At 39.8% G+C, this 62,241-nt stretch overlaps 5 protein-coding genes across 5 annotated transcripts in view; 2 read left to right on the forward strand and 3 right to left on the reverse strand.

Moving 5' to 3' along the window:
- Positions 1-4,840, reverse strand: part of LOC103401986 (AP-4 complex subunit mu-like) — a 6,807-nt gene extending 1,967 nt beyond the window's left edge. The window contains exons 1-9 of the mRNA XM_008340719.4: positions 4,662-4,840; positions 4,111-4,205; positions 3,640-3,843; positions 2,528-2,644; positions 2,282-2,410; positions 1,170-1,296; positions 668-771; positions 452-556; positions 126-220 (exon numbers count right to left, since the gene is read on the reverse strand). Coding sequence (XP_008338941.2) covers positions 126-220; positions 452-556; positions 668-771; positions 1,170-1,296; positions 2,282-2,410; positions 2,528-2,644; positions 3,640-3,843; positions 4,111-4,205; positions 4,662-4,719 — 1,034 coding nt within the window. The 5' untranslated portion in view covers positions 4,720-4,840. The remainder of the gene's footprint in view (positions 1-125; positions 221-451; positions 557-667; positions 772-1,169; positions 1,297-2,281; positions 2,411-2,527; positions 2,645-3,639; positions 3,844-4,110; positions 4,206-4,661) is intronic.
- A 22,092-nt stretch (positions 4,841-26,932) lies between these two features.
- LOC103425718 (transcription factor bHLH30-like) lies at positions 26,933-28,235 on the reverse strand. The gene is made up of 2 exons (XM_008363809.4): positions 27,782-28,235; positions 26,933-27,687 (listed from the first exon to the last, which is right to left on the reverse strand). The coding sequence occupies exons 1-2, from the start codon at positions 28,016-28,018 to the stop codon at positions 27,220-27,222; spliced, it is 705 nt and encodes a 234-aa protein (XP_008362031.2). The 5' UTR covers positions 28,019-28,235; the 3' UTR covers positions 26,933-27,219.
- A 7,568-nt stretch (positions 28,236-35,803) lies between these two features.
- LOC139191974 (uncharacterized) lies at positions 35,804-36,316 on the forward strand. Its single transcript, XM_070813015.1, has one exon. The coding sequence runs from the start codon at positions 35,804-35,806 to the stop codon at positions 36,314-36,316; it is 513 nt and encodes a 170-aa protein (XP_070669116.1).
- Positions 36,317-43,947: 7,631 nt separating this feature from the next.
- Positions 43,948-44,751, forward strand: LOC139191975 (uncharacterized). Its single transcript, XM_070813016.1, has 2 exons — positions 43,948-44,190; positions 44,386-44,751. Exons 1-2 carry the CDS (start codon positions 43,948-43,950, stop codon positions 44,749-44,751), a joined length of 609 nt encoding a protein of 202 aa, XP_070669117.1.
- A 6,899-nt stretch (positions 44,752-51,650) lies between these two features.
- On the reverse strand, positions 51,651-53,194 carry LOC103431996 (uncharacterized). Its single transcript, XM_008370167.4, has one exon. It carries the CDS (start codon positions 52,979-52,981, stop codon positions 51,905-51,907), a length of 1,077 nt encoding a protein of 358 aa, XP_008368389.2. The 5' UTR covers positions 52,982-53,194; the 3' UTR covers positions 51,651-51,904.
- Between the last annotated feature and the right edge of the window lie 9,047 nt (positions 53,195-62,241).

Consider the following 62,241-nt stretch of genomic DNA (forward strand, 5'->3'; position numbering starts at 1 on the left):
TTTTATATGGACATTGGTTATGTAATAAATAGACATGCAAAAACGTTGCCCTTTCACCATATCAAATTGTATAGGGATGGAATAATAACTAATATTCTTAGAAATAAAAAATAAGCGAAGAGTACCTGATAGTATATTTAGGTAGCGGCATTTGTATAGCAATTGTGTTGGAAGTAATGTTCGAGGGGAACTCGGCATATATTTTCAGAATCACTTCAGCCTACAATGGCAATTCCAAACTGTAATTTCCTACCATAACCACATGATCTTTAAATGCAGGAATTGTACAAAGTTAACAGGAATACGTATTCCACAATGCTCATCATCATAGTGTAAGCCAAATGCCTCAATCTCTTGTTCAAAATCTGATTCTTTATCTTTCTAAATAAGTTTTCTTCCATTCATTTCACAATCTTAAACCATTAGATAAAATTTATGAAACAGTATTCACCTTATGAGCTCCTTTTTCTTCAATCAACGCATTAATACGAAAAGGGGGCTTGAACTCTTGAGTCATACGGTAGTTCATGACAGGAAATTCACCGTCAGGGGGCACCTAAAATTAGTACCACAGAGCAACCGTTTAATCATTTCAACACACAATATCAAATTACTTTTGTATCATTTATTGAAAAAAAAAAGAATAATCTGACTCATTTTTACTTACCAGGGTCAGAGTTTTGTCTACTTCAAAATTATCAAGACGTACAGATTCATGAAAATTGCAATCATCAAGTACCACCGCTCCTGATCCAAATGAACTCCTATGGTCTGCAAGAGAAAACAGCATTTGAGATTGTGAAAGGACAACATACGAGCTTGACAAAATAAGTTGGCATTTATTGAGCAATTTAAAGCTACATCGAGGCATTTTAGTTGATGATTCTATGCACTAATATCATATAGTGGAAAAAATGAAAATGAAACAGGGACTTTTCTTTAGAAGAGAGGACATACCACATGCATCTGACCTCAAAATTTTAGTTTATTAATCTAAAAACTAGATATTTTTCTAGGTACCATAAAACTCAAAATCTTAAAATTAGATCATCTACTTGACCATGGTGCCACAAACAACTCCATGACACCATAATATGAAAAGATTTATGTTCAAAGGATAGTTGTGAACTTGTAAAACATAACAATCTGGTGGCATGTCAGGTAAGTACCATAGCCTGACCCTCCACCTCTTCCTATGCCCAGATCCTCATTGAGAGCTAATCGGATTTCTGGATTTCCTGAGAGATAGCTCTTCATTTGAATGGTTCCATCAATTTCAGAAGTCAATATGTACCCCTGTATAGCAACATAAATATAGGTAATTGACTATAGTACTGTTTCCACATATAATGAATAAATATAGGCGAGTTTGGGAGATGTCAGGAATTAAGTCAAAAGAATGTGCATTGCAGTAAAGTTTATGTACCACATGCATAATTATCCAATCTAAAATTTTAAGGCTAAATGAGCGCTAGAACCTCAAAAGAGTTTTTGGGTCTAGACGCAAGTGACCAAGATGACTTACAAGGCATTTAGGCCTCATTTGGTATGAAGGACTGGATTGGAATGGACAAGCAACTATTTTCAAGGTATGTTGAAAGAAGAAACGAAAATTTTTTGACCAACTTGTAGGTAGGAGATGGAATACTCAAGAAGAAAAGTTCTCCATTCCAATCCTCCCCAAAATGGTAGGATTTTGAAGTCTCCTTCACGCCTAATCCTCTTTTAATCCTCTCAAAATGAAGAATCATTCTCCTTTGCCTTCAAAATACCTTAAATTAGAGTGTTATCCATTCCAATCCAATCCTTTATACCAAAAGAGACCTTAGTATTTATTTGAAACCCTCTAAGTTCATCCACAATTTTAATCCTTCAAACAACCCTTTAGAAAGGTCGAAAAATCCTAAAATTAGCTACTGATGGACAACCTAATCTCTTCACAATCAACCCCCTATTGTGCATTGATTGATATGAAAAATATTTATAAATAACCGCACAAGCTGAATATCAGATCACACACAAGAGAGTAATGTCAACACCTCATTCATAAGAACCAGTGAACATACCTATATGATATTAAAAGAGTAAGGAGTGCAGGATTTCCATATCAAACCAAGAAGTTCATGATAACACTTGGTAAGATTGGCATCAAATTTTGCTTGTTAGAAATTATAAGAACTTATTATTGTGTTTGTACTACTGTTGTTATATTTTAATGCCGATATAACAGTGAGGAAAGAGTGGTTAAATCTAACAGTCAATTAAAGACACATATACTCACACTAGAGCTGAAAGTAACACTGATCTTCTCGATTATATCCACAAAAATTTCCTCCCTCTTCCTGCCACCAGGCTCATTTGCAACAACTGATTTTGTGACAGCTGTTCCAGGCATTCTCTTCGTCCCTTGCTGCATGCATCAGTTTTGGGAGCCAATCACTAAAATGCTACTAAGACAAAAATAGAAATGGTATTCCACCTTAAGCATAATTTATCTTCTGAAAATCTTGGATAGATGACTCCTTACCATAAAAAGGCCAGTAGGGCCAATAGATGATAAACGCGCAGATTCGAGAACAATTGGCTCATTAAATATATAAGACTTCAACAATTCAGTTGATGTTGTTTGCACAAAGCCAAAATCCTGAATTGTATAAACAAAATCAAGTCACAAGCAAGTTAATAATTTCCATGGATCAAATATGTCAGTGTATTTTTCACATAAATGCATATATCAATTTTATCAACATATATTCTCTGCTTTTTAAATATCAAATACAAACTTTCATTGGATAGAAAAACATATTTGCAACACGGGACAAGGTGCTGGCTGAATTATGTCACCCATCAATTGTACATCGAAAAGGAAAAACCAATTGCAAACAAATAACAAACTAATTTACAACAGCACAGTCAAAATAAATAGCATTTAAAGACCACTCCCTAGATTTTAAAGAAACCGAAGCCCACAAGGATGTCCAGACTTGAACTTTGTCTCGCAAATGTACCATATGGTTTCCCAGCACCCTTAAAAATATCTTGTTCATCTCCATCCAAACAACCCAAGTTATTGTCAATACAACATAACTTCCTAGCATCAAACCCATTTTCCTCCCTCCAGAAAACTTTAACTTTGATACGGTAAAGCATCATAAGAAGCTGGGATTGCCCAACTCTAGCTGGCCTTATATATCCTTAGCCTTATCCACGAAGAATACACAACCAGGCAGTAGAGTGGTCAGTGGTCCACACATTCAAAATTACTTTTTCTGTACACACCATTGAGGAGAAACATACATTCAGCACTACTTTTTCCGATCCAAAATAATCCAGTTGATAGATATCAACTAAACTTTGGATTGAAAATTACCACTTTAAGTTGTCCCTTAAAAGCACTAGCCTTTTAAAAAACTGAGAATAAAACAGAGGTGGAGGGCAATGATCAAGGACATTTAAAAAAATTATCAAAAGGAGGACATCAATTCTAGATTCACTAAAGAGGGTAACTAACAAATCACATTTTAATTTTTCAATCTAATAGAGAAACTCTGTTAGCACATTATGACGATAAGAAGTATGAATTCATATACATAAAGAAAAATACAACCATAGAAGTAAAGAAACATAAAAGGAGCTTACTATGACTTCATCAAGCAACTCATACACAAGCACAAAATTCTTCCTTATAGAATCTTCATTGAGAACCCCAACATAATCTTTGATGACACGGGCAATTCTTTGTAGAAGTTCCAAGACAAGAGATGGTGATACATTAGCTCTTGTGGTTGCGACAAACAATAGTCCAACAACCTTCACATGAAAGTAGTTGACACCATCCACGTTCTACCGATTAAGTAAAGAAAAAGTCAGCAAAAGGTACCAGATCAAATACGCATGCTTTATGGATTTGTTCACAACCAAGACAAGAAACAATGTAACAATTAACAAAACAATAAAAAGAAAAAATGGGACAAGAAATAATGTAACTATTAAGCAACTTGGACGCCATTCTGTAGGTCGAAATATTCAAAGAAAATTAATGGATCAAAGTTTTCAAGTTGAGAAAATACGAAGACAGTGTCATTCATTCCTCAGTAAGATAATACCTACAAAGACAGGGGGTGCTTCCTCTTGCCCATCTTCTTTCCAAAACTTCACTTTCCTGAAAAATATCTCCGCGCTTCCTTTAGGAACTTCTCCGCGATCTGCGTTAACAAAATACGCTTCAAGAAACATCTTTCAGCACTAAACCCAATAAGAACAGATCTACCAAATGTTTATTCAGCCTTTCTTATAGAAAGAAAAAAAATAAAAAAAAAGTGTTCAGTTACACTTGTTTCTCTATTTCACACCATACCCATTTCCGAAAAGGTCAACAAAGTACTAAATTCTTCAAAAAAAAAGGGAGCTCAAATTGCCCTTCTATGAATGAAAAATAACGCGAAGAATTACGGTATGCACGTACGATCTAGGGAATACCCACCAGAGATTAGAGCTGGATTAAATACTAATCTGGAGCTAATTTGAAATAGTATAAGCAACAATTTGATCTACACAAGAACTGAGTTGCTGAAGAATTTAGATCGGAAGTTAAAATCTGGTGAATGAAATTAACAAGGGATTAGAGATTGGATAAGGGGGAGAGAGAGAGAGAGACTGACAGTCGCGGAAGACGATATTGTCGCCACGCTGCGAGAGCAGGAAGAACTGCGAGATCATGGCTTTGCTTTCCGTCTTCGCTGTATCCGAAATGCGGGAGTTCCTCAAAGCTCAGCTGTTGAGGCCCCCGATTGCATATTTAGACCCGCCTTTGCTCGAGTTAAATCAAGTTTCACAGTTTCACTCTCTTAATTTTGTGGAGGCCTAATTTAATACCTCGTTTCAACATCTACCTGAGTCAAATCCGACACCTCTCATATACAAGTGCAAGACTATCACTAAACCATAATAATAATTTGGTGCACAAAGTGATTATGAATAATTGTTTTTCAAAAGAAATAAGTTAAAAGCACTATATACTTCATTCCTATCGTGAAAGAATTGTGTTAGTGATAAGGTGTATATCTATAACAAAAGAAATAAAACACACTATTCTTAATTAGTGGTCACCTATGTGAGAGTAAAAGTGAGGTCGCTTTTATGAGAATGAGAAGGCTAAATCATCTAAGCCTTTGTTCGGATGAGAGAAATAAAGTTTGGATGTAGAGAAAAATCAAAATTTATAAACTAACATGTAATCTTCCTTTGTTTGGCTTTATAAACATAAAATTAGCATTTCCGCCAATGAAAAAAAACTTGGAATTTGGGACCTCTGATTTCCCAGTTAAATTTCATGTAGATAGTTATCATTTCAGAATTTAGAGTTTAAAAATAATAAAATTAAAAAAAAAATCAACCACTAGTGGTCATCATTGTCACCCCCACCACCGTTGTCATCACGACCACCTACCTCAACCACTGCTGCCACCACCACCAATACCCACCATTAGCATCATTGTTTTAAAGATTCCTGTTAGTGCCGCCTATGCATTAGGCAGCTAGCCATCATCCCGATTTAATCCTTGGGTGTTTGAAAATTAAGAAATGGTGCCCAAACCTGCTTAGGCGCCCGCCCGCCCAGACACCAGCCTATGTCACAACTCTCACTTTAACAAAAAATATATATTTTTCGTTTTGCATTTTTTTCAATAAATTGTAAGAAACTTGTTGAATGCTTAGATGAACACACATGATATGATTTTTCCCCATGTTTCATTATGTTCTAATATTTAATAATCTCTATGTCATGCTTTTTACAATTTATCTCAATGAAATTATATATTTTTTAAGTATAATCAAATACTTATTTATATGATATGTAATATATTTATTTTAAATCCGTCTAGTCTTCCTAGGCACCGACTCAGGCCTTGCCTAACCATCTAGGCGCTAGGCTTAAGCCGCCACTTGGCTAGCGCCTATTGTCTTTTAGAACCTTAATTATCATTGATGCCGCCATCACCCCTACCACCAACCATCATCATCATTGTTGCCGCCATCACCTATTATCGCCATCACCACTATCGCCCCGCCACCTCCAACCACCATCATCACCGTCGTTGTCGCCTTTACCATCATCACTACCTACCATCATCATTGTTGCTGCCACTTCCAACCGCCATCAACACGGTTTCCTGCTGCCACCACTCACCATCATCTCGTTGCCGCTAACACAACTCACCATTAGTATCATCACTGCTACCACCACCCACCATCCACTACTACCTTTACTAGTACATTTCCTAACTATTCATATCACATATATATTAATAACTCTAGATACACTTTAATTTTTTTTTTTTTAATTTTCTCATTCTTTTGGGTTAGTCAGACAAGAGAATCCACAAATTCTAGAAAATTAATTTTCATCATTTAGAATTCAATCAATTTGGAATTCCTTAGAAATTTTGTATTTCCTCATCCAAACATAGTGATCTCTCATAAATCCGGGATTTGTTTAGGACCAAAATGAACATAATCGTATAACTCATAATATATTACAATATGACATGTGTGTGCTTATTCTCTTGTGTTCAATACATGGTGAACCGTTCAATGTCTCTTATACACCCTGTGTCACCAGTAAATTCGATCAATAGTCACTAGGGAAGGTTCAAGTTCTAAAGACACCTCTTCCTATACATATCTTGTCCACTCGCACTGTCAAATTCTTCCTTATTTTTCATTCATATGCACGTGAATAATTTAACCAGAAGTGAATAGGCCCCACATTACAATCTTTATAAAAGGACAAAAATGAAATAAGATAACGTCAACGCCTAAGTGCTTCATCATTGATCAAATATCTACTTCCTACAAAGCTACTTGTTCGAGCAGGAAATCTGGCTGAACAAGGTCCCCGGCTCGAGCACACAGTTCCTCGAGGAGTTGGCATTTTGGTTGATTGTTGGGCTCCAGTTGGCCGAGATGCTGCAAGAAGAGGACAAAGTTATTTCTGAAATGCGCCTTGGTGGGGCATTAGTTGTAGGCCTTGAGGCTCGCAATCAAAACTAAGTGTTAAGGCGTGCCACTGCCATCTCTGTATGGCAAATGTAGAACAAGTGTATTTAAATTGATTACTTGTACCCCAAGTTATTTTGACTTCTTGTTATCAAATGATTGTCGTAGATGGGTCAGTCTACATTAAGTTCTTTTCTATGCCTTGAGATCAATGACTTTTAGTTCTTTATCTTGTCTGTTTAAAGGGTGGAGATCCATATCTAATCAAGTCATCCGTTTTAATTCACTTTTAATCTTCTTATGACAATAAAACTACTAAGTGAACCAGATCTAAGAACCGATGGAACTTTGGATCATCAAAAGACTGGAAATGACTTGAATATATACTAGGGAATACATTATACACCAGATCTATTAATTGAAAGGCAAAACAAAGAGAGGTGGGCAAGATTTCACCTTGCGAACAAGGTTAAATGTCTTGCAATCTCTTCTTTGTTATAGTTCTAAAGGGTTAGGTACTGAAAGAGGGATAAGTGGTAAATGAATTTACACAAGAGAATCGATACTACAACATTTGGAGAAGGTATTGGAGTTTTTACATAGACAAAAGATGTCTTTCTAAAGGAAGTCTAAGGCTAAAAAGGTACAAAATCTGGACAAAGCACAATTTTCTGGATATTTGCTTGACTGAAAGGCAAGTTGTATGTTTGTTTGTTTGATTGGTTAAGTGTCATTGTCTCTAGGACCTCTTCTCCTATTTATAGGCGAATTAGCCCGATTACACCAAAAGATGTCTTTCTAAAGGAAGTCTAAGGCTAGAAGGGTGCAGAATCTAGACAAAGCACAGCTTTCTGGATATTTGCTTAACTGATAGGCAAGTTGTATGTTTGTTTGTTTGATTGGTTGAGTGTCCTTGTCTCTGGGCCCTCTTCCTCTATTTATAGGCGAATTAGCTCGACTACACCATTTATGCTCTTGTTCAAAAGCAACTGAAGGGTAGTGAGTCATCAGCATTTTTACATATTCTGCCATTTGCAAAAGTGCTTTTGGGCCGAGAGTTGGTTGATTTCTATCGGTTGTCACTTCCCTTGTAAGCACCTAACATTTGCATTTAATGGAGAGCCATCATATTGTCTAGAGATGAGTATCTGGGCTTGGTGTTGGGCTTCTAGCAAAATCTCCTTTATTGAGCTCTTTTGGGCTTTTCTTCACTCAAAGTCTTACGTTAAATATTAACCCAAACACTACTGCTACCATTTAGATCAACGGTTCATTTCTCTGTTATCCTTTGGACCATTTGGTCAGTGCGGAATCGAGACTCAGATTACAACCTCACCAAAATACAAATCCATAGTTGGACATAATAAAACACTAGAAATAAAGACACTAAGAATTTTACGAGATTTGACAAAAATTGCCTACATCCCCGGAGAGATATTGCTTTTCACTATGAAAATAATAGTACAAGTTACACATGAGTTAAATGGACATAACCCAATCCCAAATTCCTTGTACACCCACTTATAGAATTTTCCCAAAAGCCTCACTATATCCTATGAGTTCTTTTATCATAGACTTTTCACTCTAACTCTCTTGATTTTCTCTTAACCCATGTTCAACATTTCCCATGGAGAGTTGAATGTTTTCCCCCTTGGATATGTCTTTGATGCTTACCCTCCCACTTTCCAAGCATAATAAATACACAAATATTGCATCTAGGTATAGGCATACACTAGCAACTATGCCAACAACCAAGACCAAACTTAAGTTCACATGACATAATCAACACCTAGCCTACCTAGTAGACCTGACAATTTCTGACACGACACGAAAACGATGCGAAAATAACAGGTTTTGGGTCAACATGATAACTAATCGGGTCATTATTAGGTGACCCTTTAAGAACTCATTAATAACGGGTATACACGCGGGTAACACATGGGTAACCCGTTTCGACCCGTTAAGAAAAAAATTATTTTGATAGTTTTAAAGTTTAATTACTAAAAGATTTATTATAAAATACAATAGCCATATTAATATATACAATATATTCTATATTAAATATATAGTTTTGTATTATTATTCTATAAGTTTTAAAAAAAATGTTTTAGTCATTATTTATTATTTAACATGTTGTCCAAAATTAAAATAAACTAGTATAGTATTTGTATAGGCAAGAACTAAGAAGACATACATACAAGTATGAAAAATGTGAAAGAATGTATAAACAATCGTGATTGATCATTATTTCTCCACGAGTAGATAATGGTTACACTTACATTATCGTTTAGATTTTTAAAATCCTCCAAAGCCTCATGAATAATGTTTTTTTTTATTTGAGGGCAAAATTAATAAAATTAATAATAATTATTGTAGAAGTGTAAAAAATGTAAAAAAAATATACAATCACTCATAGTGGCAAATTTTACAACTTTCATGAAGGGGTTAGCTTTAAAATCCAACACTATAATCCATAAACCTTAAATTTATATTTAACCATCAATTTGTCATTTATGCTTTATTCTTCTTACTAAATTTCATTTTTAAAATTTTCTTTTTTGAAAACATGATCATCTGGCGGATGTAAGAAGATGAACGGTTCAGATCTTTGTTATCCCGTTTCGATATTTACGGTTAACTGAAATATGAGTTGATGTCATATAGTTTGTAGAAACTTTATAAACATCAAACAATATTTTCACTAACCCTAAAACTCTAAATATAATATCAACGATCCAAACCATTCATCTTCCTACATCCTTTAATAGATCATGTTTTGAAAAAACAAAATCTGAAAAAACAAAATTTGACGAGAACAATGAAGCATAAATGTAAACAACAATCAACAGTTAAATTTTGATCTATGATTTATATGATTATAGTGGCAAATTTTGAAGTTAAGCTCTTCATGAAAGTTGTAAAATTTGTCATTACGAGCGTTTATATATTTTCTATATTTTTTTACACTTCTACATTAATTAAAAAACTATTAAAGACTTTACTTAAATAATAGTCGTAAGATAATGAGAGTAAATTTGTACTGTTGGATTTTATTTCACTTATATTATTAGAACTTTTTTGGACAAAAAAACCCCTTCTCTATTCCAATATTTTCCAATTTTACCATTTGATCAATTTAGGTAAGCGAAAATATACTTAAAAAAAAAATGCGTTTTTATGTTTTGGATGTGACAATATGGTATGTATATACTTATTTAGTATTATGCTTTTCATTTGATTATTTATTGGTTTCAAATATAGTTTCCTTAACGGGTAACGGGTCGGGTCAAATTACCTGTTAATATTATCGGGTTGATTTTGGGTTAGGTTATTTTATCCGTTTATTTTAACGGGTGTTATACTACACGACCCATTAAAATATCAGGTATGACATGAAAACGATACGAACAAGGAAAACACGACACGAATGCCAGGTCTACTACCTAGCATGTAACCTTTTTTTTTTTTCATTTGCCATTTAATGCATAGAAGAGAAAGCATGCACAATTGCATGCAAGCAAATGCATAGTCACAAATGGTTGCTACCATTTCCTTGTAGCGTTACATAAATGCCACGCTTTATCCACCACCGAAAGCACACGGGTCACTACATTATTGCCAACTCAAAATATGAGCCAGTCATAACAATCTCCACCTTGGCGAATATACGGTGCAAAAATCCTTGCACCCATCACCAAAGTCTATTGGCTTTACCTGCCAGCATGCATACCCTGAATCAACCTCGTTGGTCCTGTTCCGATTCAGTCACTGCCAATGCATGTGCAGCTGCTGCAAGCTAAAAATTGCCATTTAGCTTCAGACAAGATCTCGACACATCCTCATCTCCTCTTATGGGTTTTCCTCCTCTTCATTGTCTGCAACCTGGAAACTTATCAGCATGCCTATTTCCAGCAACAACTTATCGAGCAGACACAAAATTCCCCACACTTCCTCATTCCTTAGTATCATCTGATCACCTGTGAATCCCAAAGCTCTACCTGCTGCAAAACCCCTGCAACACTTGAGACTATACATCACCAGGAGAAGTGTTGCTTTGAGTACCTAGAGGGCATACTCGAAGTCTTCCACATCAAACTTGCTACAATTCAGCCTAGCATCTGTAGTATTGTGGACCCTTGCCTTCGGAACCGGATTTGAACCTGTTATCTCTCTTAGATCATCTTTCTAATTTTCTTCCACGATTCCAACCTTGAACAACTAAAACAGTCTCGTGCCCACCATCGTCCATGGTCTCTTTATTTTGTGTATCATACAACACCAAAGAAGTTTGCACCTACTCCAAACTTATTGTATCTTTCCATGCATTAAAGTTCCACATGGTTCTTGCACGAATCTGGAAGTGATGTAAGAAGAATGAGGCCTTTATCTTCTTCCTCAACATCAACTTTCGCAGTTGATCTAAGCATCCTTGAACACATCATCCATTTCTTCAGGCCTTCATTACTCTTTTCTGCTAAGAGTAAAACCGCCACTCCCATTAAACTGCTCAACTGAAAATTTCATGGTGCACAAATCTGGACCTCCAACGAACCAAAGCCTTTAACAATGCTCTAATACCAATTGTTGTGCTTTGGACCATTCAGTCAATGCGGAATTGAGACTCAGATTACAATCTCACCAAAATACAAATCCAGAGTTGGACAAAATAAAATAGTAGAAATAAAGACACCAAGAAATTTCGAGGTTCGGCAAAAACTTGCCTGCATCCCTACAGAGATATTTCTCTTCACTATGAGAATAACAGTACAAGTTACACATAAGTTAAATTGAGATAACCCAATTCCGAAATCCTTGTATACCTACTCGCAGAATTTTCCCAAGAGCTTCACTTTACCCCAATAGTTCTTTCACCATAGACTTTTCACCCTAGCTCTCTTGATTTTCTCTCAACCTATGTTCACCCTTTCCCATGGGAGAACCAAATGCTCTCCCCCTTGGATGCTTCTCTGATGCTTACCCTCCCAGTTTCCAAGCATACTAATTGCACAAATGTTCCATCTAGTTATAGGCATACATTAGCAACTATGCCAACAACCAAGACAAAAAATTCTTAAGTTCACATGACCTAATCAACACCTAGCCTACCTAGCATGCAACCCTTTTTTCCATTTTTCATTTAATGCTTAGAAGAGAAAGCATGCACAATTGCATGCAAGCAAACACATAGCCACAAATGGTTGTTGCCATTTCCTTGTAACATTAAATAAATTCCACACTTCATCCACCACCGAAAGTGTCTATGCAAATTTCCGCCTTCTTCAGTCTTGATGAAAATGCACCTGCTAAACAATCAACACCTTTGATCAAAGACCTAAGCCTCATGCGCCAACGAAGTAGGGGGTTAGGCAAATGGATCTCCAATGCCTAAGTTAGTTTCTCTGAGAAGAGTAATGTGTTTAGGGCTTTTTTAGGGTAGCAAAGGCTTTTGAAATTTGGTAGAATATGGGGTATATATAAGGGAGAGGGTCGGCCATAGTGTTAGGGTTTTACCCTACACATGGCGGCATCCTATTGGCCAATGTTTATGGAGAAATATTATCTCAAGAGATTAAATAGGAAATAATATCTTGAGATAATGGAGTAATTATCCCTAATTGATTTAAATTGGGATTACTTACTTGATTGGAGTCAATCTTCAATTGGGAATGTATTAAGATAGGATTTGGGTAATTAATCATTATCTCTAATGCTTTGACTTTTCCTTACTAAGGGCAAGTGAGCTATGGGCAGTTGCATTCAGCTGCTGAAACCTTCAAGGGTGTGAGCTGCACATGGGAGTATCTGAGGAGCTTGCCCATTTATTGAGGGCAATCTTGTCTTTCGTGAACGAAAGTCCACGTGTCGCCTCTAGAATTTTTGGGATTATTTTAGGCTCCACAAATGCCCCCACACCTATTGGGCTGCATGTAGGAAAAGGGCAGTAGGTGTAAAAATCCCATGCTGCATGGGTTTGTAGAATTGTTTCCCAATTTCAACTTGATCTCATTTCTTGATTTGGAGATAGACTACTTCTAGCAAAAGGAAACCAATTGCCCCCAATACCTATTTAATTCTACTTTAAGCAGGGGATTAAATAAATTTGGAGAACAATCATTATTCCAACAAGGAAGAGAGAAGCCAGAGGAATTTTTTCCCCTTCCCTAGCTTTCTTCTTCTCTTGCCCTTGCAAAGAGTTGTCTCTTGTTGTTATTCTTCTCCTCTGTGCCGCACCAAGGTAAGAAAAATTTGAATTCTTTTCTTCTTGATTTTTTTTTCAGTCTTGGGACTTGAAAAATTAGCTCGGCGAGGGCCGAGGAAGTGTGAAATGTGTGGCAAGGGTGCCACAGGGTTGCTGATGGTGCAACACAGGATCGGTTGGCGTGGGCTAGGTGCTCGGCTCGACTCGGGTCGAGGGGACAGGTGCTCTGGGGTGCAGAGAGGCTGGCTTGGGCTAGGCCTTCAAGGTTGTTGGGCACAGGCCTAAGCAGGCGAGAGGTTAGAAAGTGGGAAAGACTGGTGTGGGCCAGCTGGAAAGTCCTGGTAGCCTGGCTTGTGCGTGAGAGAGAAAATGAGGAATGAGGAACAAGCATCATTCCGTGTTGGGTTGAAGCGGCATGGGCCACATGCATAAGGGATCAGGGGCCATTTGGGCCTTGTTGCACAAGAAAGAGCGTTGGGTCGTGGGGCTTGGCGCTAGGCTTTGCAGTCATTTTCCTTTCTTCTTTTTTTGTCTTCTCGAGAACTGCCTTCTAAATATTTTTTCTTCGCACTTTTTGTAGGGACTTTGAGATGTCTTTCTCCGATCGCAAAAGTGACGAATATCCTCTACCTTTGTACCATTAAGGTGGTTCCTCCGGCAAGATGGGTTACTTTAAGGATGCACATGTCAAGATCAATTTTGACGAGCTGTTTCGGGATTTTTTTTAAGACGTACAAGCATGCGATTCCTTTAGGGGTTCCGTCAAGCAGGTGAAAGATGATAGTAGGCATGAACTGTGCGGAAAGGGTACCACTGCTAGGAAAAGAGCAATCAAATTTCATAAGTACTGCTTCGTGTTGGGATTTAATTTTCCCATGCCGCATCTTTTCTAGGAGGTGATTTGCTCCATGAAATGTGCACCTGCTCAGTGCTCCCAGAATGCAGTTCGTTCGATAATGGGGTTCTCAAACTTAAGCAGGTTCTTTGATCTTGGCTTGACCATAAATGAGTTATGGTACTTTTGTGAAATCAGCCACAAGGAAGGTGTAAGGCAGCTGAGATCTTGCCATAGGCTACTTGATGCTCCCTGCAAAGGTGATCATGAATGGGCGAGAGATACCTTGGAGGTAAGTAGAGAGTGAAAGTCTGACTCATCTCCTGAGCTGCGTGTTCCCACTGTCTTTATCAATGGTAAGTGAACTGCTTCAATTTTTGTTCAGTTGCTTCATGACTTTAGTTTATTGATCTTTTTTCTTACTTTGTGTAGATTCAGAATTTGGCTCAACTTCTAAAACTTCGGCGGATATGAAGAAAGTGCACATCTAATTTGTCGAGAGAAAGGCAGGCTGCCTTTGAAAAAAAAAAAAACGGATAAAGGATAAGGCGCTTGCTCATCCGATCACTACTGTAGAGCCTGCTGCCAATGAGGGTGGAAAGAAAAGAACTTCATCACCTGCTCGTGAGCTTTCGGTCGAGAAGAAACCAATGACTTCTTCTGCCGCTAGCGGGGACTCGTCTACTATTGAGAAACTTATCATCAATCTAGGCTTTTGAAACCAGCTAGTCCGAAGGTAGCCACGACCATTGCTGAGAGGATTGCCCAGCGAAAAGGTTCAGTAGTGCCCCTAGTGTCTGGGTTTGTGTCAAAGCGGGCGTTGAGAGCTAAGTCTGATTTGACTTCTGAGAGGCTCATCGCTATAAAAAATGGGAAGATGGATTCTGCTGCTAAGGTGGCACTTGGGCTTGTTCCTTCATCTGTTGCGACTAATTCGTCTGTTGAGAAAATGGAAATCTACTCGCACAGGCAATTATGAAAGATCCACCGAGTCTAAGGCTAGGGAGTTTCCCGAAGTTTATGCACTACTGAAAGCTAACCTGCTTGAAGATGTTGATGCATGCGCCAAGTTCGTTGATATCGTTGGGAAAGTTTTCGTCCACTCAGACACTTTTGTGAATCGTCTTGCCTACTCGAGAAGGTCATCCCTGTTTGCTACAATGCATAAGACTTTGATCCTGGTAGTTGAGTCTATGTGTGTTGATCAAGATGCTGCCAAGTATATTAAAGAGGTTGAAGTGGCATTGACGGCTCAGCTTTGCTTGGCTGCCGAAAAGATCGAGAAGCTCAAATTTGAACTCGCCGTTTTGAAGGGGTCTAATGTCTCTACCCTCACTTTTGTGCAACTAAAGACCACTCATCAGGAAGTCATCCACTTGAAGGCTAAGTTTAGTGCGACTCATGCGATGTTGGAAGCTGTAGATAATAAAGTCAGTCGTGTTTCTCCGATAGTTAATGACTTTAAGCGTGTCAATTCGGAGCTATGATCTACTTATTTTGCCAAGGATGATTGTCTTTATGCATGTTGAAATGTCTTGTCTCAAAGATGTTGCCAGTAAGCTTTAGTCCAAAGAAGTGGATCTGTAAAGTACGCTATCTGTTAGCGAAAACCTGAAAAAAAAAAATGGATAAGCTGCAGGGTGCTCACACTAGGCTTGTAGAGGAAAACGTGCAGCTGAAGAATGAAAAAGTCGGTCACAAAGTGGTGCTTGCTTTTTGTCAGGCCGATTTCTACAAGCTTGACTATGTAGACCATCTTCAGGGTAAACCATTGGATTATGAGTTTCTGAGAAGGACTTCGAGACTTTCTCTATTTCTCTAGTTGATCTGCTTGATTTCTCGTTCGAGGCTGCCTTTAGTGGAGCTGCTAAGGGTCAAGCAGTCCAGGCAAGGGCGGCTGAGGATAAGCTAATGAAAGTTTTGGCTGCTGAGAGCAGTGTTGCTGCTGAATGCGTGGTAGTAGAATGATCATTAGTTGCGTAGGCTACCAATGAGTAGTTTTTTTGCTTAGACTTAGGAATTTTCTTCTTTTCCTTTTCGTTCAGCTTTATTTGGTCTTTGTTAGCCTTTGAGCCGGTTTATCAATTTGCTAGAAATTTAATAAACAACTTTCCTTGCTTTTCTTCATCTTTCTATTTCGCCATGTCTTTTGGGAAACTTTAATGTAGGACGGACGGCTGGGCAAGCTGCTTCAGTGAAGCAGTCGATCCCACGTCGTCACTTAGGTTTTAGTTTCGACTTCGGAAGACATTTCGGCTTTAGCGACTGCACGAGCTTTGGCCATCCCGAGGCATGTTGTGAAATTTTTAATGTATAGAGCCAACGGCTGGACACATGCTTCTCGTAAAAAGCAGAGGAAACCCGAGTAGCTGTTATAGTTGTATATTTTAGCTTTAGCGGTTGCACGAGCCTTGGCTCTCTCAGGGCATGTTGCTAAATTTTTAACTTATAGAGTTGGCGGCTGGACACATGCTTCTCGTAGAAAGCAAAGGAAATCTGCGTAGCTGCTATAGTTGTACATTTCAGTTTTAGCTCTTGCAAAACTTAAACCGTAGACCGTTGACCAGAAGCACTGCATTTAAATAAGCAGACGAGTCTGCGTACTCATAACAGGTGTAAGTCTCAACTTACAGATTGCCTTGGGTTGCCAATCGTTGGGTCATCGTTTGGGCGTCTTACTTACAGAAGCAGACGACCCTCATGACCACTTTAGGTGTCGTCCCTAGCTCTCGAAGGCATTTTAGGCTTAAGGTGTAGGCATAATTGCACCTCATAAGCCATTTCCTTTCAAGTTAGAACTTGACTCTGCAGGTTGCTTAACTATTATTGCAACACTTTAAGGCCAAGATACGTTTAGGAAGATTTGCATGTCAAGGACGAACCATCTAGTCATGCAAATTCTTTCATGGGCAAGAATCTCGCACTTAGCGTCTTTTCCGGTTAGAGACCCGGGCTCCTGCGAAATTGAATATTTCAGTCGGTGTCTTTCTAGGAGAAAAACTATTGTGGCCAATTTTGGGAGTCGTCCGAAGCAGGTAGTCGATGCATTCAAGGGGAACTGAGCAGTCATAAAACCCATCTATGTCTGGATATCTCGAATCAGTTTACCCTCTCTTGATGAGAAAGCACAAGCCATGTCTGCAAGGGCAGGGGCGTCTTCTACTGTCACAAGGGTGGTCAGTTCGTTTATGCACTTGGCCTAGGCTTGTGAATAATTCCTTCAATTTTCATTGAAAATAGAGAAATGTATTAACTTTGCTTGTAGGTAGTAATAGCATAACAACTGATAATCCTCGGCATGTAAGGTCTTGTTCGTCGAGCTGCTTGAGTCTTCGAACTTTATTTGTCTTGAACAGGGTCTAAGGAATGATAGGAGGTCACATGTAATACTTTCTCAGGTTTTAGGCATTCCATTGTTTTTCGATCTCTTTGTCGCTCATAGTGGTGAGGGTGTAGTTGCACTTTCCGCCTACTTGGCTGATTTTGTATAAACCTTTCCAGATGGGAGCCATCTTTTTAGAGTCTTCTCGGTGTGCGGTTATGAAGGTTTTTTCTAAGGACTAAGTCTTTTATCTAAAACCATCGGATCTTCGTCCCCTTGTTATAATTGGAGAGAATCTACACCTGATAAGCCGTAATGCGGGTGATAACCTTCTAGTGCTCTTCCTCTGCCAAGTCTAGATTTGTAGCCATCTCATTCTTGTTCTGCTCAAAATTCGACAGTACAGTGCTGATGCTTGGAACCATGACGTTGGCAGGGATGATTGCCATATAGCCATATACCAAAGAGAATGGAGTTTCGCCAGTTGCTCATCTCTTGGTGGTGCGGCATGCCCCAAGAACACCAAGGAGCTTGTCTGGCCACTTGCCTTTCTTGTCTGAGAGGCACTTCTTGAGGCAGTCGAGGATGGTCTTGTTGGACGCATCGACCTGCCCATTGCCCTGCGGATACAAGAGTGTGGACATATGCTACTTGATGCTATATTTTTTTAAGAACCTCGCCAACTCTTTGCCCATGAATTGCGGACCATTTTCTGTGACAATAGAGTGAGGGATGCCAAAGTGGCAGTTGATGTTCTTCCATATGAAGTGCTCTATATTCGTCTGGGTAGTTGTAGCTATGGATTCGGCTTCAACCGATTTTGTTAAGTAGTCAGTCGCTACGATCATCATGCCTTTGCCTCTAGTGGCAAGTGGTATTGGTCTTACCAAGTCAATCGCCCACTACATGAATGGCCAAGGGCTAGACCGCGGGAGAAGTTTGCTGGCAGGTAGTGTAGGCACGAGCTTGAAGCGCTGGCAGCTATCCCACCTTTGTACATACTTCTTAGCATCTTGATGCATGGTTGGCCAGTAGTAGTTAACGTTAATAACTTTTTTGCACCAGGGAGCGGCCGCTAAAGTGGTTTCCACATGTGCCTTCATGGATTGAGCTAAGAACCTTCAGGTTATCGAGAGGCGATAAACTGCTGAGATGCGGTCTTGAGAAGGATCTACGAATGAGCATGTTGTTCCATATGTTTATGTTGTCTTCATCTTGAGCTTCCTGGACTCTAGTCTGTTTGGGAGGAGCATTCCGTTGATTATATAGTCGATGATAGAATCTTGCCAACTCGGAGTTATGTTGATCTGCGCCACCTCAATTGCTGGTTCCTCATCTATGCTCGGTTTCTCCAAGTACTATATTAGGATGAAGCGTTTGAGCTAATGGTTTAAGCCAGAGTGTAGGCCTACTAGCGCGTCTGCGTGGGCATTTTCTACTCGTTGAACCTGAGTGAGTGTGTATGCCTAGATCGTAGCTAGCTGCTCTCGTACCATCTCGAGGTATCGGGTGATCCTTAGATGTTTTGCAGCTTACTCCCCTAAGGTTTAGTTGGTGATCAGCTGGGAATTAGGATAGATCGCGAGCTTCTTCACTGCTAGGTCTTTTGCCAGTTGGAGACTGCCAGTAGGCTTCATACTCTACTTCGTTGTTTGACATCTTAAAGCTTAGAGTGATTGCCTGCTCAAGCATCGAACCGTCCAAGGTAGTAAAAATTAGGAATGCTCTTGATCCCTGGTAGTTGGATGATCCGTTGACGTACAAACGCCAGAAATCTCTTGCAAGTGGGGCTGGTGCGATTATGGCATGCTCGACTGCCTCTGCGGTGTTTTCAGGCTAAAATCTTACGTCGTTTAGGCTTCGGGTGAATTCTAATACGAAGTCTACCAATGCTTGGGCCTTTATTATTGTGCGGGATTGGTATGCTAAGCCGTATTAGCCAAGTTCCAATACCCACTTCATCACTCGTTGAGAAGCGTCAAGGCTATGCAAAACTGATTGCAGTGGGTACTAGGTCATGACAATTACCGGATGCCCTTGAAAGTAAGGTATGAGCTTCTAAGCTGCAACAACTAGCGCTAAAATTAGCTTTTCAATCTTCGGGTATCTAGTTTCCGCATTGAGGAGAGCTTTGGACATATAGAATACAGGCAGTTAGACTCTTAACTCTTCTCATATGAGGGCATAACTCACTGCTACTTCTGATACTGCCAGATAGATGTACAGGTTTTCTGCTGCTTCCGACTTGGATAGTAGTGAAGGTGATGTCAGGTACTGCTTCAGGTCTTGATTGACTTGAAAAAGGGCTTGCATTGGTCAGTGGATCACTAGAGGAAACGATTGATTGCAGTTGCTCGTTCGGTCAGACTTTGAATCTCCTTCAGAGTTATGAGAGACTTCATGTCCATAATCATTTTGATCTGCCTTGGATGAGCCTCGATTCCTCACTGGGTCACAAGGTACCCTAAGAATCGACCTGAGGAGACACCAAAAGTGCACTTGGCTAGGTTGAGCTTCATTTTGTACTCTCGGAAGATGTCAAAAATCTTCGCCAAGTTATCGATGTGGTTTAACAGCTACTTGCCTTTGACCATGATGTCGTTGATGTAGACTTCCATGGTTACTCTGATCTGTTTCTTAAACATCACATTTACGAGCCATTGGTATGTTGCTTCTGCATTATTGAGGCTAAAATGCATAACCTTGTAGCAATTGTGCCTCGCAATCTGATTGTAGCCTAAGTATACGTCCAAAAAGTTGAGTAGCTGGTTCCAAGATGTTGAGTCAACGAGCAAGTCGATTTGGGAAACCGGGTAATTGTCTTTAGGGCACTCCTTGTTGAGGTCAGTGTAATCCACGTATACTCTCCATTTGCCCTTGTCTTTTTTCATCAACAACACGATGTTGACTAGCCATGCTGAGTGTGCCACTTTCTCAACGAATCTGGCCTCTAATAACTTGTCGATCTCCACCTCAATAATCATCACTCGCTCAGGTACGAAATGTCGCATTTTCTAGATCACAGGTTTAGTGGTAGAATCGACGTGCAGTTTGTGGCAAGCTATCCCTGGATTAATACTGGGCATGTCAAATGTTAACCATGCGAAAATGTCATGATTTTCCTTTAGGAAAATCGTGAGTTCTTCTTTCTCCATCGGGCTCAGATGTGAACCGATCCTAGCCGTACTCTCCGGCCAATGGGGGTTAAGAATAATACTTTAGGCATCTTCTTCAGGTTTCTGTCCTGATTCATCTGCCAGGGCATTGTCAACCTTGATGCCATTTTCTTGATCTGCCTGTTGTAATTGCTATCTGGCGAAGGTAAAATTGTCTTCTTGCACTTCAGCCGTTACTTTTGGGGGTGAAAGACTTCTTTTTTGACTCATTGATAACATGTACAGTGTATCGCCGAGATATGGCCTGGTCGCCTTTGATCTCTCCAACTACTCCTCCTGGGATGTGAAATCGGATCTTCTAATACTCAATCGAGGTCACATCTCCAATCTTCACTAGCTAAGGTCGGCCCAATATCCCATTATGGGGAGATGGGTTGCTGACGATCATGAATGTGTTTGATGAGACAATTGAAGGGCTGGTTATGTTGAGCTTGATTGTGCCGATGGAAGTTGAGGTAAGTTAGTTGAATCTGGTCAAAACCTTTTACTTTGTGTTTGATCGTGCTTTCCAGGCCCATCTTTTAGATGACTAATAGTTGTAGGATGTTGACCAAGTTGCCGTTGTCCACCATCATTTTGTCAACGATGGCATGGGCCAGTTGAGCAGAAATCACCAAGGCGTCATCATGGGGAAAGTGTACTCTTTCAGCGTCCTGCTCGGTAAAGCCAACGATTGGTCCATGTATAGCATCTACGGCTTGAACCTGAAAAGACGATCTCGCATGCTGGATCTTCTTCTTCTTGGAACTGTTGGTGGCCCCCAGATGCTCGAATTTGGCAAAAATGTCATTGATTCGGATCGTCTTGGCTGATGGTTTGACATTGACGTCTGCTTCTCGCCTTGGTCGGGCAGCTGGCCTATTGACATATTGGTCGCACTTGCCTTCATTCATAAGCTTCTCAAGGTACCCCCTCATGCTCAGTACTTTATCTAGTCCATCTTGAAGGTGCCCCCTCATGGGTGACGGCGCTTTAAACCACTGCTTATTTCTGAGGTCACGAAAGATCTGGTTGATCGGGATCAAGAACTTGGTATACGTCTTGGGCGCTTAGCCTCTATTTGTCGGGGACCAGTCCCTGTATCTAAGAATCTACTAGGGTCAAGTTTTGTCCCATGATCAGCTCTTCGAAATGTAGGTGATTAGCTGGGAGCCCCTTTCAGAAGGCTGAGCATGCAATGCAGTTATCGCATCCAATGATTTTCACCTTCTCCTCCTTAAACCTCTTGACGTATATGCGAAGTGACTTATTCGGGTCATTCTTCATGTTGAAGAGGTTGTCAAACTTCTTTTTGATTGAGCGGTAGGACAAATATTCCTGAGTGAAAACCAAGGAAAGTTCGCTGAAGTTCCGGATTGAATGTGACGGCAGGATGTGGAACCAGTCTTACGCCTCGCCTTAGAGTGTCATGGCAAAGATCTTGCATATAAAAGCGTCATAGCTAAAGTAGAAGTTTATGGCGCTTCGGTAATGCATCATGTATCTGTCCAAATCTTCATCTCCTTTAAACAAGGTGAAATGTGGCGGGCTGAACTTTCATTGTGGCTTTGTCTGCTCAATCTCATTTGTAAATGGTGGCCTGCTTATGTTGGCCACGTCTCCACGAAGGGTATCATTGGTAGTATCAATGTGTTGGAATCCGTGTTGCTACTCTGCTATGAGCCTTTGTACTTCATCCTGGATTTGCTCTTGGTGGGGGCAGCAAAGCCTCCAGCGGCCCCCGGTGTTGACCTACTGGTCCATGTTGCTCTTTAGTATGTCTTCCTCATTTGTGCCACGGTTGTAGTGCATATGGTTCATCCTGTGCCGCTCGTCGTCACACTTGGCTAGGGTTACCAATGGAACTTGAGCTGGATTGCTCTCGTGCTCTCCTCGGTTCGCCATATGGCTGCCTACTCTGGTGCCTCGCAGGAGGATCTCCTTGTGGGCCTAGCCTCGTGTGTACGCTTCGCTTAGAATTTCCTGAGTGCTCATCGAAGTGTGGACCCAACCTCGAATGCACACTGATTCGTGAATCAAGTCAGGAATGAATGCTTCCCTACTTATCTAGGCGGGAGAAGACATTTTCACAGGAATGAACACACTATAATAAGTCATGATCTTTGCCAAGACGTCGCTAGAATAAGTCATGATCTTCCGCCCTTGTCTTGCTTTGAGACACCTCATCGGGTGCATCTCGATGCGCTCAAAGAGCTGGTTCCCCAAGGTGGTGGTCTGCTACACGAGGGCGCTCATCAAATTGGCGACCTACTAGGGCAAGTGGTGCTTACCATTTGGATTGGAAAAGTTTGGATAATGGGCGTCTCCATGGATGGTGGAAATGTAGTGGACCGCAGGTACAAAACTTGAGCTAGAGTGGGCATTTCTGCAGAAAAGTGGGGTAAAAATAACCTTAAGTCAATCGCAGGACTGGTGGTTAGAATCCGGATTGCCTGAAGTGGCCTCATATTGGATTGGGCCTCGGGCTAGGTCGCCGGAGCGGGTCGCAGGGCGGGTTAACCCAGCTAGGTGGTCGGAGCGTGCACATGGGTGTGCTAGGGCGTGTGTAGGCTAATTGACGTTGGGCTTGCGCTGTACGCTGGGCCATAGCTTGCTTCTTGTTAGCTTGGGCTCAGCTGGCAGCGAGTTGGGCCTATACTGCCTGCCTGTGGACTACTTCTGCTAAGGATGGGCAAAATACCTGCAGATATGGGTAACCACGGTTACTCGCCCATTTAAATTTCATAGTTATGGTTATGGGTAACCGTTTAGATAAATAAACAGTTATGGGTATAGTCGTTTACCTGTGAAATTTAAATGGGTGGTTATGGGTATTAATCGCGGTTATAAACGGGTAACCGTTTACCCATTTATTTTATATATGTAAAATTAACACAAACCATGCTCTCTATCGAACAAAACTTAGATCAATGCTATTGACTATAGTGCATGGTTTATATAGCTAATTATATATATTATGTTAATACTTTACATTATAGGTTAAATAACTCAAGAATATTGTCTTCTAAGTTTTTGTAACAAAAATACTTAACAAATATTATATTACCTTCATTGGTAACATGGATTAGTAGTAAAAGTTTTCCCAAAAGATTAGGAAAATAAATAACAATTCCCCTCAGCCCCACTCACTTAATTCAACCCAAGACATGTTCCTCAAACATGTTGCGACTTGCCATTTCAGCTAATCCCTCACTTTTGTTAGCATTGTTACTGTAATTTATATTTCTTATATTCCAATTTTGTTCTTTAAAACTAATTTTCTTGCTTTTTCATTCTATATCAATTAAAAATATCGTTCATAAATTATTATTTCAATTATTAGAATGGTATAAGGACTTAAAAAATTAACATACAGAAATGTATGATGAATGTACCTACCTATAACGGTGTTTAATTGTTAAAAAAAAGTATGACAATTATTTTTTTTAATTTTCAAGTTGTTAAAAAACATGTAGATAAGTGAAAAAGGGGTAATGGTATAAAAAAAAAGAAAAAAAAAAGAAGATAAACGTGTTAAAAAGGGTAAATGGGTATTAAACGGTTACGGTTAAATAGGTATGCGGTTATGGGTATGGTTAACCGTTTAGGCAATTACCTAATGGGTAAACAGTTATGCGGGTATAAGCATAAACGGTTATGGATAAATAACCGCAGTTACCCGCCCGCCATAACCGTTGCCCATCCCTAGCTCCTATTGGCTAGGCCAGCTTTAGTGGGCTTGCTGCTGCAGTGGGATGGGCCTCCTGCCCTGGGCCTGTTGTGGTAGCTACCAAGCTCAGGCCGCCTACCCGTGGGCCAAAAAGTAGACATGGGCCTCCTGCCTAAGGTTTTGAGGGCTAGAGCGCTACAAGGGCAGCGATGCCGATATTTAGGTGGTGGCTTGGTGGCCTTGCCGTGGCTGCTTGGTCACGGCAACAGTGGTGGTTCAGCTCTGCGGTGGTGGGGCTTCTCCTATCGTCGTGTTGAGCCTTAAGGATCGCCATCATGGGGCTATGTCCTCATCTCCGCTCTCCGGTCCAAATCCTTGTACGTATGGTGTTTCGTTTCATCGTGGTTTCTGAATTTCCTACCATTGTATCCTTTCTCTAGGGATTGACAAAGAAACTTTTCTAGGAAAAATTAATTGATACGACGTGTGAGAAATTCAACGTAACAGAAATTTCAAGAAACCAAAAGCAAAATGCTTCTTCGAGTATTTGAATTAGCTCTTAATGAAAGCATTAATTTGTCGATGCAAATTTCCGCCGTCTTCAATCTTGACGAAAATGCACCTACAAAACAATCAACACCTTTGATCAGAGACCTAAGCCTCACATGCTCACGAGGGGGGTTAGGCCAATGGATCTCAGATGCCTAAGTTAGTTTCTTTGAGGAGAGTAAAGTGTTTAGGGCTTTTTTAGGGTAGCAAAAGCTTCTGAAATATGGTAAAATATGGGGCATATATAGGGGAGAGGGTCGGCCATAGTGTTAGGGCTTTACCCTACACATGGCGGCATCCTATTGGTCAATGTTTGTGGAGAAATATTTTCAAGATATTAAATAGGAAATAATATTTTGAGATAATAGAGCAATTATCCCTAATTGATTTAAATTTAGATTACTTACTTGATTGAAGTCAATCTTCAACTAGGAATGTATTAAAGATAGGATTTGGGTAATTAATCCTTATCTATAATGATTTGACTTTTCCTTGCCAAGGGCATGTGAGCTGTGGGTAGTCACATTCAGCTACTAAGACCTTTAGGGGTGTGAAATGGCCGACGAATTTGTTCATCGGGAAAGACTCTTTGCCGACAAACTAATGTTGTCGGTAAAGTCAAAATTTCTAGTAGTGTCCACACAAGCAATCACCATGAACTGTTTTCGAACAATTGTAAGTTTATATATGTAAATATCCCCATTCATTTATAAATAATCAAACAAAAGCAGAATGTATTTAGTTAAACAAGTTTAAGAGAATTTTAGATTAGATGTTAGATTAGCCACCGACGGAGTTTGAACCCACACCGTCATGCAAAGGCTCAACTCCTTTCTATCACTGTGGTAAAAACCCACTTGCAAGAGAAAATATAATTGCCTCGGATAATTGTACTTGAGCCGGAGTTTGGAAATGCTATGACTCTTTCCTGTTGAATAATATAATTACCTTACAGTTATAGACTAACACCAATATGTATATGCAAGTAACTTCTGTAAATACTTTCAATAGCCACGTACTTACAAAACTGTATGCTTTTTAAAACTTTGAAACGCTCTTTCATTGCTACAAATGAATTGATCCCGTCCTTAGCTTTCGATACATTTTCTACTTTAACTTTTGTACATTCACGAGCAAGATCCGCGGAATCATTTGATGCCTGGGGCCTTAGAACTGTGTTGCTTTTTCAAATGGAAGGGGCTAGGAGATCATATATATAGCAGTTACAGTGGGAAGCTCTTAGTGGCACAATTTTAGGTCTAAATACAAGGTTTGGACTGCAAGTCTAGGGGATCGTGCGCCACCTATTAGCATTCAGTAGTACTCATCAAGACTTGGAATGATGGCGCCTGCTTGGACGTGAAACAGAACATGAAAATTACAGACGATTTTTTCTTGACATGTACATGTACTCCCTCTTCCTCTCTCATTTCCTCTTTCTTTTTTACTCCGGTGAACGGAAGAAGAGTCAAGCATAGAATTTCAGGTGGAATAGACTCTTAGACCATCTCCAGCCAAGTACTATAGGGATTTGAGCCAAAAAGGGTCTCAGGCTGGCCACATTTAGCAAGCCCGAAAGCTCGGTCTATAAAATTGGCCGGTGTTGATGTGCGATGCGGAGCATCAAGTGCAACGCACCCGCCCCGCGCATGACAAACAAGCAGCTCAAATGCAATGTCCATTGGCATCCATCGCGGCTCGTCAGCCAAAAATAATTAAGGAAATCAATTGCTCTTTTCTCACATGGACATAATTTTTCACATTTCTACTTATTCACATACTTTCCACGCTGATTTCATTTAAACATTGCTAGTTATATTTTTCTTTGATATTGTAGATGCTACAACATTAAGTTTTATACAAGAATGCATACGAATATTAGATATGAAGCATGAGGACACCTGAAAAATTAGTAATATGAGTTTAAGGGTGGGCTTAGTCTCATAATGGGTTAGCAATAATGTGGTTCAAATTCACCGTCCGCAATAATCAAACCTAAGACCTCTCACTTACAAGTGAAGAAGAATATCATTAGACCGTAGTACTAAGTAAGGTTTTGGTTATTGAACGTAATGTTTTGAACATTGACACTCGTTTTCCTTGGCTTGGCCAAGATTTTGCATTTCTGTTTTTAAGGAAAATGCATGGAAAATGATTTTTCATGAATTCTTTTTCGCGTCCGTACCAAACACAACCTCAATACTTACAAGCTTGGAAATGAGTATGAAATTGTATTCCCTTGTTTAATAGTCTCATTCTTATTGAATGAGTACAAACTTTCCATAGAAACAAGATTTCATAGTTTTGATTTATCTTACAAACAAAAACAACTTACATGGACCGAATTCACTATCTCGTAGCGTTCCGACTTGTAAAGGTTACTATAGAAACCCACAAACCATTTCATTCTTTACCACAAGAAAATCCAACTTTTTTTTTATTCCATGTAATCTAGGTTTCTATACAACCACCTCACGCCATGATTATTTGTCAATAAAAACTCATATCCTCGTCAGCATCCTCAAAAACCCGACCCCGGTTATTACTCGAAACCAACTTACCCAGCCTAGAACCGGAGGTCCGATTCTCCACCACAGCCTTCAATGCCCGCTTCAAAGCCCTAAACCCCTCCTCCCCGCCACCGCCAGCCCACTGCATCACCACCACATTCTTGGTCCGACTGCCGACCGTCATCATCTCAGCCCGCACAGCCCTTGCCCGAACAGACCTTATTGCCTGTACCAAGTCCCGGTTTAGACCCGGTCTGTCTTCGCAGCTCAGTGTCGCCTTCAACAGCTTGGTCCCGCCGTTGCAGTAGTTCAGCGTCACCTCGTCCGACTCGGCCGGAAACGGCCAGGCCTCCGACCCGGCCCGGCCTTGTCGCGCCAGGTCATCAGCTTGCCTCCTCAGCTCCCTCACGTGCTGCACCACCTCCGCCAGCAACGACGCCTTGTCCGTCTGCATACATTCAAAACACCGCGTGCAATTACTGTAATGTCCTTGCGTTGAGTCGAAATAACGAGAAAAAGAACGCGGTTACAGATATATATACCCGGGTGGTGTTGGGGAGGAGAGTACGGAGGGTGGAGAGGTGGGCGTTGATACGCTGCCTGCGCCGCCTCTCGGCTTCCTTGTGGCTGGTGGATGCTTCTGCTGACTTGGCGGTCTCCGTCGCCGATGCCGCCGAGCTCAGGATGGAATCTGCGCCGTCCCTTAGGTTGTTGTTGTTGCGGTTTTGACTGGACCAGCTCTGTCGCTCCGACTCAGAGTAGTTCTGGAAAGGAAGCATTCTTTCTCTTACGAATCAAAAAAATGATAAAATGTAACATAAAATGAATGAGAACAAATTAAGTGGAAGGGAGAGTGGGAGATGAATTGAAGAGGTTAAAACACTAAAACTTTGAACTCAGAAGAAGCGTAAGGGGTCTGTATATGTGTTTGTATATACACCCACACCCACACCCACACCCACACCCACAAGGAAAAGGGTGTAATTCTATAAAAGAGAGGAGAGAGGGGGACAGTGAGTTATTTTGTACTTGGTTTTTACTTTTGATTTACCGTTTTTGGTTTCTTTTTTTAACAGATATTAAACTAATCCATGAATCAGTTTTAATAAATTAGTATGGATTTATTATTTATTTACTAGAGTTAAATTTAAACTTTTAACTCCTAAACAAAAATAAAAACTATTTATTAAACTAATTCATTAATCAGTTTTACATTAAACTATTCATTTTCACTTGTGAATGAGAATTCTTAAGTTCGATTATGACCAATGATGAATTTGAACTACCTTATTACTAATTCATTATGAGACTAAATCATCCATTTAGTAATAAATAATATTGTTTGTTAATAAAAAAAAGATAAATAGTTTTAGATAATATTAAATAACATTTAGTTTGTTGGGCAGCTCCACTAGGATTAGATAAAAATTTACCACAAAAAAAGATAAAAATGAGAAAGCGTGGGATTGGATGATGGATTAATTTTGAAGGAAAAAGAAGACAAAATGGACGAGTATCGAGGGAGGACTAGAAACTTGAAAGGGGAAAGACTGAAAGAGGGACAGCGTTCGGAAGGGGACCAAGGGAATATTGTTAAACAATTCATGGGTCATGTCCATATGTGTGAAGAAGTGGTAAAATGTCATTGAAATAATTTTGATTTTTTCACATTTTCTTTATATTTACTTATTTGTATATATTTTTTCAATTATTTAAACTTGAATTTTTGTTGTTGGAACGTTTAGTTTAAAAGTTAGGAACTTGTTCATTAAAAAAAGTTAGATAGTAACACGATGAGAATCTACTTACACGTCGAACAAAAATGAACTTAAATATTTAAATATACAGACCTTTTGTATTTTGTTTGACTAAAAAATCATGATTTAAATTATGAACAATTTTTTATTATAAAAATAAATTCTAGACATGCCATGCTGTGATTTGACCAAGGAAGATGATCTTTTTTGGATTTCCTTTGTAAGGATCCTAGAGATCCTCACATTCTAACTGTTCATTGTATATTACTTGGTCAGTTTTCGTCAGATATTATTTATGTTTAATTTTAAATAAAAAAAATCAAATGATTTCTAACCGAACGATGCACAATGAATGATTAAGATGTGAAGATTCCTAAAATCCCTACAATTTAGATCCGGATGGGATCCAAATCCTTTAACCAAAACTTAAAACAAAGAACTTATTATAAAACTTAGTTCAATTTATTGTAAAAATAATTGAACAATTAATTGAATATATTTTTTGTAAGTGGTAAATTATTATGGTGAATAGATTTTTTCTCTTCAACTTAATATTTTTTTTATTTTAAAAAGTCATAATTTCATCATAGTAGTTCAAAGTAATAATATTGCATGACGGTGTGAGTTCAAACCTTACTGGTGGCTAATCTAACATCTAATCTAACAACATATATCGCTTGACAATAATAATAAAAATAACAATATTGCTTGTAATTGAAAAATGAATCACTTTTTTTAATCCAAATAAAACTACTTAAGCCACTTAATAGTTTAGTGATATTGATATTCATCTTCAATCGTAAGTAAAACGTCTTTAGATTTAAATTTGTAAACGGCTAGTTCTGTACCAGTTATCGTTGTATAAAAATAGGGTAATTTCTCCTAAAGAGATGAGTTCATTCTTCTACTTGTTAATAACATATCTTCAGAGTTTTTACAATCAAAATGGTTCAATCTCTTAGTATTCATTTTACGAGTACGATGCTTCAAGCTGATGAGTCGGCTTGAGCCACGGGTAGGGTGAAATTCCCCACAGCCTCTTCGGTCCGGAAGAGGTGGATAACCGTGATTTATCACCAGTTATCCCTCTTTTTGAAAAAAAAAAAAAAGAATAGAAAGTAAATTGGTAATGATATTGTACCATACTAATTCAATTTAAGTATTCACTACGGCGGCGGCAACAGCAAAAGCAGCAGCAACAGCCACAGCTTTTGAGGAGGAGGAGGAGGAGGAAAGAGGGGAATCAAAGGTGGTGACAGCAGCGATCATTAGCCGACAACCTCTTTTACCTTTGCCTTCTTCTCTCAACTTTACCCAGTTGCCCATGTTTCACTTTCACCCTTCCTTCTTCTGCTCTCTTTATGCTTTGTTACCAACTTTGTTCCCGTAGTTGAAAATATTTCTCATCCTGTGGGGTAGTTTCTATAAGTTAAAAGATGGATTTCATTTAACAACAATCGAGAAAACGTCACATAAAGCGGGTCAAAAAAACTAGTCGGGTAAAATTGAGTGGAAAAAAGTTTGGATAAAGAAAAAGAGGTCCCATGTATTATAGTCATCATTAATACGTTAGCGTATTGAGGTGCAACTCGAACGGGGTAGATGGTCGATCCAACTCTAACTCAACATTTACAACTCATGCTTGGGTTGAGGTCATGGTCATGCGGGTTTAGTCGGATTCAAGTTTATTTGGAGTGTGTTCAGGTTTGTACAACGTTATTGAGTTCAATTTTATAACACATTGGAGACTATTTCTAATGTTTCAATCATAAAGTTGAATGTTTTTTTTTTGAACAACCATAAAGTTGAAATTAAATTACAAGACCAAAGCTTCAACCAAAAGAAATGTAAAAGTAACACTATCATTCATTATCCAAATAAAAACTGACAATAAACTTTAAATATAGTCACTCCAAAATTTATACATAACTTATAGATATGAAATGGAAGGGTAATATATGCATAAGCGAATTCGGACTCCAAATCGGATTGGGTTTAGGTTGACATGGGCAAGCAAGACACCAACACAATCCAATCCAATAAATGATCGGAATAAGCTCGTGTTGGGTTTGGGCTAGTATTTTTTTGTTTTATTTGCTAACCCACCTGATTGGATTTGAAATCGGGTTGGACATGAATAAAAGTGGGTTGACCTAATCCAAATTGCAGTCCTATTAGTTCATAAGCCACGAAGGTCCAAAATCTACCCAACCCCGCCTCCGCGGCACAAGCGACCCTTTTTCATTTTTGAATGGAAAACACAGGCGTGGAGCGACAAAAATAGGAAAACATGGGGATGAAACTAGTAAATGAACATAAAGGCTAAAGCCTTATATTATTCTTACTAAAAAATTTCGAATTTCTGATTAGTTTTTAGGATAATTATCTATCTATGTTCATAAATGAAGCATCTCGAAATAGTGAAGCACTCAAATAGCATAAGGGAAATTTTATTGGAACTCATTCAACCTTTTTCCACACCCAATACAAAAAATATTTTCCTAAAATTCCTAATTCACCCTTTAATTAAAACTGAAAAAACAAATAAACAAAATTAAAACCTCTTTCCACACCTAGTGGTTCTTTTCCACCTCAAACCCCACGAAAGATTCACCGGCAATTCTCCATGGCAACTTCAATTCAAATTCTTTTAGCATCACAATCGCCTTATATGGCACACCATTCAGTTTCCACAAGTTTTGACTTCGAACTGTCCATATAAGATAAATGATCCCTCTTCGGCTCAACGCCTTCCTCGTCAACAACTCTGCTATCCTTTCTCGACCATAGACATTTGTGCTTCTCTGAATTGCCGGCTCTGTACCACTCGGCATGTTTTCCAGTTAAGAGAAGGGCAGCCACCACTCCTCGCCCTCACGTAGCATTGACTATGTTTGTAGGCCTCCGATGCCGGTGTTATGGTTGAACAATGTGAGAAATAGAGGAAGGAGAAGGACAAATGAGGAGGGAGATAATACGAAAGAGGAGGTGGTTAAGAGATGTTGGCGTCAGTGAAGAAGACACCGAAAAGTGGTGGGCAGATATGTGGGTTCATGTTCTTTTAATTTATTTTTACTTTCTAAATAACACCAGGGCAAAATGGAGAATTTAATGGCAAAAATATTTAAGTTGGGTTTGAAGATAAGATAGTTGGGTTTAAATAAAATTTCCCATAGCATCAATTGTGCCTTAAAATTTTTCAAAATTACAATTGAATCAAAAGGAGTTAAGGTAATCCACAACATTTTAATTTTTCCTATATAAAATTTAAAACTTAAAAAAATAACAAAAACAAAGAACTCCCACGTTAGATCATCTTCAACTCTTGGTTAAAACCTAACATTTTTAACCCAAAAAAGTTAGGCTTTAATCCAAAACAATTGTTATACTCCAATAGTTCTCGGTTATAAGTTTAACCTGAGATTATTAAAGAATAAATTTAGGCTAATTTTTTTCTATAACTTTTTTTTTAAATAAATTTTATGTAGATTATCATAATTTATTTTTATGAACGTTTTATCATAAAAATATTTAGATTCTGACAAAATTTGAAAAATTCACTAAATTGACCCCATGAAACATGTGTTTATAGAGTTTTTTTTGGTGAATTTTGATTCAAATAATTTTTTTAATTGTTTTAGGCATTGGATTTAGTTTTGGGTCATTTGACATTTTTTCTACTATTGGAATGAAATGAATCAAAATTTTTCTGCTATGATCGATCAATACAATCATCAACAACTTCGAATTGAATTAGTTTATCCTCACCAAATAAGTCCTTGGACCAAAAAAAAAACCCTACCTAATGGAGAGATAGTTGAAAAGGTGACAAAACCGTACTTTTCATTTCAAAACCAATAAATTCGAAGAAGATGGATTATTTTGTGAAATAATTTTTGGAACTATAAAAAGTGGGATTTGTGCTTGTGAAAATTATCAAGTAATTGGAGATGGAAAAAAAGACCCAAGATATTGTGAACAATGTAGAGTCAAATTTTTTGATTCTCGGATCGAAGATATCAAAATGGGCTACATCAAACTGGCATGCCCAGTAACCCATATGTGGTATTTTAAACGTCTTCTAGTTATATCGCAAATCTTTTTAGACAAATCTCTTAAATTATTAGAAGGCCTAGCATTTTGCAATGTGTTATTTGATCAAAATTTTGTTTTTGCAAATTCCGAATGAGAAAATCATCCCATTCAATTGAATTAGGATGCCCTAGATCTTAGATTTCATCATATTCGATTGCATCCGTTGGATTTAATGCATTTAAAAATTAAAAATTAAATAAGTTGAATCTAGACATTGGATTAACCAAGGTCCAATTATTAAAACCGTCGGATCGAAAAAGAGTCGCTGGGCTAGTTTTGGGTGGCCGACATTCTCGGTAGGGGCGGGCCCCACTTCCTGTTAGCACTCGCATGTTGGGCGTGTCGCCTTGTTATGGCCTCCACTTTTCTAGGCGCGTCCACGTGCATGTGGTAGGCTAGCCTTTTAACCTAGTTGAAAGGGGTGTGCTATCTACACACCCCTTTTTTACTTCTCACACACCCTTTGTTAGATTCTGTCATTCGATCTTCTTTAATTCATTCGATTCGACAGCTGAAAATTAAAAAGGTGTGTGAGATGTAAAAAGGGTGTGTGGATATCACACCCCTGACCGAAACTCTAAGTTAAATTTGTCCAAATTTTAAGTTTTAACCCAAAACTTATTTTAGGCTCAACTATTGGAGATGGATTGCGTTAGTTTAAAATCTAAATTTGGGTTGTAACCCAAGTGTTGAAGCTGGACTTAGTGGGTGGTTTCATAATTTTGCTTCATTTCTTTCCTTTTTTTTTTTTTTGTTTTTTTGAATAATTTTTAATAAAAATTTAAATTTTTTATTTAAATAAAAAATTTAAAAGACACAGTCTAGTATAAAAAGGCTAATTGCCACACGCGTATACAGCAAGAGGCTAGTATACTTTAATCGTCTTTATCATTAGTCCTGTTTATAATTTAATTCTTACTTTCATAATTTATATGTTAAAATTAAGGATAGTTTTGAACTCTCCCTCCCCCTCCTAATAATAGTAAATTTTTTTTTTTAAATATTATGTGTTAAAATTGAGGATAGTGTTGCAGTCATATTTAGAATAGGAATGTGATTGTGTAAATTCTAGTGTATCTAGGGATATCTTTGAATATTCCCTTTAGTAGTTATTATCCTATTAGAGTTGTAATCCTATAAGGGTAAGGATTTAACCTATCCTATTACTATAAATAAAGGCACAATAAGGTGGTCGTCGACCCTTTCCCTCTCTAGTTCTAAATACAGTTCAGTTAAATAAGCCTACAACATGTTATCAGCACACTCTTGCCAGAAGCTAAGGAACTGAAGGATCGTATGAGGAGGTTTTCTTCTACAAAATTCAAAGACTTTTATTTGTTTTCGATTAATCAGGTACGCTTAAAATAAAGTAAGATATTTGAAACATCCACGAAGCATGAAAACATTCCCCATGATGCATGAACCCCCTATATTTATATTTTCCTTCCAATATATATATATTTATATATGCTTTGACTCACAAATTCCACAAAGCAAAATAATAATTGTGTAATGCATGAAACGTATATAAATAAATTTGAAACAATTTAGGTTCTCAAAACCCTAGAAAAGTTGGAAAAAATAAGAAGAAATACTTGGGAAATAGGCATGGCTACGGCTCGCCACCGTGCCGCCGTTAGGCACCATCGCCGACCACCGTAACTGGCCTACAACCCATCCGCGTATAGCAAACATGGGAATGGTGTTGTTTGACACCTTGGACCACACAGTAGCAGCCTTTTGGACTTTGTTGCTCACGCCAGACAACCCAGGCCCTAGGCCTGATAGGGTAATCACGGGCCTGAAGCCCCCAACCCAAACCTAGAAGGCCTGAAGCTTTCTTAGCTTTGTCCCGCCCGTTCCTGGCCCAACTCTAGTAGCCCAGAGCTGCTAGGCCTTTCATGTCTCATGCCCAGGCCTGCCCGCATCAGCATGTTGCTTGTTGGGCTTCACCGCAGCTTCGACCCAACTCGCCAACAGCTTATGCTGCTAGGCTTGACTTGCCCCGACCCAAAAACCTGGACCCCATCTTTGGCTGGGCTTCCTTGCACCATCCAGCATGCCAGCACACGATGGTCCTGCATCTGTGCCCTATTTTTTACCCAGACCACATGGCCCAGATACCTGTAGCCCTCCCCAATGCCCACTGGCCTGTAGCCGTGCTGCATAGCCTATCTCCACGCCGCCTCCAACCTTTTTTTTTGGCTAGGCCGCGTTCTCTTTTTCAACCCAACGCTAATTTTTGGCAATCCCACGTTATAACTCATACCTAAATATTTTTTGGGGTACTTTGGGTTACGCCAATTAATTCTAATTTAATTATCACTTGGCCTATCGCCAACCAAAGCTAATATGACTTATCTGTCATTATTTTGCTTCCACAATCAACCTCATTTGGTCCCGAAGCTCTCACACTTGAGTTCCCAAAGCAACTCAAATCCATTACACTTCAATCAACATATTGCATTTTGTGTTCTTACAAGAACCTCTCCTTTATGAACTAATAGTTTATAAAACTAAATTGAACCTGTAGTTTCATATTTAGTGCCTTTGAAACCTAAAGTTTTCATTCAAAACTTACCACATGAAACATGTAACTTTCATGTTTAAATTAAACCAATACATGTCCATAGAATCCAAATGTTCTACGATGTATGTCTATGGATTACCATATGACTAACAACATTTTGTTGTACCCTCCGTTTTAAAGACATGTCAAACTTGAACAAGCTCGATTTCACCGCTTTGGAAGTATCTGGAAGAAACTACCTGAAGTGGGTTCAAGACATGAAGCTCCACCTTACTACAAAGGGTATTAGAGCCACCGTCGAGGAATCTATTGACGACAACCCCATCGACGAAGTTGAGAAAGCTACTGCAATGATCTTCATTCGAAGACACGTCCATGATGTACTACAGACCGAATACCTCGCTGAGGAGGACCCACATACCCTCTGGCTTGCTCTGACTGATCGTTTTAATCATCAGAAAGACATTTACTTACATGAGACAAGACACGACTGGCAGCATTTCCGTTTCCAAGACTTTAAGTCCGTGAATGAATACAACTATGAAGTTTGTAGAATCCAATCACTGCTTAAGTTCTATAAAGTGGACTTAACATATGCAGATCTCCTGGAGAATACCTATTCGACCTTCCATGCCACCAATATTGTCCTACATCAACAATATAGGGATATAAGTTCACCAAATTTTCAGATTTGATCTTTGTTTTACTTCTCGATGAAAAGCAGAACCAGCTTTTGATAAGAAATCATCAAGCTTGACCCACTAGCTCGAACACTTTGCCTAAAGTGTATGGGACCAATTCTAGCAACCAAAAATGATGAAAAAGCCATCGTGGCCGTGGTAATGGGTGGCAAGCCCACCCATGGGCCCAAGGTCAACAGAGCCAAGGGCCACCCAATGGAGGAAATTTGACCCAGAAACGCCAACCCCTTGCACCTAAGGCCTTAAACTTCAAGAACAAGGAAAAAGCTACCGTTCCATCGGCTTCCACTGAAATAGGCATGTGCTACCGCTATGGATCAAAGGATCATTGGTCACGTGTATGCATAGCTACCCCCAAGGCTATTGCCAAGTATCATTCATGTCGTGAGTCTAACTTTGCCAATGTGGAACATCCTGAAGATGCTACTACATCCATAGAGATATCAAATTTTCAAGAGGCATCTGCCCCTATAGACGAATAAGTTTTATTCTTCTAGACATGTTTTTAAGGTGTTTTTACCCCTAGTGGCCGAACCCCCCTAATTTTTAGGTTTATGGTTTAATTTTTGGACAATTTTTCTAAGTATTTGGAATAATTTGTTTGGTTTTGGTTTGTTTTGAATTATGGATAATTATTTTATGGATATTATTTCTCGATTGATTAATTGAATGAATGGAATTATACTTATGCATGTGACTGATTCAATTAATTTAGTTCTAGTATGACTAGTGGGGAAGTTAGTTGTCTAGCTGATAGTGCTACCATGCACACCATCTTGTGTGAGGGATACTATTTTACTAACTTCGTACCTAAGAATGCACCTCTAACAACCCTTTTAGGATCATCTAACCTGATTGAAGGATACGGAAATGCCCGTAAAATGTTGTCTAAGGGTACTGTCTTAACCATTAAAGAAGCCTTTTATTCTCCTGACAAAAGCTTTCATAAAGCGCATTCAATTGATAACTCAGTCTTTGGTTATGTGAACCAAGCTGCCGATATCTGTATGGGGCTATGAAATATTGCACGTAGCTATGTTGGTCCGCTTAAGGCCCATCGCTACCCAACCTCATTCACTGTTATAGTTGATTATTGGATACGAACCTGACGTCTCACATTTATGTGTGTTTGGGTATGTAGTCTATGTGCCAATAACGCTACCACTACATACCAAAATGGGTCATCAGAGAAAAATGGGAATCTATATCGGTTATCATTCACCTTCAATTATTTGCTACTTAGAGCCATTGACAGGAGATCTCTTTACCGCATGTTTTACAGATTGTCACTTCAATGAGACAATCTTGTCGTCATTAAGGGGAGATAAGAACGCTAATGTTCTTGTAGAACACTGCGAATTATCGTGGTATGCTCCCACTATGTCTCATTTAGATCTTCAGAGCATTGCTCAAAGTATATTGGATGTTTTTACCTCTAGCGAAGGTGACGAGATCATATATACCCATTGCAAACGCACCTGCAAGGATGAATGTACCTCGAGTATGCCATATTACCGCCTAGGAAGGCCGAACTGTCCCTGAAGGTGGGGTGGCCGCACCTTCCACGCGGCCAAGTACTTTGGTGGCTAGCCAATCATCTGCTCCTACCCTGAAGCGTGGCAGACCCCCTGGTTCAAAGGATTCATAACCCCAGAATAGGAAAATGGCATAAACTAGTGATCCTAGTCTGAATCAGACCATCACTTACTCATTTGTTCCAACACATAAGGTTATTCTAGATTACAGTGATGTCTTAGATAAGACAACCTGGCCTCTCGAGAATCGAGAGATTTTGGTCTACTACGTAGTAGCTACTAACATCATGCTTAACAATGACATTGAACCACATTTCGTTGATGAATGTTAACGTAGAACATATTGGTCAAACTAGAAACAAGCAATCCTGGTCAAACTCGATTCGCTTGTGAAACGTAAGGTGTTTGGGTCTGTAGCTCATACTCCACCACATATGAAGCTTGTGGGCTACAAGACTTATCTCAACACCCTAGGATTAATTATGAGAAAACGTTTTCCCGCGTAATGGACGTCAGTTTGGTAGTTTTCAAAAAAATGAATAACATGGTAACCGCGTATCTCTATGGGGATCTAGATACGGAAATCTACATGAAAGTTCCAGAAGGATTTTCATTGACTGGTTCAAAGTGTTCTAGACCATGGAACACTCTCTCGATTAGATTGAAGAGATCACTCTACGGATTGAAACAATTCGGGTGGATGTGGTATAACCATCTGAGTGAATATTTGACAAGTCAGGGTTATGTGAACAACAAACTATGCCCATACATGTTCATTAAGAAGTCACATTCCTAATTTGCAATCGTTGCAGTTTAAGTCAATGACATGAACCTCATCAGAACTCCCGCAAAGCTTGAGGAAATTGTTGTTCCCTTGAAATAGAAATTTTAGATGAAAGATCATAGAAAAACTCGATATTGTCTCAGCCTGGAGATCGAGCATTGTTCGGATGGAATCTTAGTACATCAATCGAACTACACCCAAAAGGTGTTGCGACACTTTAATGAGGATAAAGCGAAGTCTTCAAGTACTCATATGGTCGTTTGGACTCTAGATGCTAAACGAGATCCCTTCCTTCCCAAGGAAGACGAGAAAGAGATTTTGGAGCCTGAAGTTCCATACCTAAGTGTAATTGGTTCTTTATTGTACTTGGCTTAATGTACTAAACCCGACATCTCTTTCGCTGTTAATCTTTTGGCTAGATACAGTAATGTGCCTACACGCAAACACTAGAATGGTGTTAAAGACATTTTTTTGCTACCTCAAAGGTACGACGGATTTGGGCTTGTTCTACACCCATGAATCCTAGAAAAGAGTCGTCGCCCCCTCAGTCCTTGGGTTGATTCTCGCCTCGTTAGTTACGCAGATGATGGATATCTATCGAACCCACATATGGCACATTCTTAAATGGGCTATGTCTTTACCGTTGGAAACACCGCTATATCTTGGAAGTTTACTAAGCAAACGCTAGTTGCGACTTCTTAGAACCATGCTGAGATTCTTTCCTTGCATGAAGTATCGCATGACTGCTTTTGGTTGAGAGCAGTCATGGAACATATTCGAAGTACTAGTGGTCTTACTACTATCATTGACCTTCCTACGACGATCTTTGAAGACAATGCAGCATGTATCGAATAGTTATAGAAGGGATACATCAAGGGAGACAACACCAAGCACATAACACCGAAATTCTTTTATTCTCACCAGCAACAACATCATTAGAACATTAAAGTCAAGCAAATATGTTCCCAAGACAACCTAGCCGATCTCTTTACTAAGTCATTGCCCAAGTCTACTTTTTAGAAGCTCGTCTAAGGAATTTGTATGCGTAAATTATCTGAGTTGAATTGCTTGAAGTTCTTTTATTTGGAAGTTATGTCTAACTTAGGGGGAGTATCCTGAACTATACTAACTTGATCTTTATGTACTATTTTTCCTACGATTAGGAGCATTTTTCCCACTGTGTTTTTGCTATGTAACGAGGTTTTGATGAGGCACCCATCACTGGGATAATCATACTCCATTGAGTTCACTACTTTCATCATGTATGACATTTGTTTTAGATATTATGCATACTTCTCATTTTTTTCCTTAGTCTATGAGTTTTTTTACATACCTTAGGTTTTACCATAGCAAGGTTTTGTGAGTTTTACTACCAATGCATACTTTCTTTAAATTTGAGACTCTCATTCGCCCATTGTGCCAACGACTTCATCAACTATTCTACCCTGCTGAAGATCTGATGCAATGTTTTGTTTGAGTATTTCCACACTCAAGGGGGAGTGTTGCAGTCATATTTAGAATAGGAATGTGATCGTGTAAATCCTAGTGTATCTAGGGATATCTTTGAATATTGCTTTTTGTAGCGATTATCCTATTAGAGTTGTAATCCTATAAGGGTAAAGATTTAACATATCCTATTACTATAAATAAAGGCACAATAGGGTAATACAACACACACCTCACAATTAAATCTCTCTCTTCTCTCTCTTGCCGCCGGCCCTCTTCCTCTCTAGTCCTAAATATAGTTAAGTCAAATAGGCCTACAACAGATAGTATAATATTTTTTTATTAGTAAAAAAATGTGAGTTTTCTATTCTATGGGTAGGTATATTATGAACATACATAATTACATACAATTTAATTATGTCTCATATGTATCTGCAAAAAAAATTAAAATTAAAATTAAAAAAAAATACACACAACTACATTTACAAATTTATGTTTCGAAAATTCTGAAATAACACTGATATTCCAAATGTTTCAAAATTAAAATGAAAGTTTCATTATGAAGAAGGAATAACTCAAGGGTAAAAAATCTCTCTCATCTTCTGTTGTCTCCTTCTTTGTGTTGTCCCAACTTGCCCTATCACTGGAAAAGCCTTGTCCCTTGGCCTTAGTCTTTAGTTTTCTCAATGCATCCAGAAATACCATCCATTTTTTGGTTTTTGTTTTCAAATTAGGAGAATAGCATTCAAAAATGTTATTCATCATGTGAGGGTGTTAGATGGACCCATAGAGGCATGAAAATGTTGTGCAATTTTTCGATGCACCTGAAATATGCTCATGGTGTTCCAATTTCACTTAATGGTATCCTAAAACTAACATGTGAAATAATACATTACGTGACTAGGTACTCATAAAACTTTATCGAAAAGGCCCTGGAGAGAGAGAGTAGAGAGAGAGAAGTAAGATCAACATCTCCATCTGAGTAGAGCAGCCGAACAACAAGAGCTGAGTGTTGAGAAGTCAAAATGATACGCAGAGTTTGCAGTTAATGTTTCTTATTGGCTACATACAAATTTCAACAGTTGCATGAAGGATGACTTCTCCATGCTGCAATTGGCATGTTTCTACATTATTATTTCTGATGATGCCTCATGCCTAGCTAGCATGGATGGTCGGTTCATATTTCAATTAAATTAGCTACTCATCATATAAATATTTGTTTAATGTCTACCCCTATTCCATGTTTTTGCATTGGTCTGGTTCTTTCCAGCATTTTCAGAGCATGCCATGCTGCTGCTTCTGCTTCTGGCTTCTGCTTCTGGACCACACTTATTGTATTTGTATAGGCACTAGTGACAAAAGCCAGAACCTAGCCACAAGCCCTGCAACTGCTTTTGGTGATGGCCGCTTCTAGTCAGCTGGGTAGAATGGTTTGATTAACATAAACATGATGCATGTGGAGCCTAAAATAATTCCAAAAATTTTAGAGGCGACACGTGAACTTTTGCTCAAGAGAGACAAGATTGCCCTCAATAAATGAGCAGGCTTCTCAGATACTCCCACACGCAGCTCACACCCTTGAAGGTCCCTGTAGCTGAATTCGACCGCCCACAGCTCACCTGCCCTTGGCAAGGAAAGGTCAAAGCATTAAAGATAGGGATTAATTACCCAAATCCTATCCTTAATGCATTCCTAATTGAAGATTGACTCCAATCAAGTAAGTAATCTCAATTTAAATAAATGAGGGATAATTACTCCATTATCTCAAAATATTATTTCCTATTTAATATCTTGAGAATATTTAGAGAATATTTCTCCATAAAACACTTGGCCAATGGGATGCCGCCACGTGTAGGGTAAAACCTAACACTATGGTCAGCCCTATCTTTATAAATACCCCATATTCTGCCAAATTTTAGAAGCTTTTGCTACCCTTAAAAAGCCCTAAACACTTTATTCCCCTTAGAGAAACTGACTTAAGCATCGGAGATCCATTGGCCTAATATCCCCCCCCCCCACCTCGTGGGCACATGAGGCTTAGATCATTGATCAAATGTGTTAATTATTTTGCAGATGCATTTTCGTCAAGACTGAAGACGACAAAAATTTGCATTAACAAATTGGTGCTTCCATTAAGAGCTGATTCAAATACTCGAATAAGCCTTTTGCATTGATTTCTTGAATTTTCTGTTACGTTGAATTTTCCACACGTTGTATCAATTAATTTTTCTTAGAAAAATTTATTGATCAATCCCTGGGGAAAGGATACAATGGTAGGAAATTAGGAAACCACGACAAACGAAACCCCATACGTGCAAGGATTTGGACCGAAGAGTGGAGACAAGGACATAGCCCCACGACGGAGATCATCGAGGCTCATCACTACGGCAGGAGGAGCCACGCCACCACCACGGCCATCACCTTACAGCCCATAGCAAGGATCACCGTAGTAGCAGCCCAACCCGAGGCCCAGACGCTTGCTGCAGCGGCCCACAACACTGCTAGGGCATAAGCAGGCTACGGGTAGGAGGCCCAACCCACGCCAATTGCCATGACAAGCCCATGAGGCCCATCCCACCGCAGCAATAGGCCTTGTTGCACAACAAGCCTAGACCTGAGCCCAAACCTCAGCAGTTGCTGCCAGCTAGGCAGCCCAAAGGGCCTAAGCCTAAGCCACCCAGTCGGTAGGCCATGACTTAGCAGCCCAATGGCCAAGAGAGCCTAATCCCGTGTAGGCCCAAGACAAGCAAACGTTGGCCTAACGCGTAGCGCAAGGCCTGACTACCCAGCCTAGTTGGCACGCCCATCAACCCGTTCCGATGTCCCAGCCCACGGCCCAATCTAATCCAAGGCCACCTCTAGCGATCCAGATTTCTGCCACAGGTCCTGCGATCGATTCAAGGTTATTTTCACCCTACTTTTCAGCAGGAATGCCCACTTTGAGCTTAAGTTTTGTACCTGCAGTCCACTATACTTCCACCACACATAGAGATGTCTATTATCCAAACTCTTCCAATTCAAATTGCGAGCGCCACCTGCCCTTGCAGGTCACCAATTTAACAAGCGCCCTCACGCAGTAGACCACCTTGGTGAACCAGCACATCGAGATGCAGCGCGCCCCAGATGAAGTGTCCCAAAGCAAGATAAGGGTAGAAGAACGTGACAAATTCTAGTGACGTCCCGGCAAAGAAATGCTCAGCTCACCATGAACCGTGCGTTCGGGTAGTCTGCACCTTCGTTTGGGCATTCGGGAAAACGTCTTCTCCCTCTTAGATGTGCAGAGAATCGTTCATTCCTGACTGGACTCAGGAGTTAATGTGCATTCAAGGTTGGGTTCACACTCCGACGAGCACTCAGGACATTCTAGGAGAAGCGTCCACACGAAGCTAAGCCTACAATGAGATCTTCCTACGAGGCACTAGAGTAAGCAGCCGCATGACGGGTAGAATAGAGTACGAAAGTAATCCAGCTCAAGTTCAACTGGCAGCCCCCGCTAAACATGACGGTGAGCAGCACAAGACGAACCATGTGCATCGCGACCACAACACAGACGAGCTGGACATGTTGAATAGCAACATAGAGTAGCAGTTCAACACTGGGGGCAGCTCGAGCTTCTGCTGCTCCACCAAGCGCAAGTCCAGGAAGAACTACAAAGGCTTGTAGTGAAGTAGTTGCATGAATTCTAACGCATTGACACTACCAACGATGCCCTTTGTAGAGACGTGGCCAACCTAAGCAGGTCACCTTTTACAGACGAGATCGAGCAAACGGAGCCACTGTGGAAGTTCAGCCGGCCATATTTCACCTTGTTCAAATGAGATGAAGATCCGAACATGCACTTGATGCACTACTAAGGCGCCATGACCCTTTACGCCAACAACAACGCTCTTATGTCCAAATTCTTTGCCACGACGGTCCAAGACGAGGCACAAAACTGGTTCCACACCCTGTCGCCACGCTCAATTCGAAACTTCAGTGAATTTTCCTTGGTTTTCACAAAGGAATATTCATCCCATTGCTCGATCAAGAAGAAGTTTAACCACTTCTTCAACATGAAGAATGACCCGAATGAGTCACTCCGCACATACGTCAAGAGGTTCAAGGTGAAAAAGGCAAAGATCGTCAGATATGATGATAACATCGCATGCTTAGCTTTCTGAAATGGGCTCCTAGCAGATCACCTATTTTTTGAAGAATTGATCATGGGCGAGAACTTGACCCTGGAAAACTCTTATGCTTTGGCAGAAAAGCACTCCCTCTGGGATAAGGAAAAGCACTCTCAGAAGGCGCTTGAGTAGCTGTGCAAAGACGTAGAGCCGACTCAGAAGAAGGTGAGCGATAAACTGCTCAACGATAAAAACAAGCCAGAGAGCAAATGTAGGGACCGATCCCCAATGAAGGGAAGCACGGCGCCCAAGACGTACACCAAGTTCTCGATCTCGATCAACCAGATCTTTCACGACCTCAAGGACAAGCTGTGGTTCAAGCTGCCGCCACCAATAAGGAGGGAGCCTTCCAAGATGGACCAAGCCAAGTACTGTGCATTCCACAGAGACCTCGAACACATAGTTAATTATTGCACAACGTGGATGTTGTACCAATCGCCGGCTTCATCGAGCAAGATGCTGAGGGAGTTGACTTTCCCCACAACGACACCTTGTTGATTTATGTTTGACTATCCCACGCCATCGTTGATAGAATTATGGTCAACAATCGTAACTCAATCACCATCCTACAACTGTCAGTCATCCAGAAGATGGGCTTGGAATGCACGGGCAAATCAAAGGTTTTGACTGGATTCAACGGGGTCACCTCAACTGTCATTGGCACTATCACACTTGACGTAACCTACCTACTGATTGTCTTATCGCAGACCTTCATGATTGTCAACAATCCATCTCCCCATAATGAGATATTGGGCCGACCCTGGCTAGTGAAGATTGGAGTTGTGACCTTGATCGAGTACCAGAAGATTTGATTTCGCATCCCAGGATGAGCAGTTAGAGAGATAAAAGCGACCAGGCCAAAGTCTTGGTTATGCACTGTACAAGTTCTTAAGGAGACGAAGAAGAAGTCTTTCGCCCTAGCAGTAGTAGCTGAAGTGCAAAAAGACGATTCTACCTCCATCAAATAGCAATTACAGCAGGCTAGTCGGGAAGATGGTGCCAAGGTTGATAATGCCCTGGCAGATGAATTAGGATGGAAACCCGAAGAAAATACCGAGCACATCTCCCTTAACCCTAAACAGCAATCAGACTACGCAGAATGTGCATCCAAAGATGATCTGAGTGATCCTGGATATGAAGTCCCTCACCACTCTGAAGGAGATCCAAGGTTTGACCTGACAAGCAGCTGCACTCAACCGATTCCTTTCGTGACCTACTGACCGATGCAAGCTTTTTTCAAGGCAATCAGGGTGCATAGAGAGACAAATTGAACAACGAAGTGCGAGAAAGCATTACAGGACTTGAAAAAGTATTTGACATCACCTCCTTTATTATCCAAGCTAGAAGCAGCGGAGGACCTGTGCATTTATATGGCGGTATCTGAAGCAGCAATGAGTTCTACCCTCATACGATAAGAGTTGGGTGCCTGACTACTTGTATTCAACAGTTCAAAATCTTTTCTCGATGTGGAAACCAAAGCTCTCCTCGATGCGGAAACCGGATACTTGAAAATCAAAACTTTGATTTTGGTGCTAGTTGTTACAATCCTTAAACTCAAGTTGTACCTTTAAACATACGTAGTTATCATCATGATGTGATATTCCGCACAACCTAGACGCACAATGTTAAAGGCGCGAAAACTGGCAGACATTCTCACGAGCATAACAACTCATCCCAGAAATGCCTCATAGGCAACCGAGCACACCATAGCTGCACCAGCCCTACCTGCAGAAGATTTCCGACTACCAGGGATTGGTAGTAGGCCTAATTCTCACTACTCTTGATGGTTCGATGCTCGAGCAAGGGATCACTCTAAGCTTCAAGGTGTCAAACAATGAAGCAGAGTATGAAGCCCTACTAACATGTCTTCGATTGGCGAAAGACCTAGTGATGAAGAAGCTCGCGATCTATTCTGATTCCCAGCTAATCACTAACCAAAGCTTAAGGGAGTAGCAACAAAGCAACCAAACCTCGAGAAGGTACAAGAGTAGTTAGCAATGTTTCAGGCGTACACACTCACTTAGGTTCCACGAGCAGAAAATGCCCACGTAGACGCACTAGTAGGCCTATTTTATGATGGGTGATTCCTTTTACATCTAATTTTTGTCTCTAAACACTTTTTAATTATTAAAAATTAAAATGACCCTTACCCAAATATAAAAGGGAAAGGGGTGTGATATCCACAAACCCCTTTTTACTTTTCCCAAACTTTTTTGGTTTTCGGCTATCGGATCGGATAAATTGAAGAAGATCAACAAACATAAATTAACAAGGGGTGTGTAAAAAGTAAAAAGGGGTGTGTGGATAACACATCCCAAAGGGAAATACCACAAAATGATCAATTTAACAATTAGTGTTCTATAAACCTATCTAACTAGTTCATCACTAATTTCCTCCCCCAACCACTCAGGAGAAGAAAAATGTTTGATTTGTTGCGTATTTGCTTAAAGGAATTATTATTGACACTTTAAAAATACATGTGATACTCACTTGCAAATTTTTTTCTATGTTTTTATGGTAAAAAAATTCATGATAACTTGGATTGTCATAACAACTCCTTTTGGTTAATTATTTATTAACGTTACGCATGTGAGAAAGTATAATGTTTTTCGGTCTAACTACATTATATGGTCTCCAATGTTTGGGGTGATTTTCAAAAGGGTAATGCTAGGAGATCAAATATCTAAACCAATTGATGTAGATGTAAATGATTAGATTATTACATAAGTCTTGATTAACATGCTTATTACCTATTGATGACACATCTTTTGGTTTGTAAATTTGGTCTCCCTAACATTATTCTTTTCAAAATGGACCACAAGGTTTCAATTTTTTTACATTACTAAGGTTTTGAAATTGTATCAATTTGCACCTTTTGTCTAAGAATTATTTGAATTTTTATTAATATGATAATTTGGTGCGCTTGAAACCCGCTATTGTGATGATATATAAGCCATACTTGCACTACATTGACTAAAAAAAACTCATCAAGTTAATTGATATTTTGACATTCAAATATCCAAAAGATAAATTGATACAATTTCAAAACCTTAGGAGATAATGTAAGAAAATTGAAACCTCGTGGTCTATTTTAAAAATAATCTCAAACCTTGAAGGTCTAAAATGTAGTTAACCTTTTTTCCTTTGTATTTTAAAAATCATCTCAAACCTTGAGGGTCTGAAATGTAGTTAACCCTTTTTCTTTTGAACATAAAACTCCTTCAAGAGAGAAAAGTAACTCTTTTATGGCAGATCGACTCTACTTACATAAAAAGAAGCGAAATTGATTGCTACAATTTTAGTTTCGTTTGATACAAACTTCGATGTCAACACGCTCTTATTAGCAGACATGCGGGAGTGGCAAGGTCTTTTTTAGCATTGGGTTTGTTATCAAGGCAAGCGCAATGTGCTTTTGCAAGTGTCATAACACAAGTGGTTGAAATTTTTTATATTAACAACGAGGCAATCACACTTGGGACTCGATGCAAAGGATGAAATAAATTCTTAGCGCTTCAATTTCACTAACTGGTTTCAAACTTGGTATGTACAAAAAAGAAACTTCAGCACAATCCACTAGATTTTTGCAACCACCCCACAAAAGCCCCCAAAAACAAAAAGAGATCAAAAAACCAATTAGCCAAGAGCAATTAGGCTTACTTTGTCAGGCGGCGTTACAGCAGAAGCCGATGCATCAACAATGCAATTCTTACATCAAAAGCTAGCAGCTAGCATCCATCTGCCCCCAACGAAAAACAGGATGAGTCCGAATGGTTCATGTTCCGAATTTGAAGTCTAGCATTACCTCCTCAAGCAACAGACTCAAATTAGTCCATTTTTTGTGGAATGAAGATCCCAAAGGAGCAATCAGTCCAAGCTGTTGCATCACTCTCAATCTCCGAGCACTCACTTCTCTGGACATTGATAACACGTCTGCCCCACCTCGCTTGGAAGCTTTCCCATTTGCATTTTCAACCCTTCGTGCAACTAGATTCTTCTGCTCCACCATACTTTTGTAGTATCATGACATTTCGCTTTCTTGGAGAAACCCTTACCTAACAGCAGATTTATATGGATAATGCCAAGAATTATGACAATGCAGTATTTGAAGATAAATATGTAACCATAGACCAGCTAAAGAAACTCACAGAAATTTCCGTTCTTTGAGCTTCGGCATTCTGCAACCAACGAGGTTTGAACTCACGTTGTCTTGCAAAGGCTCAACACCTTCTCACCATTGTGGTAAAGGGCCACTTCCAGAACCTACCAAGTCTGAAGAATCTGTTTGCTGATTTTTCATCGAGTGATTACGAATGGAGTCACGCCTAGAAGGATCAACTGCTACATTTTCTGCCGGACACCATAAACATTTTGACCAGTATAAGAGTCTCAATTTGTAATAAACAATAGAGAGCTTTCCATTCAAAGGCATTTAGAGCATCTTCAATCACGCTCTCTGCTATATAGCAAAATTTTAGTTAAAATAATTCTCTAAAAGAGTTGTACTTCAACCATACTCTCTATTTTAGAGAGTTATAATAACTATGAGTCAATAATTAGTCAATAAGAATTAATTAGTTATTTAAAACAATATTTAAACGGTTTGCATTAATTATAGAGAGCCGCCAGGGCTCCTTTCTCCCTCCCTATGTTAGGATTTAGGGGTTCCTTGATGGATCCCTATCTTAGGATGTGGATACGGAGCATAATTGAAGTCGAATATTTTAAATCCTCCATCAATTGTAATTAGGAACTCCTTTTGAGATACTCTTAAGCCTTTTAAACCTCTAGTTTGGTTCAATTTGTAAGATTCTAAAAATGGGGCAAAAATTCAATAAGGGGAGTTGAATACGGCTAATTTTCAGGAGTTTATTTTTACACATCATTTTTTATTTCTCACACCCTTCTTTATTTCTGGCCATTGAAATTAAACGTTAAAAAAAAAAAGATGTGTAGGAGAAAAAGAAAAGTGCACGTTTATCATTTCTTATATTCTAAATCAGAGACGAGAAAGCAATTTACATTAAACGGATTCACTACCATGTGCCATCTCAGATCTATAAAATAAAAACAATTTTATTAGAACGAGACGTCACGATAACGGTGAATTCATTCCATTTACATCTTTCTCTAAAGGCATTTAAGATTTTTAACCTATAGTTTGGTTAAAATTGTAAAATTCTTAAAACGGGGCTAAAATTCATTATGGAGACTTGGATATATGGCTAATTTTATAGGAAGTTTGATATATCATTTCTCTCTACCAAATATTCCCATATGTGTACATGATTCATCATTAAGATCACATACGAAATGAGATGAAAGACCCAGGTCTCTGCAGAATCCGGTTAAAATTGGAAACCTGGATTTTTATTTGGAATTGGATATGGGTAACTAAATTCAAATTCTTGAGCTTGACTAGCCAGTGGCCACGATTTTACTATGCATATTTCTTTTACCTTACAAAGGCTCAAGGCTGGAACGAGTCGTGATGGAAGAACCGAGTTCGAGGAGTGTACGTATGTACTTAGTAATAACTATTACATGAAACTGCGATGCTGAGGTGACAGTATTCTCAACCAATCACGCAATGTCATGCAAGCAAGTTAAAGCATATGGGCGGTGGTGCCTGATAGGTTTGAGATATAGCCACCTTGGCTTAGAGGTGTCTCAATTAGCAGTTGCTGGAACTTCACACCTTCCTGCTTACCCAGTAACATTACAAAAGGGCCAACAAATCCAGACCCAAAAAAAAGAAGAAACCGAAAAGAAGAAGACAAGTCACACACTAATTCTAGCGAAACGTTCGATGTTTTCCGTACTATGCAAATAGAAATCTTATCAAACCATATGTGCATACTTTTGGCAATGTTCTACTTTATAAAATCGAAGGAATTGATCTGATAAGAAGAGAATTAATACGGATATGCACGACGCTCAGAATGGCAAAGAAATAACGACAATGATGTTACTATCAAAATGCTGTCTCAATCTAGGAAAGGTGAAACCAGTAAAGTTTATGCAACTGTATGAGTTACGAATCACCGCAATGGCTTGTAGTCTTACATGTACCAAGTAGATATTATTGCTTTAACCTTACACCTCCCTCTAGAGTCTGTAAACAACTAATATGTCTTCCACATTCAGTAGGATGTCTAGCGGTCAACCCTTTATAGCCTACGGGTTTCTGGTTTAGCCTATTAGATGTTCAAAATCAAACTGAACTTACAAAATCACTTTACACTATTACCACATAACAGTATGAAGCATAGCTAACTAGCATACTTCAGCAGCTGCAGCAAAATCAGTCACTCAATTCATTCATAACAGAGGATGCAGTAGCTGCTATCACGCAGCCGCTGCAACTATAGAAGTAATTATACAATGTATGGAGTGAAGATTATTCCTAGAAGTACATCGAGACGGAAGATGTGGAAATGGAAATGAATAAATAATCACTCGGTTATTGACTGGTTGGACTGGTTAGAATTGCCTGACTGAAAGGGAATTTAAGCAGTACTTGCAATTCGACAGCTCTACGATACGCACTTTAGCCTCTGTTCATTTATTTGGGTAGACACAATTTTGGTGACTGCGTTTTGATACAAAATCACTACTGTCATTGTTTTAGTTTTCCAGTATTGGTCAAGGGGGTTCTCAGTTAGCAATTACGTCCAATTTGTAACTTCCATTAATTGAATTAATAGTTTAGGGGATTAGATATCATTTTACCTAATGGGTTGAATACTCATTGACATATGATCTGATACGAAGCAACACTTGGAAATTCTCTATCTGTATCTTCGATTCAAAGTTATAATTCTAACTTTCTTTCCTTTCTAATCGAATGTTTTAATTTGGTAAATTCATATTCTAGGTTCAATTCAATTGACATAAGTGACATAAGTTCAATGGTGGACTTAAATTGCTACCGGAGTCAATTACCGCGACAAAATTGGTAACAACAAAATGACAATGATCAAGCATGATTCCCAGTCATAACAATGGGATCAAAATTGTGTTTTACCCTATTTAATTTAAGTCTTCTTGTTTGTCTGTCAACTTCTGCATTCTGTTACCTATTGAATATCACACAATAACTACCTTAGCAAAAGAACAATTACAAACATTATCGTCAACAGAAAATCATACAACTCAAAGTGTTAAAAACAAGGTCTCAGTTATGTTGGTAGAAGTGAACCGAGAAACTCGTACAAACTAAAACGCCTAAGATGGTTCAGCTAATCAGCTAACCCGATCAGACATGTCCCAACAGAATGTACATGTGCATTCATTCAATATCACCGAACACACCAACAATATATATCCGAACACGACAACAAGAACAAGAGGCTCAATAGACAGGTTGACAACGCTTAATGAAACGACATTGGGCAAAATACAGAACAAGGATATTACTGATTACACATCAACTACAAAATCTATAAATGCAGTCAGTTTCATAACTTAAGAAGAGAACATCCGAACATCTACAACCAACAATTACATTCTAAAGAAAAATCAACAACAGCAAAAGTAAAGACTGTAAAGAGTTACCTTCCGAGTTTTCGAAACTCAGCAGCTTCAAAAAACCAACCTAAAAATTTCTCTCTGCCAGTCCTAAAGCATTCCATTACAACGAGTCTTCTTCTGCTCATGCATACTTCTTGGGTCGTCCTCTCTTCTTCGGAATCCGATTAGTCCCCAATCCCGGGGTCCCATCCGAAACATCCACCACTCCACCTGAATTCGGCACCACGGGCACCGCCGGGGGCACTGACGCTGCAGTCACCGAAGTTTTACTCTGCGGGGTTGTAAAGACAGGTGGCATCCAATTGGGAAAGGCCGCAGTGGCTGCGGCCGTGGACTTACCCTTCGCCCCGCTCCCGCCAACAAATCCCATCGGAAAAAACCCCCAACAGCAGTAGTAAGCCTCCTGTCCCTGCACCATTGGCGGCAAATTCGGCACAACAACCGCCTCAAACCCTCTCTTACAATTCTGACACCTCAAACAGCAGCTCTCGTAAACCCTAGGGTACTCGTACAGCACGTAACAGTACGGGCAAGTCGTCCAGAAAGTCGACAATCTCGACCTCGGCTGCTGCTGGCCGTCGTTTCCCACCCCGGCGTCGGTTCGGGCCCGGCTGTCCCGCCGCACCGGCAATTTGTTCGAAATCGAAGAGCCGAGATCGATCCGGCTGAACGGCCCCAGCTCGTTGTCGTAAATCTGCTTCTTGGCCGGATCGGACAGAACCGCCCATGCATCGGCTACGAGCTTGAACGCGTGCTCGGCGTAGGCGTACTTGTTCTTGTCCGGGTGGAGGAGTAACGCTAGCCGTCGGTAAGATTTCTTGATGTGATCGAGGTCGTCGGATCGGCGATCGGACAGGAGAACGGCGTACCAGTCGGGGTGGTTGTTGACGCGTTTGTCGGCGGCTAAGAGCACATCGGCGACGGCCAAGATCTGATCTGAGCCCTCCAGCAACGGCTCGGTCTCCTGAGCTAGAATTGCGAAGTCGCGGCAGCTGCTGAGATCCCGGCTGTGTAGAAGCTTCTCGGCGATTCCGAGCAACCGCTCGGCTTCTACCCTGTTTGGATCCATGGATTCCCTGGCTTCGGAATTCTGGGAAAAGCAAATGCCAAATGCCAAATACCGAAATGGGGAAATTGGAAGCGGAGATGTTTCTACTTCCACTTGCAGAGTGTTATTGATTGGGTCTAGATTTTGCATTCAATGGCAGGGAATTTTAGAGCTCGATTACTTTTGGTACGGGCTGTTTTCGTCATTTAATAAATAATAAAATATGGCATGATCGTCTCTCCCTTCGCTGACGCACTGTTTTCGAATCGGAATCGGGGCTATGGAAATGGTGGGCGTAAAACAAAGTGCACGGAAGCGTGAGAGTTGTCTAGTTCATGTGGTTTCACGGTATTTTTTCTATTTCATACGCTTCTGTTTATTTTGACATTGTGATTATAAAAATTCAAAAAAAAATTAAATTAAATCGTGCAAATTTATATTTTGAAGAATAATGTCAGGGAGATCAATTCTGTAAACCAAATGATGTGGATTTTAATGATTGGATTATTACTTAATTATTTATTAACGTGTTTATTTTCTATTGATGACACATCATTTAGTTTGCAAATTAGGAGTTTTAACAAAACACCCCCGGTACTGTTAACTTTTAACGAAAAACCACATTTTTACCTTTAACTGTCACTATTCACTATACATTTAAAAAGAGATTTTCATTAAAAATGAAGTTTTTTTTTTTTACTTTTCGTTAGTTTTCATTTGCAAATTTGGTTTAAAAATTTAGTCTTCCTAGCATTACCCTATTTTGAAAGACCATGACCCAATGTCATTACTCTAATTAATATTACCTTCTTCAGATCAAGAAATTGGGAATGTAACAACACCGCACTTCTTAAGAGCAACTCCAGCATATCAAGGCCCCTTAGGGCAACATGCAATTGAATAGCCCCCAGTGAACAGTAATTGTCTTTAATGAACAGTAATTGCATTTTGCATCTCTACCTTTAAACTGAATAGCCATGGCAATATGCAATAAAACATTAGTATTTTTTTATTTTATAAAATAATAAAAAAATAATTTTATTTCAAATTTCCGATATGATTTTTAATCGGTCTCGTTGTACCACGTTTCATTAAATAAGAAATTACAACCCAAAATATTTGAGAAAATATAAAATTGTGGTGTAAGGTGGAAGATAATGATAAGATATTTATAGAAAAATTAAATCTTTTTTTTTCTGATTTTTTATTAATTGTTTACATTTTTTTATTTTTTTATTAATTGTTTATTGCTTTTTTACATTTTTTTATTAATTTTTACATTTTTTATTAATTTTATAACGTGATTGGCCTCAGGCTCTCGGGCCACCAATTCGAGCCGGGCCTTTAACTCGGGCCCCCCCTCAGCCCACATGCCCGCACGGGCTGAAGCAAATAGCTAGGGCTATTGGGTCAAAAAAGTCATCGGTCCATCGGGCTATATGTCCCGTTGGAGTTGCTCAAAGGGACCATAGTTTATAACTAGTCTAAATCAACTCTCATCTAGGTTAGGCTTAAAAGGATGTAGCATGATCATGCTTACAATAGATGACTTGGGGAACATGAATTTTCCTGAGTCGAAGTAAGACGTATCGGAATACAAGTGCATACTAAGTCTGGTCATGGGCTAACTAGCTTCGATTGGGCTCGGCTGTACAAAGGGAAAAACGATGCCACCACACCCTGTTGGGCTCCAAAATGGTTGGCAAGGCCGGCAAATCTTATTGAGAATGACAATGCTTGCTCCGTAAGATACAAGATTTATTTCGATTGACTATTTTCTTATAATTTTGGATAGTCCTACAATCTACGGATTGACTTAAGACTCAAGTAATCACAATCCTACAAAGAAAGAAATATTTATTACTAGATATCTGCTAGGATTCTTTCGGATTTATAAAGATTCACTATCCTAAAAGGTCTCCCATGACTACTATAAATATACCCTCAAATGGATTAACATGGTAACACATATTTTGCTTTCATATTCGCTATATTGCCTACTTCTTAAGTTCTAAGATATTTACACTAACTTGACCGTTAGAGAACCATTGGATAGTACCTAACGGGTGCCTAATGAATTCACGATTTGTTTCTATTTCTTGCATGAAGCAATCCTAATTCGGTCAAAGACGCTCTTTCGACTCTGGAGCAGCCCATGGTGATTTTAACCAAGGTTACACAAGTTGTTGACAACTTTCAGAAGATCTATAAGGCTAGTCAGGCAGAAAGCCGCAGCGACTTCGTCGACATAGAGAGATGGACGAAGGCCTTGGATAATGCTTACGGAACTAACCCATATACCCAAATTTCAGTCTCGAAATTCAGGTTCTGAGTACATCAACTCTAGAAGGACACCCGCTTGAAACTCCTCCTTCAGTCTCAACGAAAAAGCCTACTCTTAATTAGCCCCCGGGAGCAGCGTAGCGATCGAATTGTCACTCACACGACTAAAGGCGGGGTCCGTAATCAATAGTACCTCAAACCTTTAGGCACTACAATAGTTTATCTTGTATTGCACAGGCACCCTAACTTCGATGAGCTGGAATCCTCTAAGGACCATGAGCTCGCAGACCTCTAAATCGCGATAACTTTAAGGACGCTTTGAGAGATGCTCAAAACCAAGTCTCAAGTAGGGTTTTTGCAAAGGTCAAAAGTCCTATTTCCTCCTCCATAAAGGCCATTCTTCCTCCGAAAAAAGTTTACTTTGCCCCAATTCAAGGGTTACCGCGGAAATTCCGATCTGGACAACCACATCATGCATTATCGGATCGTTATGTATAGCAACACTGTGTGGATGTGCAAGATTTTTCCTTCCATTATTGAAGAACCTGCTATGAGATGGTATTCAGAGTTGCCTTCACGCTCAGTTAGCAACTTTGAGACATTAGCTAAAGATTTACTGTAAACTTCTTTGCGTACCGAGACGTTAAAAAATGCCACGAAGTTATGTTTAGCATGAAGCCCCAATCTAAACACGAAAGTGTAAGAAACTACCTTGAATGATTCTGAGCAAATTAAGCTAAAGTAGAAAGGCCTGATGAGAAGCTCGTTGTCATGGCTTTCAAGGGAGGACTTTATGGGTGCGTTTGTTGCACCAGACTGTCTCAGACTGGACTAGCTTTAGGGATAAAGCTGGACTGGCTTAAACTAGACTAAGCTGAACTAGCTTAGTGAAGCGTTTGGTGCAGTGTCGGACTAGAAAGCAGGATAATGAAAACAGTAATGTCACCACTTTCTCTTCGTGATTATACATCGTATATTATAAGTCATAACATTTGCTGCTGAACAACTTTAAAGTAATTTTCATACAGGTATCTCCAAGATAAATAAAAACAGAGGAATTAGAATTCTCTGCTTCGAATGATTAACTCATGGAATCGTGCCATGCGAGGGAGATTAAACCTGACATTATGTCATTAACAACTTTCGTGTGATTATTAACCCATGAAACAGGGAAGGCAGAATTCAAGCAAATGGGTCATTCAACAGGTTCAACTATTAAGCTTTTACGGTAAATAAATTTGAAGAGAAAATTGACAGCAGCCAAACACGGGCATATGATGCATATGCTTAGGAGTCAAGACTATGTTTCCGCCCCAGTCTCAGCAAATGAAGCATCAATTGCAAAAGTCTGGGCTTCGAATAGCTTCGCTTGGCGTTCTGCATGTTCTCTTTCACACTGAGTGATTCCCATTATAATGTCAAGCATGGTACCTGTTGTGCCGAAGAACACAAGCGGTGCTAAAGTTTCCTTTTTATCCCCACTGGAATCGCTAACAAAGCCCCTGCTACGGAGAAAACCCAAGTGCCCATTGCGCTGCAAATAGCCATGCACAACATCATTCAACTGCACTTTAAGCTAGCAAATAAATCATAATAAACTTAAATGGGAAAGATTGTATCTACGATGCCAAAGAGAAGTACGGCTTGTGAACCATAAGGTGAAATTTGTCATGCTCTAATGAAGTTGAGTGATGTGTTGCTGGTTTAGCCAGATTTTTCTGATAAACACATAATTTCTCTCTTTCGTGTAACGGCATGGGTCAATGAGACAATTAAAACAATTAAATTGAGTAAAAACCTCTGCAGGATTGCGAACCATAAAATTGTGGAAGAAGACATCACAGAAACTGTGTATGGAGTCCAATGAGTCAATAACTAATACTGACAGGAGCAAAAACATGCTTGAATCACTTGTACAAGTTTTAGTAGACAGGTCTAAACTCTCCATGATAACTAGAAGTCACTATAGTCAAATGTACAAGTATCCTGGTTTATAACAAAATCTTAAAGTTCAACACGAACTTGGTGATCTCCTAGCGCCACGGGGATTTGTTAATATCAATTTGTTTGATATTCCTTTAGATAGGTGAACTCCACAACAACAACAACAACAAGGCATTTTCCCACTAAGTGGGGTCGGCTATATGAATCCTAGAACGCCATTGCGCTCGGTTTTGTGTCATGTCCTCCGTTAGATCCAAGTACTCTAAGTCTTTTCTTAGGGTTTCTTCCAAAGTTTTCCTAGGTCTTCCTCTACCCCTTCGGCCCTGAACCTCTATCCCGTAGTCACATCTTCGAACCGGAGCGTCAGTAGGCCTTCTTTGCACATGTCCAAACCCATTTTGTGTACGTATTGATGCTTCACCGCCCAACATTCTGTGTCATACAGCATCGCCGGCCTTATTGCCGTCCTATAAAATTTTCCCTTGAGCTTTAGTGGCCTACGACGGTCACACAACACGCCGGATGCACTCTTCCACTTCATCCATCCAGCTTGTATTCTATGGTTGAGATCTCCATCTAATTCTCCGTTCTTTTGCAAGATAGATCCTAGGTAGCGAAAACGGTCGCTCTTTGGTATTTCCTGATCTCCGATCCTCACCCCTAACTCATTTTGGCCTCCATTTGCACTGAACTTGCACTCCATATATTCTGTCTTTGATCGGCTTAGGCGAAGACTTTTATATTCCAACACTTCTCTCCAAAGGTTAAGCTTCGCATTTACCCCTCCTGAGTTTCATCTATCAACACTATATCGTTTGCAAAAAGCATACACCAAGGAATATCATCTTGAATATGTCATGTTAACTCATCCATTACCAACGCAAAAAGGTAAGGACTTAAGGATTGTTGATGCACAAAATCAGGACTTTGGTACAACAGAAAGTATTAAGTTTGTGATCTTTGCTAGATTGCTCTGGTCATTAGTGTGGATAAGTATGTAAATGGATAGAGACAGGAAAGCAAACACAAGATGTACGTGGTTCACCCAGATTGGCTACGTCCACGGAGTAGAGGAGTTCTCATTAATTGTGAAGGGTTTACACAAGTACATAGGTTCAAGCTCTCCCTTAGTGAGTTCAAGTGAATGATTTAGTACAAATGACATAGGTTCAAGCTCTTGTCTTCACTTGCCTTATCTGTCTCATAGGTAGATGTGACATCTTCTCTGGAAGTACTTTTCCTCCATCCAGGGGTGGTATCTTTAACTGGTGGAGATGCACAAGGTAATGTATCAATTTCACTTGAAGCTTACTTGTAGTTTCAGGCTTGGTCAACCACGATACAAACCATGTAGTAGGAGTTCCCCAAGTCGCGGAGCTAGGGGATCTGCTGAAAGAGGCGACAGACAAGGTAAGCAATCAGAGTTCCAAGCAATCAGTCCCAGATCAGAAGTTTGATTTCGAGTTCCGGCTGATTGTTCTCATTCTCCCTATCTTGCAGGCAGCATGAAGGATAAAGAGAAGAAAAAAAGAATAGATGATATGAGATACTTTTGCTTTTGAAGAAGTAACTTTCCACAGGCTTATTTTTGAACTGGGCTGGAGGATTTTCTGGTTTCCTCCAGAGTATAAGGCCGACTGAAGAATTTGAAGGTCAAAACAAGTCCATCAATTCTAGAGTACGGTCGACCCTGCTGATATGGGATACTTTTGCTGTTGACAAAGTAGTGGATGTATCGGCACGTGTTCTGTTACGCTTGTCTCTAAATGCTTCCTTGTATCCTTCTCATTTTCCCTATCTGTTCCTCAGGCAGATGTGGTATCTTCTCTGGAAGCATAAGATGTTGAAGATGAGTACTCGAAAGCAATGCCAGGTAAGTAATCAGGTAAGGGGTTCCAGGCAGTCAGTTCCTGACTAGAAGCTTGATTCCAAGTGCTGACTGATTGCTCTTTTTCTCCTTGTCTTGCAGGTAAGAACAAGGTCAAAGGAAAAGACAAGGAAAAAGCATGATATAGGATACTCTTGCCTTTAACCCTGATGATATGAGATATTCTTGCTCTAGTGTAGCTTGTTTGCAGAGGGATTATCGGGGGGAAAGAAAGCTGAGTATTTCGAGAGGCTTCATTGGGAGTGCCCTCTCAGATATGAGGAAGGGTTGAGCATTTTTGCAGGTCTGCCTGTCTGTTGAGGATGGAGGTCGACATATATAGGAGTTTCCCTAACAACAAGTAGTAATGCTATTCATTTACCCTGCTTGGTCATAGCACGGTAGTGGGAGCTGCCAGCTTCACGTGTGTCAGAGCACTTTGAAAAAGTGGTCTGTGGTATCTGGAAAGCTGATGTTGCGTGTGAAGATTACAGACAAGCTTTATCCAAGGAGATCTGGCTCTCGAAGTTGAGAAAACGGTGCCTCTTCGGTTTTCGAACAAGCAATCTTGTCGGGGATCTGGCTCTCGAGATTCGGAGAACGGTGCCTCTTCGATTTTTGAGAGAGCAATCCTGTTGGGAGTCTGGCTCTCGAGATTCGGAGAGCGATGTCTCTTCGATTTTTGAGAAAGTAATCATGTTGGGAGTCTGGCTCTCGAGATTCGGAGGACGGTGCCTCTTCGATTTTGGAGCAAGCAATCTTGTTGGGAGTGTTTTCTCGAATGTGAGTAAAGGTTGGGCATGTTTGCTAGTCTACCTTGCCACAGAGCACAGAGGTTGACACATAGGGACTTTCCAATTATCCAGCAGTGGTGCTGTTCCTTTACCCTTGTGGGTAATAATATGGTAGCTAGACCTTCAAAATTTATGTGTCTAAACTTTGTTAGTGTTGTTTCTTTGCTATTCTTTTACCCTTCTTGGTCATAGCGATGTAGTGGGAGCTGCAAGCTTCACGTGTCTAAACTTTGTCAGAGATCTTTGGCAAGGTTATCTGTGGTACCCATGAGCTGATGGTGCGTGTGTAAAGTGGATGATTGAACAGTAAGATTCACGTGCTTTCTACTTCACCAGAAATCTTCAACAGAATGCCCGTAATTTCAGCAAAGCTGAGTGTGCATGTGATAGGTGCTGACAAGGCTGAGAAAAGCAGGTGCCTCTTCGATTTCTGAGATCAGCCCTCGTGGTCTCTGAGCAGCCTAGCTTTTGAGAAAGCAAACGCCTCTTCGATTTCTGAGATCGACCTTCGTGGTCTTTGAGCAGCCCAGCTTTTGAGAAAGCAAACGCCTTTTCTATTTCTGAGATTGGCCCTCATGGTCTCTGAGCAGCCCAGCTTTTGAGAAAGCAAACGCCTCTTCAATTTCTGGGCAGGCGCCTCTTCGATTTCTGAAGCTCCGTCGAGTGCAGATTTTTATAGAGGCTGGCATTAAGTTCCAAAGCACACTTGAATCTTCACCAGTAGAAGCTTCATTCTTGCACTTCTAAGATCTTGATTTGTCCGACCTTTTCTCTCTTCAACACCTTTGAAAATGTCTGGCCCCTCCGACCGTCGTTTTGACTTAAACTTTGTTGAAGAGGCAGCCACGCCTTCTCCAGACAACATATGGCGCCCATCCTTCTTATCCCCTACTGGTCCTCTTACCGTTGGGGATTCCGTGATGAAGAATGATATGACTGCTGTGGTGGTGGCCAAGAACCTTCTCACTCCCAAAGATAACAGACTACTTTCCAAACGGTCTGATGAGTTGGCTGTTAAGGATTCTCTGGCTCTAAGTGTTCAGTGTGCAGGTTCTGTGTCTAATATGGCCCAACGTCTATTTGCTCGAACTCGCCAAGTTGAATCATTGGCGGCTAAAGTGATGAGTCTCAAACAGGAGATTAGAGGGCTCAAGCATGAGAATAAACAGTTGCACCGGCTCGCATATGACTATGCTACAAACATGAAGAGGAAGCTTGACCAGATGAAGGAATCTAATGGTCAGGTTTTACTTGATCATCAGCGGTTTGTGGGTTTGTTCCAAAGGCATTTATTGCCTTCATCTTCTGGGGCTGTACCGCGTAATGAAGCTCCAAATGATCAACCTCCGATGCCTCCTCCTTCTAGGGTTCTGTCCAGTACTGAGGCTTCGAATGATCCCCCTCTGGTGCCTTTTCTTTCTGGGGCTCTACCGACTGCTGAGACTTCTCCAAAGCAACCTTTATGAAGGCTCCCTCTTGTTTGTTTATTTTGACTCATGTATATGTACATATTTGTAACTTATCGGAGATATCAATAAATAAGCTTTGCTTCATTTCAACGTATTGTGTTAAATACACCAAAGCCTTCTTCACTGAGTGGGGTCGGCTATATGAATCTTAGAACACCATTGTGCTCGGTCATGTGTCATGTCCTCCGTTAGATCCAAATACTCTAAGTCTTTTCTTAGAGTCTCTTCTAAAGTTTTCCTAGGTCTTCCTCTACCCCTTCGGCCCTGAACCTCTGTCCTGTAGTCATATCTTCTAACCGGAGCGTCAGTAGGCCTTCTTTGCACATGTCCAAACCACCGTAACCGATTTTCTCTCAATTTTCCTACAATTTCGGCTACTCATACTTTACCTCGGATATCCTCATTCCTAATCTTATCCTTTCTCGTGTGCCCACACATCCAACGAAGCATCCTCATCTCCGCTACACCCATTTTGTGTACGTGTTGATGCTTCACCGCCCAACATTCTGTGCCATACAGCATCACCGGCCTTATTGTCATCCTATAAAATTTTTCCTTGAGCTTCAGTGGCATACGGCGGTCACACAACACGCCAGATGCACTCTTCCACTTCATCCATCCAGCTTGTATTCTATGGTTGAGATCTCCATCTAATTCTCCGTTCTTTTGCAAGACAGATCCTAAGTAGCGAAAATGATCGCTCTTTGGTATTTCCTGATCTCTGATCCTCACCTCTAACTCATTTTGGCCTCCATTTGCACTGAACTTGCATTCCATATATTCTGTCTTTGATCGGCTTAGGCGAAGACCTTTAGATTCCAACACTTCTCTCCAAAGGTTAAGCTTCGCATTTACTCCTTCCTGAGTTTCATCTATCAACACTATATCATCTGCGAAAAGCATACACCAAGGAATATCATCTTGAATATGTCCTGTTAACTCATCCATTACCAACGCAAAAAAGTAAGGACTTAAGGATGAGCCTTGATGTATAAAATTATAATAATTAAATTGTCCAAGATATGCACAGCTTAAGAGTATCTGAATAACAAA

The sequence above is a fragment of the Malus domestica genome, chromosome 15 (genome assembly GCF_042453785.1).
Source record: "Malus domestica chromosome 15, GDT2T_hap1".
Taxonomy (NCBI): Eukaryota; Viridiplantae; Streptophyta; class Magnoliopsida; order Rosales; family Rosaceae; genus Malus; species Malus domestica.

Coding starts and splice junctions, on each gene's coding strand:
- LOC103425718 (XM_008363809.4), bottom strand. CDS start 28,018: ATGCTTCCTTTCCAGAACTACTCTGAGTCGGAGCGACAGAGCTGGTCC. Junction 27,688..27,781: donor TCCTCCCCAACACCACCCGG/GTATATATATCT, acceptor GAATGTATGCAG/ACGGACAAGGCGTCGTTGCT.
- LOC139191974 (XM_070813015.1), top strand. CDS start 35,804: ATGTCAAACTTGAACAAGCTCGATTTCACCGCTTTGGAAGTATCTGGA.
- LOC139191975 (XM_070813016.1), top strand. CDS start 43,948: ATGACCCTTTACGCCAACAACAACGCTCTTATGTCCAAATTCTTTGCC. Junction 44,191..44,385: donor CATACGTCAAGAGGTTCAAG/GTGAAAAAGGCA, acceptor GCGCTTGAGTAG/CTGTGCAAAGACGTAGAGCC.
- LOC103431996 (XM_008370167.4), bottom strand. CDS start 52,981: ATGCAAAATCTAGACCCAATCAATAACACTCTGCAAGTGGAAGTAGAA.